Source organism: Hemicordylus capensis, chromosome 9 (genome assembly GCF_027244095.1).
Source record: "Hemicordylus capensis ecotype Gifberg chromosome 9, rHemCap1.1.pri, whole genome shotgun sequence".
Classification (NCBI taxonomy): Eukaryota; Metazoa; Chordata; class Lepidosauria; order Squamata; family Cordylidae; genus Hemicordylus; species Hemicordylus capensis.
This window is the reverse complement of record NC_069665.1, coordinates 22522811-22593895: the sequence shown is the minus strand read 5'-3', so window position 1 is coordinate 22593895 and position 71085 is coordinate 22522811. Positions and strand designations below refer to the sequence as shown.

At 45.6% G+C, this 71085-nt stretch overlaps 2 protein-coding genes and 1 long non-coding RNA gene across 8 annotated transcripts in view; 2 read left to right on the top strand and 1 right to left on the bottom strand.

Annotated features, from left to right (window-relative positions):
- The window catches only part of N4BP1 (NEDD4 binding protein 1), a 28831-nt gene extending 15690 nt beyond the window's left edge, over window positions 1-13141 (top strand). Inside the window, exons 3-7 of one of the 2 annotated variants that reach the window (XM_053271432.1) lie at window positions 6016-6146; window positions 6612-6708; window positions 7791-7898; window positions 9004-9075; window positions 11271-13141. In XM_053271432.1, the coding sequence (XP_053127407.1) occupies window positions 6016-6146; window positions 6612-6708; window positions 7791-7898; window positions 9004-9075; window positions 11271-11595 (733 nt within the window). In that variant the 3' untranslated portion in view covers window positions 11596-13141. Of the gene's footprint in view, window positions 1-6015; window positions 6147-6611; window positions 6709-7790; window positions 7899-9003; window positions 9112-11270 lie in introns of both variants that reach the window. The other variant, XM_053271431.1, reaches the window with a different exon arrangement.
- A 22251-nt stretch (window positions 13142-35392) lies between these two features.
- On the bottom strand, window positions 35393-41054 carry LOC128334223 (uncharacterized). The gene is made up of 2 exons (XR_008311222.1): window positions 40738-41054; window positions 35393-38123 (listed from the first exon to the last, which is right to left on the bottom strand). It is a non-coding gene; the product is annotated as an uncharacterized LOC128334223 (long non-coding RNA).
- A 146-nt stretch (window positions 41055-41200) lies between these two features.
- On the top strand, window positions 41201-65329 carry SIAH1 (siah E3 ubiquitin protein ligase 1). 5 transcript variants are annotated; one of them, XM_053270629.1, is made up of 2 exons: window positions 41201-41332; window positions 63284-65329. In XM_053270629.1, exon 2 carries the CDS (start codon window positions 63286-63288, stop codon window positions 64132-64134), a length of 849 nt encoding a protein of 282 aa, XP_053126604.1. In that variant the 5' UTR covers window positions 41201-41332; window positions 63284-63285; the 3' UTR covers window positions 64135-65329. The 5 variants fall into 5 exon arrangements, with proteins under 5 accessions (XP_053126604.1, XP_053126605.1, XP_053126602.1 ...); XM_053270630.1 differs by lacking the exon at window positions 41201-41332 and adding an exon at window positions 41507-41780; XM_053270627.1 differs by lacking the exon at window positions 41201-41332 and adding an exon at window positions 54119-54477.
- The last annotated feature ends 5756 nt before the right edge of the window (window positions 65330-71085 follow it).

The following is a 71085-nucleotide window of genomic DNA, read 5'->3' as shown; positions in this document are numbered from 1 at the left end:
GGGGGAGGTGATGTTTGCCAATCTTCCCTTCCCTCTGAAGCCCACTCTGTGTCACCAAAATATGAGCTGAAGCTCGCACTAATCTGGATGGCCGGCATTGTTTCACAAAATTCATCAGCAATGAAAGGATGCCAGTGCAAATTCAGCAATTTCAAAGTTGTGATTAAAGTATTTCTCATTACTATACCTATGTTCTATTGATTTGTTGAGGAAATTCTTTCCACATAAAGCTTTGAATTTGTTTCAGTATAACAGTCAAAGCACACAAACTGTCTTTGATTCCCCACCCCATCAAATATTTCAATTGGCTGGCTATGTGAAAAGCTTTTGAGATAGTGTTGGAAATTAATATGATGGGTGATGAAGGGTGGGGTGTTTTTTTTTGGTACTGTGTAAATGGGTCAAATAACATGCCAAATCATAACATAATCCATTTAGGGAATCGGGGGAATTTATATAGTAATTTGAGGAAAACATGAATGCAAATGTTATGCAAATAGGAAATGTTCCCATTCAAATTGTTCTGGAAAACCAGATCTCTGATATGAGGGAAGGGATATGGCTTTGGTGGAGGCAGGCTGTTATTCAAGGGGGTTGAAAGCCAGTCTTGCAGTAGCTAGCATGAATTGTCACCCTTGATAAGCAGGGTCTGCCTTGATTTGCATTTGGATGAGCGACTACATGTGAGCACTGCCTGCTCTAAGATATTCCCCCTTAGGGGGTGAGGTCTAGCTCAGCGGTAAAGCCTCTGTGTCCATGCAGAAGGTCCAGGGTTCAATCCCTGGCACCTCCAGGTGGGGCTGGGAAAGACTCCTGCCTGAAACTAGACAATACTGAGCTAGGTGGACCAAGGGTCCAACTTGGTCCATTGCAAAGCAGCTTCCTGTGTTCATATCGGGGGTGAGCGGTGGGGTGGGAGAGATCCTCAAGAGCTTTGGTGGGCCTAAATCAAGACATTGCATCCTAGCCAGTTTGCCTGTCTCAAAGACTTACCAGCTTTATCAAACGGCTTGGGTCATGCTTTCTATGGTCAGCTCCACTAGTGCCTCTGTGGGCATCTGTTCATGCAAACTTGGTCGTTGCCCCCGCTGTCCACACTGAATGGCCATTGCTTGAAAGAAGCATCCTCAAGATCTGCTGATGTGAACAGTTTCCCCACTCTTGGCTCAGCAATTAATGATGTGAAATGCAAGTCTCGACTATGATTCATCTTGCATTCCAGATTTTCCCCAAACTGGAACGAATGGGGAAAGCTATGCAAATAATTTGAAACTGAGTGTGAAAACCTCATGTATCATCTTGAACTGTTGTTCTGTTAAAGGAAGTGCGTGACATTTGCAATTTTTTAAAAAATATATTTTAATTCTGCAATGGTAAAGGCAGGTAGACTTGAAAATATGCAAAGTGTAAAGCACGTGGAGTTAGTAGTTTTCTTTCTGCTTTCTATTCATGGTTATTTTTTTTTTTTAATCTCACGTTGAAGTGACATGTTTTTCTTGAGGATGTGTACAGGAGGGAGGGTGACCTGTCAGCAATTAAAATGCCCTCCAAAATGTTGGCTATTCCTGTCCAAATATCAGCAGCCTGCAGAGAAATAATGTGAACCTCCCGAATGCAAGGAGGGATGTGTGGTATCCCAAGACGTTGCAATCAAATTTCAGGGTGTGGGGCAGAGTGATTAGTACAATCTGAAATATTTCAAAGCAGCTCAAACTTGCGTAGCTTGTCCAATGTTGCTGATCTTTCTGAAGGGCTGCTGCTGTGACGTGTGTGTGTGTGTGTGTGTGTGTGTGTGTGTGTGTGTGTGTGTGTGTGAGAGAGAGAGAGAGAGAGAGAGAGAGAGAGTGAGTGACCTAACGTGTGCATCTCTAGGCAGTTTACATCTTTAAAAAAAAAATAATAGAGCAGAACTTTAAAAATAGAATGGGTTGGGACGAAGAATGAAGAAGCAAACAAAGCAGTGGACAAAAAACGTAAAATAAAAACCCGGATGCATACAATCCTCTATCTTGGGTAGGTACAATCTGCTTTCTTGGGGAGGAGAGCTGGTCTTGTGGTAGTGAGCATGAATTGTTTCCTTGTCCCAGCAAGGTTTGCCTTGTTTTGCATTTGGATGGATGACCCCTGGTTCTAGTTTTATGAGAGAAGGAGAAAAATTTCTCTTTATCCACTCTCTCCACACCATACATGATTTTATAGACTTCTATCATGTCACCCCTCAGTCGTCTTTTTTTCTAAACTAAAAAGCCCCAGGTGTTGTAACCTTTACTTGTAAGGAAGGTGCTCTATCATCTTGGTTGCCCTCTTCTGCACCTTCTCCAGTTCCGTAATGTCCTTTTTGAGGTATGGTGACCAGAACTGTACAGTACTCCAAATGAGACTGCACCATAGAGTTGTATAAGAACATTATGATATTAGCATTTTTATTTTCAATCCCTTTCCTAATGATTCCAAGCATGGAATTGGCCTTTTCCACAGCTGCTGCACATTGTATTAACACTTTCAGTGAGCTGTCCACCATGACCCCAAGATCTTTCTCCTGGTCAGTTACTGAGACCCCATCAGTGTATATGTGAAGTTGGATTTTTTTTTTGCCCCAATATGCATCACTTTACACTTGCTAACATTGAACCGCATCTGCCATTTTTTTGTCTACTCCCTCAGTCTGGAGAGATCCTTTTGGAGCTCTTTGCAATCTGTTTTGGATTTTACTGCCCTAAATAGTTTGGTGTCATCAGCAAATTTGACCATCTCGCTGCTTACCCAAACTTCTAGATCATTTATGAATAAATTAAAAAGCACTGTTCCCAGTACAGATCCCTGGGGGACCCCACTTCTTTCTTCCCTCCATTTAGAGAACTGTCCATTTATACCTACCCTCTGTTTCCTGTCCTTCAGCTCCTTCACCAATCCACACCCGAACCTGTCCACTTATCCCATGACTGCTCAGGTGTCTTTGATCAGGAACTTTTCCTGATCAGATTTTTGGAAGGCCAGGTATACTGTGTCAACCGGCTCACCTTTACCCACACGGCTGTTGACACTCTCAAAGAACTCCAAAAGGTATTGGTGAGGCACGATTGACCTTTGCAGAAGTTTCTCCTTCAGCAGGGCCTGTTCTTCTGTATACAATTTTACCTTTTGAGAATGCTTTCCGTCAGTTTGCCTGGCACAGACAGCATCTGAATGCTGTAACATGTTTCCCTTAAGGGATGGTGCCATAGCTTAGTTTTAGAGTATCTGCTTTGCATGCAGAAGGTCCCACCTTCAATTTCTGGCAGCATCTCCAGATAGGGCTGGGAGAAACTCCTGCCTGCAACCTTGGAGAAACTGCTGCCAGTCAGTGTACTGTAGACAGTACTGAGCTAGATGGACCAGTGGTCTGACTCAGTATAAGGCAAGTTCCTATTTTTGTGGTTTTTATATATTGACTTGGCACAATGGCTTTCAGTCTTCCCAGACCTGATGGCTCACCATTTAATCCCAGGCTACATCATGGGTTAGGGTTGCCCCAGTATGCATCACTTTACACTTCTGCCTTCATTCCCAGCTGAACCTACCTTCTGCCGGTGGGGGTGGCAAGTTAACCAAAGCCTTCAAATATATACCAGGAAGGAACTCTAAATAAAAACAGAATTACTCCATGCAGTTCCTGCTGGTTCGTCTTGTTCCTCCCGCTTTTCAGTCTTGCCTTCTCTCTGCTGTTGCAAGAGCAAGCATCTGTGATAAAAAAGGAAGTGGATGATTGTAGTTCCTCTTCCATCCCACCTGTCTTTAAAAAAATAAAATAAAAATCCATAAGGAACTGCCCGGGCCCTGCTAATTGAGCAAAGAGGCACCTTTTAAAAGTGGGGATTCTCTTACATCTAGCAAGGGGAGAGCAACTGGCCCTCTCCAACCCCAGCACAGCATCCCTCCAGTGGCTGTTGCTGGCATCTGCCTTATGTTTCTTTTTAGGTTGTGAGCCCTTTGGGGACAGGGGGCCATCTTACTGATGTATTTATTTTTCTATGCAAACTGCTTTAAGAATTTGGGTTGAAGAGTGGTATATAAATATCCGTAGTAGTGGTACTCCAAGAGCCTCCTTTTATGGTGTGATCAGGGGAATATGCCACAGACTAGCGATTGGTAGGGTTGCCATGAAGCCCTTTTTCTGTAATGTTACACTTATATTTTATTTCATGTGTTTTGCCGTTTCAATGTTTTGTTATGGTTTATGGTTTATGTTATGACCAGTGGATTACAGTAATAAATAAATTTGCCTGCAATGTTTGCTGGAACAGTGATTCCCAGATGCTGCAATGGCCTTTGGCTGGGGATGATGGGCATTGTAGTCATCTGGGAATCCCAGTTAGAGGGACCACTGCCCCTTGCTGCTTAAGTCCTCATGAATGGAAAAGACAAGATTATCAGTTTGTTTTCTTCCATGGGGCTAAATACAAAGGCAGAGAGGTAAAGGCGTTTGTCATAGCTACACAGATATGTTATCCTTGGTCTAGGAAAAATTAGGATGGTGAAAATATGTGTGTGTGTGTATGTATGTATATAATGAAATGCTTAAAGTTGTGTGTTGGGCTGGCCAGAACCTCAGGGGTATACTCGTGAGTCAAATGGGCCGTAACCCAAAATTTGGCTTTAAAAAAGCCAAATCTGGCAACAGAGGATTGGAACCTTCCTTAAAAATCTCTCCGTGAGGCTTATGTGGCGAGAGCGGGAGTGCCCCCGATGTCGTCTTTGTGTTGCATTGACTGACATAAAATGCACTTAGAACGACCTTTGGCAAGGGAGTGCCTGTGCCAACGGGACGGGTTACGTAAGCTTAAATATGCCTCCATCGCAGACTCGCAAGACCCAGGACAGACAAGGCAATGGCACCACAGGCGTATTGCTGGTAACCACAACTAAGCCATCGAGGCATAGGCAGGTGTGGCTCTGTGTCCAACCTGCACAGGGTGGGGCATCAGGATTGTGTGCCCTAGTCCACCTCTGGACTTGCCTGACATGCACACTGTCTAAATATAAAGTTCGACACTGGACTTGCAGTCAAGCAGGTGTAGGCAGCCTTGGCCCACCAGCTGCTGTTGAACTACAACTCCCATCGTTGTTGTGGCTGGGGATGATTGGGGTTGCAGTTCAACAGCAGCTGGAGAGGGAAAGGACGAGCCTGGGGTGGTGCCTTCACAGGAGGAGAATGTGTCAAAAATACTCCTGGCCCAGGGCTGCTCAATTTCGGCCCTCCTGCAGATGCTAGCCCCACTACAACTCCCATCATCCATGACTGCTGGCCACTGTGACTGGGGGAGCTGGGAGCTGTAGTTGAAATGCAGCTGGAGGGCCAAAGTTGAGCAGCCCTGATTTAGCCATAGTTCCAGTAGGAGGGGAGGAATAGAGAGTTGCTTTTACACCAGACTAAAGTAGCTAACTGGGCAGAGTCACCACCTTTCAAAGTGGGGACTGTCTTGTATTTAGTGGGAGGAGAGCAACTGGCCATATTCAGCCCCAAAACAGCATTCACCCAATGGGTGTTCCTGGTGTCTGCTTTGTATGTCTTTTTAGACTGTGAGCCCTTTGGAGACAGGGGCGTCTTTTTTTAAAAATATATATATATAATTAGTTAGTTCTGTGTGATCTGTCTTGAGAACCTGTTTTGTTGAACGGTAAAGTGTGCCGTCAAGTCGATTTTGACTCCTGGCGCCCACAGAGCCCTGTGGTTGTCTTTTTGTAGAATACAGGAGGGGTTTACCATTGCCTCCTCCCGTGCAGTATGAGGTGATGCCTTTCAGCATCTTCGTATATTGCTGCTGCCCGATAGAGGTGATTCCCATAGTCTGGGAAACATACCAGAGGGAATTCGAATTGGCAACCTTCTGCTTGATAGTCAAGCCTTTCCCCGCTGCACTACTTAAGGTGACTTTGTTGAAGGGTAGTAAATAAGTAATATCAATAACTTAGATCGGCAGATATTACGGCACTTTCATGTCTCTTCTTCCCTCGCCCCTGTTTTTTCCCTTGCAGTCATGGTCTAAATAAGTTTTTCTCATGTCGGGGAATTGCAATAGCTGTGGATTACTTCTGGAAACGGGGCCACCGAAAAATCACTGTGTTTGTCCCACAGTGGCGAACGAGGCGAGATTCTTCCATCACAGGTAAGGCAGAGAACAGCATGGCGTTCACTTCCTTGGAAGCGCTTCCCTGTTCTTCAAGCAGGAGTCTCTCCCCGCCCTCCCTGAAGATGCAGCCAGGTATTGAACCTGGGCTTTTCTCCATGCAAAGCAGATGCTTTACCACTAAGCTATAGCCCCATCCCCATGGATCCCCAAATATTGATGGCCTCCAACTCCCATCATCCCCAGCCATAATGGCCTTGTGACTGGGGATGATGGGAATTGTAGTGCAGCAACATCTGGGGACCCAAGGTTGAGAACCCCTGACTCAGTCTTATTGCAGGAAGTACTTTGAGTGCTTCCTGCAATAAGGTTATTCTCTGCACTTAGAATAATGCCAAGTACCACTATATAGTGTGAGTCTTCCACCAAGATATAAAACTCTGCACACACAAGATCTGTTTGTTCTCTCTAAACGCAGATTTCTTGTCTTGCCCTTTCCAATAGAGCAACACTTCTTAACGCAGCTCCAAGATATTGGTATTTTGGCCCTCACCCCTGCGAGGATCGTGTTAGGAGCCCGGATTGCATCTCACGATGACAGGTAAAGAGGGGCTCTGCTCATGACTGGCATTTCCACACCTTCTGGTTGGCTTACTTATTTATATTTATGTCCTGCTTTTGAGCCTGAATAGGCTCTCAAAGAGGACTACCATTTAAATCATCATGAAAAGGTGCCGCATTTATTCCAGTGATCTTTGCTATTTTTCAAGCAATGGAGGAGAGCTAGTTTAATGGAGGAGAGCTGGTCTTGTGGTAGCAAGCATGGCATGTCCCCTTAGCTAAGCAGGGTGTGCCCTGGTTGCATATGAGTGGGAGGCTTGATGTGTGAGGGCTGAAAGATATTCCCCTCAGGGGATGGAGCCGTTCTGGGAATTGCCGAAGGTTCCAGGTTCCCTCCCTGGCTTCTCTAAGATATGGCTGAGAGAGATTCCTGCCTGCAACCTTAGAGAAGCCGCTGCCAGTCTGTGCAGACAGTACTGAGCTAGATGGACCTGTGGTCTGACTCAGTATATGGCAGCTTCCTATGTAAGCGGGGACCCCTTTGGCACAAACCCTTCCATCCGAGAGCCATTTCCCACTGTGCTGACCACCACACAATCCTGTGCTTTTCTCAGGGCTGGGCGGGCCCTTGAGAGACAGCACCCTCTCAAGCTCTGTGGGCAGAGCACTCGGAGCGGTTATCCTTCCCAGCACTCGGTGCACACCTTCCAGAATCTTGCAGGAGCTCAAGAGGGCTCCACTTCCTTTCAAGGAGTCCCCTGGCGCTGGGCATAGCACAACACCATACCGTGGGGACGGCCATCCCTGCCTGGTGCCGGGGGGATGTGCAGAGTATTCCACTTCAACAGAAGCTTTGCACAGGCCCAGGAAACAATTAGGGAGCCACACCTAGGGTTGATGGGGCCCACCACTGGCTCCCAGACCTTACAATGAAGAACACTGATTTAAGTAGAGGTATTCATCTACGTCTAGCGGTGGATGGACTCCAGGGCTAGCAGTGTTGGTCCACAGGCACAGCTACCCTCTTTCTCTCCAGTCTCCTTATCCCTGGCAGTTGAAGATGTTGTCCAGGATCCAGGGAATCCATTCAGGGCCCAGTTCTAATAACCCATGTTGTTGCAGGTTTTTGCTGCATCTGGCCGAGAAAACTGGAGGAGTTATTGTTACTAATGATAATCTCAGAGAGTTTGTAGATGAATCAACATCCTGGAGGGAAATTATTCAGAGGAGGTAATTGCATTTTTTTTTTTAACAATGATACTTGCAAAGGAAGAGGTGAGCGTGTGGCTGGTTAGCTTTTTAAAAAAATTTTATTTAAACTAAGGTAGGTTGAGGATGCCTTCACAGGTACAATGCCAGAGACCACTGCAGTCTCTCACTTAAGTTCTTGGAAGGTGTGCTACCTTCCAAAAAGGTGTAGGTGTAGGTGTGTGTGTGTGTGTGTGTGTGTGTTTCATTATGGGATACTTTATGAATGATGAAGCTTGCACATCTGATTAGGTTTTGTGAAGGCAGGCAGAAAATTAATTAGAATAGGACTTATGAAAATGGGAAAAAACATCATGTACTGGAATGATCAGAACATTTCAGTTTGAACGCTGACTTGTTACGACTTAATTGAAAAGCAGTAAGACATAGCAAGTTGGGTTTCAACTAGTACTTTTTAAACATGTATATCCCACTCTCTCTCCAAGGAGCCCAGAGCACTGTTACGTTTATACCCTCAGCAGTCCTGTGAGGGGTTGAGGGGTTGAGATGTGATTGACCCAGAGTCACCCAGTGAGTTTCATGGCTGAATGGGGATTTGAACTCTGTTCTCCCCAGTCCTAGTCCAGCACTCTAACCACTGCACCACACTGCTGCAAATGGAAGAAATTCCATTGAGCAAAGGAAGAGCGGCAATTTTTACCACTCCCGCTTTCCCTCTGCTCCTGAGAGGCGCCCAACTATCAAGGCCATATTTAATTGTTTTCACTAACCACTGTTTAAATCAATAGTTTGGACATAATGGTGGTCCGTTCAAGAGTAAAAACAGAAGATTTCATTATCCCCTTGCGCGTGGAGTAGGAGAGCATGAGAATGCTTACTTGCTAAGGCTTTCTCGTAGTGCTAAGCCATGGTGTAGCATTTCATCTGAACTGGGCCAGTATGTTTAATGTAAGGAAGCTTGTGTGTGGATGGCATTTTGCAGCAGTTCCCCTCTGGTTTTGTTTCTAGTGCCAGTGTGTTGCAAATCTGAGCAGTGAAATATGTTAATTTGTAAAATATTGCTTCCATCATCAACTTTAGGGTTACTTTCTTAACTTCTGTTTCCCCTCTCTGCTGGCTACTGTAGGCTGCTCCCATACACTTTTGTTGGAGACCTGTTCATGGTTCCTGACGATCCGATGGGCCGAATCGGACCAAGGTTAGAACATTTTCTCCAAGAGGAAATCCGTTCCAGGTATAATGCTCTCTTGGTGCTTCCAAAGATGCCCTAGTTGAAATTGGGGTGGGGGGGCAGGAGTGGGAATCCTTTGCAGGTCTGAAAAGGTTATGACAAGACAGACTAAAAGACTTCACAGGAAGACGTGTTTGTCTTCACTTGCCACAGCTGAAAATGCCAAGATAAGCAAGGCAAGCGTCTTGGTAACATCCTCTTGAGGTTAGATTGTGGTGGGCACCAAATCGAACACACGCCCTTGCTGCATGTTAGGCAGTTTCACACACAGCTGCTCTGCTGCTGTCTCAAGCCCTGGAAGATCAGCTACTTAATTGTGACGGGCACTGCGGTAGCTCCACGGGACTTGCTCATTGTTGGCGGCAGGCCTGTAGCTCAGTGGTAGAGTGTCTGCTTTGCATGCCAAAATCCCCGAGTGCAATCTCCAGCATCTCAAAGGAGGCCTGCGAAAAGCCCTGTCTAAACTCCTGAAGAGCCATTGGTGTAATCTGAGCTAGCTGGCCTGATGGTCAAGGGGCCGTCGCTCAGAAGCAGAGCGTGTTGCATGCAGAAGGTTCCAGGTTGTATATGTCCAGGTGGAGAGACTCTTGCCTGCAACCCTGGAGATCCACTGCCAGGAAGTATGGACAGTATTGAGCTTAAACGAAGTAGTGGTCTGGCTCCGTATCAATCGGCTTCATATGTTCAAACATTCCAGTCTATTTTAAATGGTTGAATGTTTGCGTTTTCCCTTATCATGGGCCAGATAAGATACCAAGATTCATTTATTTATTATTTTTATTTATTTAGTTAGATGTTTTTTTCTTCTTCTTTGTGCATGTGCCGAGGTCAGGTACCTATTCCCTGACCGCGGATACGCGAAACCACGCGTCTTGAACCCGCCGATAATGAGGCTTGCCTGTAGTCTGACCCACCTATCAAGGGAGCTTACAGATCTTATAAAATTGAGTTGTTACAAGTGTAATGAAGAGTTGTTAAATCTATTCAATCAGGGAGTTGACAGTCCAGCTGTTAATTCACAGTGCGCTCTACAAGCTGACGAACAAAATCCAGCCACATTGTAATTGCTGGATAAGTATCCGAGAGTTTAAAACACACACACATAAGAATCATCACAGCATCCTCTTGAATTACAGGTGGACCTCACTATCCACGGATTCGCTATCTGCGGTCGGGTGACTGATTGACACTCATTTATCCGCGGGTTGGCCAGAAATGAGTCATTCCCCGCTACCATTTTATGAGGAGGAGCCATTTTGTGGCTCTTCTGTTTGTTTGTTTTTTAAAACGATCCCGCACTCCCTGTGACTTTTCTCAGAAAATTGGCTAGATTAACGGTTTTAGGGGACACTGCTGGACACATGGACACCCGCCGAGTTTTGCTGTTTCCTCACCTTTTCTTCCCCATACAGGAACCTAAACCCACCCACCCCCGCCATCCCCATAGCCATGATGACTCATTACTCACGCTTATAGGTGAGAAATAGAATTCCCGTGAGTAATGAGGTATGACTGTATTGTAAGGGACAACTGGGAACTTCATATTCATATCTCTTCCCAAGTTTATTTAAAAAAAATAAATAAATCCAAAAAGCAAAATGAATTGCTGCCTAAACATGATTCCTTTAATTTTAGCAAGTGCGGACAGGAGGAGAACCCACTCTGTTTTCGAGAGAGTGAATCTGAACTGTAGCAAACTGGTGGCTGACACTATAAGCACTCTCTGCTTATAGTGCCTTCGAAATGCTTCCCACATTGGCCACTTTAAATATGTGGCCTTGCTGCTGTCTTCTGTAAGGAGTTCTGTCTTGAGTTCAAGACAGAGAGAAAAGCCAGAAAGAGATGAGTGGCATCAGACACATTTTCGCTCAAGGGAGTGTAATTGTAATCTTAGCCCCCCTGCCCCAGATCTGAGGCCTGCTACGAATATAAAGTTGAGGTGGATCAGAGCCGAAGTGGCAAAGCAGTTGAAGAAATCTGGGAGTATCTTGATTTACGGCTTAGGTGATGAAGGAAGTATAAAAGGCGATGAATCATAATTGGTGTGCCTGGCATTATAGTAAGGTTACAATACAAGGAAGATGACAGAATGTAAGCAGCTATTTATCAAGGCGGGATGTCGGCCACCTCCATATGAAGCACTTTTTTTTTTCTTCCTCCAGGGGTATTCCATCACATGTTGACCTTGCAAGAGGAGGGCTTCTTCCTTTTGGGACTTCGCACTTCCATGTGAAACCTGATAGCGGCGGACAGTCTGCAAAGGACACACCACCTGGACTTCTGCCTGCCCCATCCCCTTTTCCGCCAGCACCCACAACTAACTCGGCCCACCCGCGATCTCCTGCCGAAACCACCCGCTTAAGAGATGCCTTGAAAAGAATATTCCCGACCTCTGAGCAGAGGGAGAAGATTGAGGAGATCCTTGCCCAGCATCCTCACATGAGGGACATGAATGCGTTGTCTGCCATGGTCCTTGATCTAGGCTGAGGGGCGGAACGGGAGCCCCTTGTTTTGCAGTTGGGGCTGTTAATGTAGCGATGCCCATGAGCTGATGTCAGGCCCTCTGTGACTAGACAAAGCTTAATCCTTTTTGTATATAAAAAAATTGTGAATATGCAAAGGATTTGCAGAAAGCAGCTTTTTAAAAAAAATTCACTTAAGTTATGTTGCCTTTTCAGGGCTGTATTGCTGCGTTCTTTTGAAAGAAAGCAAATCTTTATTTCTGACTGGCTTTGCACTGTTTCTGAATGAAGTTGCAAGTTATATTTGGGCAAGAACTAGACCCAAGTTCAATTTAAGGTGAATTCACATTTTATTGTTTTAACTGAAAATTACACAAACTTGCCTTGGGTTCTAACCATTGAGTCAAATTTGCCTGATAACAGGAGAGAGTGATCCACGCTTATGCATTGATAAGTAAATCACAGCAGTGGTCAGTACATGAAGTCACCATCTTAGCCCTAAAGACCTACCTGGCTATTGCCTGCAAGCCCCTATTGCTATTGGCTGAACTTCTCTGATGTCACCATGTCCAAACATGGGTCAAAGCAGGAAATTATAGTGTCAGAGTGTTGTCAGTTCAATGCCAGATACTGCTAGGATGAACTTGGAAGTGTGGAAGGGCAAGAGAAGGAACTGCTGCCAAGGAGAGGTGGGGGATCCTGAATTCCATGCCGATTAAAAACAGGGATGTGCACAAAGCATTTCGGTGGGGCGGGGAGCAGAACCTGTAAGGATGAGTAAACCTGCCCCCCACCCCCATGCCGCTTTTCCTGCTGCGGCGCGGCAGTGCTCAGAAGTCTGTGTGTGCTGTGCGTGGCGCCGGTACGCACATGGCCGTTGTGCATGGTCAACAGCGTGTGTCTTGGCACCGCGCCCAGGCTGCTGGGTCAGCACAGCAGCTGCGCACGGACTTGGGAGCGGCTCAGTGCCACAGCCGGGGAAGCGGTGAAGGAGCAGGTAAGGACCTGCTTTACTCATCCTTAAAGGTGTCCCCCCCACCCCCTTGGCCCCGCTGAAACGATTCGACAGGCTGCACCGAAGCAATTCGGCGCATCCCTATTGAACATGCCAAATTGTCTCATGCACATCCGTGATTACAAGTGATGAGCTGCATTTTGTCCATCCACTGTGCAAAAGTGTGCAAACCCAGGACTGTTGACTCTTGTCCAGAAAGTTAATGAGGCCAGTGTGCAGAAAGTTAATGAGGCCAGTGTGCACTGGTGCATTGGTTTAATCTGCCTTTTCGCACCTCTCCTTTTCAGGAGGGTCAATGCCCCAACTGAGGCCCCTAGAGGGTGATGATATAGAACACGTTAGAATACTCTAGCCTCTGGGAGGCTAATGTTGAAGATATCTTTTGTTCTGAATTTGTGTGCTATAGCTTTTATTGTTGTTGTTTCTCAGTTCTAAGCACAGTTAAAGGAAACGTGTCTTCCCTATGTTTATATTGAATTTAAAAAATGGCTCTCTAAAACACCACCGTACTAAAAAAATAAAGCAGTTGTATAGTGCAGGTACCTCCTGGAAGGTGGATGTGGAGTTGTCCTCCCTTCTTGCGATCATAAGGTACTCTACTTGTCCTGCCCATCTGAGAACTGGAGTGCTCAGACTGCCGTATCAGCACTTCTTTGGATTAATCAGGGGATTCATGTCTGCAAGCAGGCTCATGGCTAGAATACACAAACTGCATGTGTAACTTCCTCCAGATATTGATTATGGATCTATGAAACTGCCTTATACTGGGCCAGGCCATTCCTCCATATATTTTAGCAGTGACTGTTCTGCCCACAGCTCTTTGAGGTTTCAGGCAGAAGGAGATATTTCCCAGCCTGGTTTCTGGAGGTTTTTTTCACAGGAGATACAAGGGATTGGATCGGAGTGTGTCGGCATGGGGGTCTCTTGGACCCTTCAGATCTGAACTGGAAACGCAATTCCCCCTCTCCTTCCCTCCAAAATCCCCATAGGAGTCTATGTGGAAAGTTGTTTTTTTTTTTCTTTTTTAAAAAAGCTGAACAGGTGGGGAACAGCTAGTAAGGGGACTCTGAAAGTTGGTACAGAAGTAGGTAATGGCCAGACCTGCTGTATTTAATTACAAATGAATCCTATCATCCTTTGTTTTTAAATTATTATTTTTAAGTGACCCAGAAATTGTACAGAGAATCGTGGAAGAAAAGTGATGTAGCACCAGAGAATCTCAGGGGAAGTGATATAACCCCTGAGACTTTCTTTTTAAAATCGTGAGTAAATAACCAGCTAAAAACTTAAGAGTTGCATGGATAGGCAGGCGGATAGAGGCTAGAAGAGGGTTTCCCCAGGCTGTGATGGGGGGGGGGGGCTCCTGCTGCCACTTGGAGCTTTGAAATGCTCCAAAATGATCCAGTTTCGAAGAAATGCAAACCGAAATCGGCTTCCTTAGATCGGGCTCTGATTATCTCAGATGCCCTCCCAAATGGTTCAAATCGAAACATTTCTGACCTTCTGATCTTGCACTGCCCTGTTGTCTAAAACAGGGATTCTCAACATTGGGTCCCCAGATGTTATTGGATTTCAACTCCCATAATCCCCAACCAAAAGTCACGGGGGCTAGGGATTGTGGGAGTTGAAGTCCAATAATATCTGGGGACCCAACGTCGAGAATCCCTGGTCTACACTGACTGGCAGCGGCTCCAAGGTTTCAGGCACAGGGGACTTTGCAAGACCTACCTGGAGACAGGCTGGGAAGGAACATGGCACCTTCTGTATGCAAGCATGCGGGTGCTCTACCCTGCGCTCTACGGCCCCATCCCCTAAGGCAGGGTTTCTCAACGTGTGGGTCTCCAGATGTTACTGGACTTCAACTCCCATAATGCCTGGCCCCAGTGGCCTTTGGTTGGGAATTATGGGAGTTGAAGTCCAGTTACATCTGGGGACCCACACGTTGAGAAGCCCAATATCAAACCAAGGTAGACCCTGCTTAGCAAAGGGGACAAATCCTGCTGACTCCAAGACCAGCTCTCCTCCCCAGCCTTTGAGAATCTACCATCAAACCAAATCCCAACATTGTTGGTATGGACACCACTCGTTTTTCACTCACCTTGCAAAAATATTTAGGACAAGGATATCTGCTGGTGCTAGCTCCATCTTCGATGTGTAAGCGGAGTTGCTTAAAACAGAAAGCTAGAGAGAGAATGAAGCTATTTTTAAAGCTGCAAACAACTCCATGCAGGTATTAACCTAGATCCCAGAATGATGCAGTTAATCCAAAAGAATAGTAGAAATGTATTGTTGATCAACATAGCAGCAATATAATCATCTCCTTTGGCTGCTCTTATTACAAAAAAGGTATTGTACCTTTCCTGTCACATCAAAGCTGCTGAAGATGAAAGCTGAAATGTCTTGTCCATTAACAAATAGAATCAAAAACCTTATAGATAAATGCTCTTTAATGAGTAGGGAGAGGGAGATGAGGACCCAGTTAACTTTTCAAGGGAGCCTCTTCCTTGTAGCGCTGCCTATAGCACACCAAGCATCATAGATCAGGCCTCTTACACACGTTTTCGGCTCTTCAGGAATTTCCCCTACGCTCCAAGAGTGACAGAGATAAACCGGTCTGTTTAACCACAGATATGCCTACCAGCTGCTTCTGTTTGCTTACCCACCCTCCACTGAACAAAAAGAATCTGTAGCAACAGCCACGCGGAATATATTAGATTGCACAAGCGTCTGTCGGAATTTGCCACTGTTTGTATACAAAAGCTTCTGGCTGGAGATTCTTGGAGTGTGTGGCAGCTATTGAGCCAGCTAATTAAGACGCCGCTCTGGCTAATGGTGAAAGATGTGAGCCGATCTTTAGTGGTCCGTGGGATGATGTTATTAAGGCGCAGGAATGGGCTGGCTCCTCTTGGGCAGTCTACTTGTGTTTACTAGAACTGTTATGGACCACTGATGCTTCAGATTTACAAACCAAGAGTGTGTATTCAGGAGAGCTTAAGACAGAACTAATCTGCATTCAGGGCTCTTGTGTGTGCACTCTTAAGAATGTAAGTGCCTTGCTAAGGCAGAGCAAGATCTATTTAGCTCTGGTATGAATCCCAGCTGGAGATTGGCTAGTTCATCTCAGAGTTGCCCACCCTGGTCCACAATAACTCCGGCAAAGTAACCCTTTGGAATGTTGGTGGGAATTCCCTCGGCAGAGAGTTTGAATTTAGCATGACTGAGATGTTAAAGGCAGACAACTTGTATTATTATTATTATTATTATTATTATTATTATTATTACATTTATATCCCACTCTTCCTCCAAGGAGCCCAGAGTGGTACATACTTGAGTTTCCCTTTCACAACAACCCTGTGAAGTAGGTTAGGTTGAGAGAGAAGTGACTGGCCCAGAGTCACCCAGCTAGTTTCATGGCTGAATGGGGATTTGAACTCGGGTCTCCCCAGTCCTAGTCCAGCACTCTAACCACTACACCACGCTGGCTCAGTCGTGGGGCTCTCTTCTGGTTAGCTGACAGCCCTACTTTCTGAGTATTTGATTCAGAAATAACATTGGTATCTTTCCCTGTCCCCAGTAGTGGTCCCTGCAGTGGGGAGTGTATTCTCATCCGTGTTCCCTCTAACAAGGATCCCCAGATGTTGACTACAACTCCCCAAATCCCCAGCTATAATGGCTTTTGCCTGGGGATTCTAGGAACATAGGAAGCTGCCATATACTGAGTCAGACCATTGGTCTATCTAGCTCAGTATTTCCTACACAGACTGGCAGCAGCTTCTCCAAGGTTGCAGGCAGGAGTCTCTCTCAGCCCTATCTTGGAGAAGCCGCCGGGGAAGGAACTTGGAACCTTCTGATGCTCTTTCCAGAGCAGCTCCATCCTCTGATGGGAAGATCTTACAATGCTCACACTTCTAGAGTTGTAGTCGACATCATCTGGGAATCTCTGTTAGAGGGAATGCTGATTCTCATCCACCGCCACTGAGCACTAGGAGATGAGGAACACACAAAATGTGCCTCCATGCTGCTACTCTTGCAGTGTGTGAAGCCTCTCCCTCTTTCTCGAGAGCCACAATATATATTTCTTTGTTTATCCTTCTCTTCCTCCAAATAGCATGCCTCCCTACACCTCCTGTCCCACAATATCCCCACAAGAAGACTGTGGGGTAGATTAGGCTGGGAAATACAGCGATTGGCCCAAGATCACCCAGGACAACTCATGGCTGAATTTGAGCCTGTCTGTCTGTAGGGTTCGCCCCACACTTTAACCCCGATACCAGATTGGCACCCTGATTATCTTCATTCCAGCTCATTATCAATCATCAAGTCCCGCCAGGGAAAGTTGGGTTGGCTCTGATATTCCAGCACAACATCCACTATCGGGTCCTGCCAGTGAAAGCCACCGAAGAGAACCAAAACAACCCTAACCCTCTCATGAAACAGTTTCATCTGAAACCGAATAGACATTTCCAAAGCCCTCGGGCTGGTTGAGCAGTTTCAAAAGGTCTATACGAGAAAGGGAGGAGCTTTTAAGGCCCGGCCATTAGCAAACTGGAATTTACAGCTCGTCGGGAGCCTTGGTTTTGTTTTCGGTCCACTTGTTTTGCATTCCCGGTATGCTATGTTTTCTTAATTAACTCCATCTGCCGAAAGCTTGGGGCCTGGCCAGTTGCATACAAGACAGAGCGGCATTCTTTGGAGCCTGGAACCAAAGTGATTCGCAAGGCAGTTGACGGGGAAGTATTCCTGATCGTGGGTGTTGTGCTGGAATATCAGAGCCAACCCGGCTTTCTCTGGCGGGACTTGATAATTAACTCAGCTGGTTTGTCTCCAGACCACCTGGATTAATTGGTTCGTGGGTCAAGCTGTTGGAGAAGAAACCGCACAAGCTCCTGCGGTGTTCTTCATTGGCAGGCCCCGTCCCCCCATCAACCCTACGTGTAGCCAGAGGCACTGTCAAGTCGATTTCGACTCCAGGTGCCCTCAGAGCCGTGTGGTTGCCTTTGGTAGAATACAGGAAGGGTTGGCCGTTGCCTCCTCCCGCGCAGGATGAGATGATGCCTTTCAGCACCTTCCTATATTGCTGCTGCCCGACAGAGTACCAGCAGCGATTCAAACCGGCAACCTTCTGCTTGGTAGTCGAGCATTTCCCCACTGCGCCAACTGGAGCCCCCCACATCCTCTTTAGTCTGCCCCCGGGTAGTGTGGCCGCCGGGCTGTACCACGTAGCCAAGCCTGACCTCTGTCTTAGAGACAGAGCAGGGAGTGGGGAAAGAAATGTGTGGGATGGGAATATATTAAGTTGTGTGTTGAAATGTTTTTGCGAATGCATATTTGCCTAAATATACCTGTTTTCTATTCTTGCATTCTTGTGCGTTGAGTTGTTGTGTGTTCAGTTTCATGTTTGTGCTTTCAAGAGTCCACGTGTTAAAAATACTCTGTGTGTGCGTGTGTGGATGATGCTTAACTTTATCAAGGTGCACCTCTGCGTGTAGCTCCCTGACTAACTGTTTACTAGGCCTGAGTGACGCTTTGGCCAAAGCTGAATACTCTCTGCACAGACTCCCTGGGCACCATGCAGAGATGACCAGGGGTTAAGAAATGTTGACTCAGTTTATCAGCCAGACAAAATAGTTTACTCATCAAGCTATGTTGGTACATTGCCCATCAGGACTTTTTTCTTCTTCACTCGGCATGTTACATAGAAGAATGAATAATAGATAAATCAGATGGTCCCCTGTCCCCAAAGGGCTCACAGTCTAAAAAGAGACATAAGGCAGGTACCAGCAACAGCCACTGGAGGGATGCTGTGCTGGGGCTGGATAGGGTCAGTTGCTCTCTCCCTGCTCGATTGTAAGCCACCCAGAGACATGAGCTTTGGGCGGTATAGAAATATGTTAAATAAATAAAATATAAGAGGATCACCACTTTAAAAGGTGTCTCTCTCTGCTCCATTAGCCGGGGTAACTGAGTCCCTTATCCTAGACTGCCTATTGCTAGAGACATTTTAGCAAGTAATCAGTTTATTGGAGGTGGTGGTGAATGTTACAGAGAAAGCAACATCTGTATGGAAAATGGTTTCCTCGTGACACTCTATGGATGCGAAAACTGGACTTTGAAGAACAAAGATAGAAAATGGATTGGTGCTTTTGAACGTTGGTGCTGGAGAAGACTTTTGAGGAGACCATGGACAGCCAGGAAAACAAACCAATGGATCCTAGAACAAATCAATCCAGAATTTTCACTCGAGGCACAAATGACCAGGCTCAAACTATCATACTTTAAACACATTATGTGAAAACCCAGCTCCCTTGAGAAGTCCATAATGCTGGGGAAAGTTGAAGGAAAGAGAAGGAGACGATGACCAGCAGCAAGGTGGATGGACTTGATTATGACAGCAATGAAGGCACCATGAAGAGACCTTAAAGGCCAAGTTGGAGACAGACCATCCTGGAGAGAATCTATCTATGTGGCCGTTAGGAGTTGACACCGACATCAATCAATCAACCAAAAATGCAAACAAACAGTAAGGCTAAAAGTTTGGCCTGCTAATGGAGCAAGCAGCATATCATATGAAAAACAAGACATGCTGGAGAAGGAGGTAGATGATTATTTTAAAGATACAACACAAGACCATTTGACAGGGCAAGAGGCAGGGAGCCAAGCAGAACGTGCTGCATCGGGAGCAGAATATTGCCAGCGAAGTGGGTGAAAGAGAGAGCAGTAGTTATTGATTTACTTCTTGACTATATTTATATCCTGCTCATCCTATAAGGAACCCAGAGCAGTGTGCCAGGTTATGTTTATCCTCACAACGACCCTGTGAGGTAGGTTAGGCGGAGAGAGAAGGGACTGGCCCAGAGTTGCCCAGTGAGTTTCAGCAAGCTGAAGGCCATTGTGGCTGGAGATGATGGAAGTTGTAGTCCAACAACACATGGAAACCCAATTTTGAGAACTCTTGAGTGAGGCGTTCTCTGCCAATTACTTAATTAGCTTCCAGAACAAATAAGCAGGATCCTAAGTTAGTCATTAATAAGTCCCACTGAAATTGATGGGACATCTTTTAGTCAATCAGTCAAAGTTTATTACGGTCATTGACCAGTAAGGTAATGCAATAACACAGTAACTTCCATTTGAACAATCATAGATTCATTTGGTCATGTCTAACTTTATTCATTTATTTCAGGGGTGCTTAGTCGTGGCTAACTTACTCTAGAACCTGCCCTGGATAGGGACGTGTGTGGCATCTAGGATCCCCTGCTAAACCTAGCCCTGTAAAGGTAGATGATGATAAGGTATCACAAAATACCTGAGCAAGGGCAGAGCAAGTTTTGAAAATCCTGCTGCAGAGGACCCAGGAAAGGGTAATACATTATCCTAGCAGCAGGTGGAGATCTAACCTCGAGAATGCTTGTGTCTAATTTCCAAGCAGTCAGGTTCCAAAAGACACTATTAAAACAGTTCTTTGGTTAGGTTCCCCGTAAGTTAAACATTTAAGAAATGCAAAGTGCTGCATCTCTATGCACGTGAACCTCGGACAATGAAGAGCATGCCAAATTTTTTTCTCGGATCACTAGAGTCAATGAAAGGTCTTCTGAGTGTTAGAATTACTCCCCTATTTCCACACTCTGCTTTATATTAAAGGGGCCTGCAAACTTTGGCTTTTAGGGAGGAAAGAAAGAAAGGTGACTAAAGAGTGACGGTGATCAAGGTACACCAGATGATGCATTGAGGAGACCGGCCTGTTGCTCTCTCTCTCTCAGGAGTAAAACTTGGGGGCGTCCAATGAAATTGACCAGCAGATGCTTCAGAGTAGACCAAAAAAACCCACCCACCCCCGCCACAAACCCACAAAACATATAATTCATTTATGAAATTCACCACCACAGGATGCAGCCACTGGCTTAAATTGGCTTATTTTTCTGGCCACTGTCTTTGGTTAAAATTGTAGGCCCCTGAAGGGAGGGAAAGACCCAAGGAACTAGTAATTGCTTTAATTAATACTTATCTTTATAATTAATTCTTTCTGCAATAATCGATGTAAAGAAAATTGACCTCAGCTTCCCACACATTCAGTCATGGTTGTTTCTGGCCCACTGGGGCATTTGAGTTGCGCATCCCTGCTCTAAGGAAATCCATGGAGGAGGAAGAGATCTGTCACAGACTGTTAGTCATGATGGCAATGCAGAAAGTGGGGGAGACGATTATCTTATAGACTTTCCAAATGGCTTAAAGTTTGTCTTGCTTCCACTTCCACACGAGTCTCCCAGTTATCTCCCATCCCATCCCTAGAAATGCTGCACTCACCTGGTTCAGAAGGGAGTGGACCCTTGCACGGTCAGCAGGGATGCCCGACCTGAACCTCTCCAGCTGCTGCTGGACTACAACTCCAGTACTGAAGCTGTGGATGATGGGACCCCCAAATTGTCTTTAGTCAGTCCTGGGTGGTGTGGTCGCTGTGCTAATGGCCCATGTTGCACCAGGCAGCTGAGTGTGATTGTGACCTGCACTGGGTGCTTTGGAGACAGAGTGGGGAGTGGGGAAAGAAATGTGTGGGATGGGAAGATGTGAAGTTGCATGCTGAAATGTTTCTGCCAGTGCATATTTGACTAAATATGCCTTATTTTATAGTCTTACATTGATGTGAGTTCAGTTGCTGTTTGTGCCCTCAAGAATCCACGTGTTAAAAACACTGTGTGTGTTTGTGTGTGTGTGTGTGTGTGTGATGCTTAACTTGGGGTGGGTGGCGGGGCTCCAAAGGCCTTTAGGTCCAGGCTCCAAAATTACCTAGGTAGGTACACCTCAGGGTGGAACTTCCTCTCCCTAACAGCTCACATTTCTTTCCTCTTCTGGGCAAGGCCCCCAGCCAGCCAGATGGTTGTAGCTTCCCTGTAACTGGGAAGTAGAGTTGCCATGCCCCCTGAAATTCCGGGTTTCACTCGGATTTTAAGCATCTCACCCAGGTTGCTTAGACCACCCAGATTCATCTGGATTTCAGCTTTAATTAATTAATTTTTTTTAAGCTAAGCTCTAGCCCTTGTAGGAGCAGAGTTATGGAGCAAAACGTGCAGTCACTATTCGGCTCCAGAGTTATTTTCCAGCCAGTTTCCATAATATGCAAATTAGGCACCCGGATTTGGAGAGCCAGAATACAGCAACCCGACTGGGAAGGAGCTCTGCTCTAGGGAAAAGGGCTGAACCAATAAACTTGGGTGTGAAGGCAGAGAAGTTAAAAACCCACAACAGTGTCCCTGTCTCCAGCTGGGGGTGTGTGTGTGTGAGATGGATGCACAGGCGTTCAAGCTGCGGTGTTATGGATGGTGCCCCAAATTGCCCTAGGGCTTTGTACTTCTTATTTTTGGAAATGCAGAGTTCTATTGGTGCCGCCTCTGCTTGTGAAACTGGAAGCGGGGTGGGGAGGTGGGGGTGCTGCAGCCACATACATCTGGCATGCATGAAACAGCAGAGGGCAAAGAAAGCCTTGTTTACTCCAAAAAACTCTGGAGAGAAACCCCAGGAGATCCTGTCAAGCGCACAACCGACATTCCATCATTGCCTCGGAGAGGCCCTTGGCGTTCTCCCTGAATTTGTTATGCAATCTTCAGGGCTGGGGCCCTCAGCTTTGGGAATGTCTGTCTCCCTTACATAACACAGCTTTCAGCCTTTGCCTTGCTAGCTTGCAGGGAGCTTTCCCAAGAAGAATGTTCCATAACGAAAAGGGAAATGCTGCTTCTGGAGGTTACTGAATGTTTTCTAATTGAGCGTCAGACTCTTTCTAAGAATCACGATATTATATAGCCATGTTTTTCACTACTTTTAAAGCAGGGGGCCACTCTACTTATTAGTTTTGTTTATGTAATGTATGTAAGCGTATTATTTATTATTTAGCATATTTGTATACCGCACAAAACTCACGTCAATAAAACAATGCAGATTATAAACAAAGTTAAAACACTGAAATAAGTGAAAACAGCAATACATAAGTCTAATCAAAAGCCTGGGCGAATGAATGTGTCTTCATAGCCCTTTTGAAAGCTGTCGCAGATAGGAACATAGGAAGCTGCCATATACCGAGACAGACTATTGATCTATCTAGATTAGTATTGTCTTCACAGACTGGCAGCAGCTTCTCCAAGGTTGCAGGCAGGAGTCTCTCTCAGCTCTCTCTTGGAGATGCCAGGGAAGGAACTTGGGACTTGGAACCTTCTGCTCTTCCCAGAGTGGCTCCATCCCCGAAGGGGAATGCCATTTAATTAATTTTATTTCTGTATGTAAACTGCTTTGAGAACTTTAGTTGAAAAGTGGTATATAAATATTTGTCATATTTGTATTCGTTGTATCTTACAGTGCTCACACTTCTAGTCTCCCTTTCATATGCAACCAGGGCAGACCCTGCTTTGCTAGGGGGACAAGTCATGCTCGCTACCACAAGACCAGATCTCCTCTCCGAGAGATGGGAAGGCTCTGATTTTGGCAGGGAGCACATTCTAAAGCCTCAGGGCGGCAATGGAGAAGGCCTAACCCTGAGTAGCCACCGGACAAGCCGATGGCAACTGCAGATGGACCTCTCCTGATGATCTCAATGGGTGGTGTGGTTCATGGCGAAGAAGACGTTCTCTTTCTTTGGCAAACAAATTATTCACTGTGAGAGCCATTTCTCACCACGCTGACCCCCATGTCGTGCTGGAGCTCTTCTCAGTGCCAAGGGGGCTTCTTAAAGAAAAGAGGAGCCCTGTTGAGCCCCAGTGACAACTGGGAAGGTGTACACAGAAAGCTGGGAAGTGTAGTCCTTTCTGGTGCATGGGGAAAGTTCTAAGAAAGACTATACAGCCCAGCACTCAGTGTATGCCTTCCAAGCTGGCGCTCAGGTTTGTTTCCCTTAAAGGAATCCCACTAAGCTGGAGAAAGTGCAGCACTATGCAATGGGAAAGGTCAGTGCCAAGAAATCAGGAATTAATAATTAGTCAGGAAGCCTCACTGAGGATGATGGAAGCCACCACTGACTATATACTGTAAGAACAGCCCTGCTGGATCAGGCCCAAGGCCTATCTAGTCCAGCATCCTGTTTCACATAGGGGCCCACCAGATGCCTCTGGGGAGCCCACAGGCAAGAGGTATGTGCATACCCTCTCTTCTGCTGTTGCTCCCCTGCAACTGGTATTGAGAGGCATTGTGCCTCTGAGGCTGGAGGTGATCAATAGCCACCAGACTAGTAGCCATTGATAGACCTGTCCTCCATGAATTTGTCTAAGCCCTTTTAAAGCCATCCAAGCTGGTGGCCATCACCACATCCCATGGCAAATAATTCTATAGATTAATGATGAGCTGTGTGAAAAAGTAGTTCCTCTTGTCGGACCTAAATTTCCCAGCCTTCAGTTTCATGGGGTGACCCCTGGTTCTGTTGTAAGAGAGAGAGAGAAATTTATCTCTGGGCCTTGTAATGAAGAACACTATTATATAGAGACCAGGCAAATATCTGTTCCCACCTGGAATGGATGATGTATTAAAATATTTTAATTAAACCATTTAGTTAAAGTCCTCTGATTGGTTCTGGTGATGGAGTATATGAATCTCATGTATACAAACAAGATTTCTCCCAGATTTGGGCCCAGTAGTACTCCTAGACTACGTTCTCACTCCTTCTGGGAGCAAATTAATCAATCAACAATTAATCAAAGTTGATCAAGGTGGCAGCCACGTCTGTAGGTATGTGGCTCACTGTGACATCACACAGCTTGCCTGCATGATGATGGCACAGCTTAAGACCTCTGTCCCACACCTGGACACCTCTGTCCCTAGCCCATTAATGGCACAGCAATCAGGGGAATACTTCCATCTGTAGTGACCCACATTAGCCCCTCGATTTAGGGAAATCTAGTGATGCAGCACTCTAGGCCAGCGTTTCTTAACCATGGGCCCCCAGATGTTGCTGGACTACAACTCCCAGAATCCCCAGCCACAAAGGCCATGTCTGGGGATTCTGGGAGCTGTAGTCCAACCACATCTGGGGGCCCAAGGTTAAGAAAGCCTGCTCTAGGCAACTGAGGCTTAGATGCAAAGGCATTCCTAACAAGATCACAAACTGTTTGCCCGAGCAGATCATCTGCTTATCAGTGGCACGCTGCGTGCTCTTCTATCTAAAATATTGCTTAAAAGAAAACCAAAAAAGCTTCAGAAATAGCCGAGGCTGGAGCCAGATAGACAACTCTGTTATTGCATTACTTAGAAGCTAATGTATTAGGGACCGATGCCAAGATATTTCTGTTCAGCACAGAGGAAAGTACATGGAAATTTCTATTTCTGGGGCCCGCTTTTGCGGCGTGCATGTGAGCACGAGAAATGTCAAGATAACAAACAAAGTGCCAATGAGCCAGATAATTAGGAATAATTATCTGGAACCACGGAATTGTAGAGCTGAAAGAGACCTTGGGGGTTTTCTAGGTGAAACCCCTGAGAGCTGGGCAAGAAGACACCTTTTAAAGTGGGGACTCTCATATTTAGCAAGGCAAGAGCAACTGCCCTTTTCCGTCCGGCATAGTTCTCCTTCCCTGCCGCTTTCGGGACAGAGCACCATTTTCTAATTCCTGGGCTTACGGCAAACGCTTTTGGTTGGAAAACGGCATGTCAATATGATCTTAACAATCCCCCGTGTAGAGCAGGGAACTGATAGAAGGCTTTCTGGCCTCTGTTGGAAACCCTTCAGTGAAGAAGAGCCCGGTTCCACTGTCAAATGGCTCTTACGATTAGGAAACCCCGCCGACGCTCTAGCCTAAATCCGCTTCCTTGTCATTTAAACCCATTAATTATAGTCCTGCTCGGGAGCGACAGGGAACAGGGGAAAGGACAGTGATATACAATTATTGAGGCTGTTATTATTGGGTGCTAGCCTAGGCTGCTCGTGTGATGGATCTCAGCACTCCTGCCCAGTCTAACCTGGCTCCGAAGCCCGGCTCTTAGCCAAGGTTAAGGGAGCAATTGCTTCCTTAACCCGGCTGCCAGGATCGTGTGTCTCCCCAGAGCTGAGGAGACACAGTGTGAGGCACCTAGAGTGCCTGTCTGATGGGGGAATCCCCCAAGACAGCTGCCATTTATTCTGGCTGGGGATGATGGGGATTGTAGTTTGGAAACATCTGGAATACCACAGTTGGGAACCCAACCCATGCCATAGGTCATAGCATTTAAATAGTTCACCTCTGTATCCATATCCAATAACCTTTGGATGGTTTTTAAAAAAACACTGCTGATGGATCTGCACAGCCTAAGAAAAACATCGGACTCTCTAATCCAGGCACTGGGTGCATCAGGCCAATTTTCCAGGGCACTAAGAAGTCTTAATTCAATTGCAGCAATGATGATTGTGAATTGGAACCCCATTAAAAACCAATTAAATATTTCTTGTTTTAAGGGGAGCCTAATTGCTTGTTCATATAATTATCAAAATTGGTCTAATACTTAATATCATTGTCACTTTTATTTACACATCAGTTTTAATTTCAGGGGAACGTCTAGATTCACCTAATTTCTGACTGACACTAACAAGGAGGAGCCGTTTATGGGCATGTAAGGATAGTTCAAGTACTGTTAATATTGTCTTTCTTTAAAATGCTTCCATCCTGTCATCCTAGTTCAATTCAACATTATTTTCATTGCAAATGAAAAAACCCTGCTAACTTGGCAAAGAGGCACCTTTTAACGTGGTGATTCTCTTTTATTTAGCAGGGGGAGAACAACTGGCCCAATTTGAACAATTTGAAATTTGGAGGATTTCTATTGAATAATTACCAGATATGGTAAATTTGAATCCTAGTAAATTTGAATCTGAGAAAGATCTTCTGCTTCTCTTGGGCATGATGCCATTTTGGAATTATTGATCTGATTATTGAGTGTTAAAAATCTGCTGAGAACAGCAGCAGCTAAAATCTACTGATTTTATTCAGAATTTATTCTAAAAATACCAAGAAAAATTTAAAATCTTCCCCCTTCTTCATTCCGATATAAAAAGTAATTCATTTAACTAATTCCAGTGGCAGGATTCTGTATGCAAAATCTGGTCTCTATAGGTAATCGAGAAGTATGACTTGCTTTCACACAAACTCTTCAAAATATAGACTAGATACATTAAGAAACAGAAAAATAATAAGAATAATGATAGATTTTCACATTCATTTTTTAGTATGTCCCAGAATCATTGCCTTGTGGCAACTTTTTGATGTTCTCCATCATTCCTCTAGCTTTCTGGTGTTCCTTCACGATTCCCACGATTTAGAAGCCATTACAGGGAATGTCTGTGCCGTAATAGCAACCAACCATGACAGAACCATCAAAAGGTTAATCCAAACAAAACTGAAGCACAGTTCAAAGGGACAGATTGCCCCTATTATGCAAGCAGCAACACTGGGTCTTAGTTCATGCTTCAACCCCAGTTCAGTGCTGTGGCGATTGCAAAAGTGCATGAACTGGATATGCCAGTTTGAGGCTAGTTCAGTGGAAGAAGGACCAGTATTTTGCCCAAGAGAAGGACTGTGTGTGACAGAAGACGACGTCGCACCTCTGTTCCTATCCCACAGGCAGCCTGCTACATTCAGCAGCTACACAGGCAACCAACGACTGAACCAAGCATTCTTCCGTCTTCGTGAACAAGGCCAGCTCTAAATTCACAGAGGACAGGCCAGTCAGTGGCTACTAGTCTTGATGGCCATAGGCTACCTCCAGAGGCAGGATGGCTCTGAGTACCAGTTGCAGGGGAGCAACAGCAGGATGCCAATGAAGAAGGGTATTTTGATTTAGAGCCCGCTCTTCTACCAAAGTTCTCAAAGCGGTATTCATAGAAAAATAAATAATACATAAATAAGATGGCCGCCTGTCCCCAGAGGGCTCATAATCTAAAAAGAAAAATAAGGTAGTTCTCATGTCTAGGCTTAGGGGGGGCCTCAACAGAGTGGGATCTCTCCTACCTGGGGGAGGGCCCCGAAAGAGTTGCATGGCCACTCACCTCCACACAAAGGCGATGGGCCCCGAGGTGGCCTTGTTATGAGCTGAAGAAAGGGGATAATTATTTGGGGGTAACAATGGTAATGGTAGGAAACTGGTTACGTTAAGTAGAGTTTCGCGCTAGGCCTCACAAAAAACAAACAAACAAACAAACTCCTAAAGGCTTGCTTTTTGCTAAATGACAGGACAGATATTACACACGTATTTGCTTAACCTTATATAGCCAGCAGCAAGATATCAGAGTAAGAGATGTTTGTTTTGTATCTATCAATAACAAGCAAATGTTTAACGACTGCAGTCTGTGGCCGAGTGGAGGAGGAAAGTATGGAAGTTACTTACCAGCTTTCTGGGACTGATGAGGAGCCACGCGCAGGGGTGGAACCACCACTGGGTGGACGGGTTCAAAGAACCCGGGCCACCACTAATCAAGGGCCGCGCCTCAGGGCCCCGGCACGCCCCCTATGTCTGATGTCAGACGCGGGGGCATGATTTCGCCCCCCAACGGGGCTGTGCAGACCCATTCGGGAGTTAGATCAGTTCGCAGCATGCCTGGAGCGGATCTCCCTGCCTTTAAAACGCAAGGAGAATCGCTTCGGCCATGCTGCGGACACAGCGCTGGCCGATTTCGCTCCGGAACGGGGCTGCGTGGCCCCGCTTGGGAGTGAAGCCACGCCCCCTGCTTCTGATGTATGGCACAGGGGGTGTGGCTAAGTGCACTCTGCGTCATATTCAGACGCAGAGCTGGAGGGGCCACAGCGGCAGAACATGGGCTGCCACTTGGCTCCCTCCGTGCCTGGCCATGTGGCTCTACGCCCCATGGCATAAGGAAGAGGTCTCCTGATGATGCGGAAGGATGGATATGACCCTGAGGTGGAAAGATGACAGGCAGCCAAGGCCTGACCCCGTTGGAGCAGCCTGCCCCAGACAAAACCTTGGGGGACTTCCCAGCGTATAATGGAGGACAAGTCTATCAGTGGCTACTAGTCTATAGGCCACCTCCAGCCTCCGAGGCAAGATGCCTCTAAATACCAGTTGCAGGGGAGTAACAGCAGGGGCTTTCCCAGAAAGAAGCCTTCACCGTGGGTTTACTGTGAGGCTTTGCTGTGAGTTTGGATTTGCCCCCAAAACACCAATGCAAAGAGCGTATATATATTTTTTAACCCCAGATATAAATCAGGCTCCACTCCAATGAGCAACAAAAAACCCGAATTGTGTCTGGAGTGCACCCTGATAACACGTAGGGACTTCGAGGAAAATCTGGAAGATATGTGAATGCACACCTGCCCTTCCTTGGTGAAATCATCAGTAAAATCATCATCTGGAAGTGCTCCAGGCGGGAGGGGATACCCTCGCCCCTTGCCTGTGGGCTTCTTGGAGGCGTCTGTGCGCCACTGTGTGAAACAGGATGATGAACAAGATAGGACTTGGGCCTGATCCAGCAGGGCTGTTCTTATGTGCTGTTGTTAACGCACAAATACAGCTTCGGTAAATAGAGAGAGGAAGCGAACTTTCGAGAAATGATTAAAGCAATTACAAATGTAGGCTTAAACAAACTGAATCAGGATCGCTCCCCTAAATGTTTCCCTGCATAATTTTTCCATAATAAGGTCCTAAGCAAACGATACCTTAAAATTGCAGTAATTAATTAAATTAGAATAACACATCCTGCTTTATTTAAAATAAATAAACCACAGAAGATGTTTGGCTAAAGACTTGGGTTGTCACCTTAATGAATTTTTTGTTTTGCCTCGTTTATTAATTTACTAGCTCAATAACCATTGGCTGCCCCTGGGAGATGTTTGTTAATATTTTATGCCGTGTAAACATCTGGATCCAATTTAGCCCAAGGAGCACTGTGAGTGAAAACTGGAACCTTGCCAAGGCACTCCGGGAGGCTGGAGGAGTCCATTTGCAGGATTCGGAGAGAAAATTACAACCAGTGTACCTTTCCTGAGATTTATTTATGATGTACTCCTTTCTCCACCTGTTAAGCACTATGCATCTTATGGAAAACAAGGAAATTAAATTCTGAGCCAGGGCTAGGATTCTGCTACGTATGAATTAAGGCATTATTGGTAGTGTTTGGGGAAATGATTTGACTGCTGGGAGGAGGAAACGTGCTTCCTGCTAACCCCTGCTAACTGAGCAAAGAGGCACCTTTTTAAAAGTGCTGATTCGCTTAATTTAGCAGGGGGAGAGCAACTGGCCCTATCCATCCCCAGCACATCAACGCTCCAGTGGCTGTTGCTGGTGTTTCTCTTACGTTTCTTTTTTAAGACTGTGAGCCCTTTGGGGACAGGGAGTCTCTCTCTCTCTTGGAACCTTTGTTGAAAAGCGGTATATAATATTCGTCATATTTGTCATCGTCATCATAAGAACAGAACTGCTGGATCAGGCCCAAGGAGGCCCATCTAGTCCAGCATCCTGTTTCACACAGTGGCCCACCAGATGCCTCTGGGAAGCCCACAGGCAAGAGGTATGTGCATGCCCTCTCTCCTATCGCTCCTCCCCTGCAACTGGTATTTAGAGGCATCGTGCCTCTGAGGCAGGAGGTGGCCTATAGCCACTAGACCAGTAGCCATTGAAAGACCTGTCCACCATGAATCTGTCTAAGCCCCTTTTAAAGCCATCCAAGCTGATGGCCATCACCACATCCCGTGGCAGAGAATTCCATAGATTAATTATGCGCCGTGTGGAAAAGTACTTCCTCCTTGTCGGTCCTAAATTTCCAAGCCTTCAGTTTCGTGGTCTACTTGACAGAAAAAAAAATACTTCAAAGGCCAACGGAAAGATTATCCTTGGCTTGTTCCCATTTTATCACGGCAAACGTCCTTCTTTTGTTGGGTCTTCAAGCCCCTGAAAGGAGATGTGGGTACCTATAAAGGCTGGATCTCAGTCCAGACTCATCTCTTGGTTTGAACACAGTTGCTCTTGGCGCTCCAGTGAGTTGTACTTGCTCTTCCTGCCGTGGCTGAGATTTTCACTGTGGCCACTGAATGAAAGCTTGGCCTGGTGGGTGCAAGTTCTGGATCCTGGCAGTTTAAATTTAGAATCGACTAGTGGGGGGGGGGGGAGGCCTGTTACTGACCAGGCTATGTCGTTTTGTGTCAATTACACGGTTGGGAAAGTTCAAGAAATGAAATCCCAGAAGACCTCTAATATCATGGGGGTGATGTTCACAGAAATGGTGATTTTGGAGTCCTTGACCTAACCCCCCCCCAAATAAAAATGGGGTTAGGTACCTTAGTTAAACAATCCACAATCTCACAGTGAGTGGATGGAGCAGCTTGTGTGGGGAGAGTAGTCAGTTAAATTTTAAACCTCCCTGTTTAGCAGCAGCAGCAGCTGCTACTACTACTACTACTGTTGGTGCGGCTGCTACAACAAATATTTATATATTATTTATAGACTACTACTACTACTACAACTCACCTTAAGTGGCGCAGCAGGGAAATGCTTGACTAACAAGCAGAAGGTTGCCGGTTCAAATCCCCGCTGGTACTATATCGGGCAGCGGCGATACAGGAAGATGCTGAAAGGCATCATCTCATACTGCGCGGGAGGAGGCAATGGTCAACCCCTCCTGTATTCTTCCAAAGAAACCACAGGGCTCTGCGGGTGCCAGGAGTCGGAATCGACTTGACAGCACACTTTACCTTTTACTTTACTACTACAACAAATATTTATATACTGCTTTTCGACAAAAGTTCCCATAGCGGTTTACATAGAGTAATAAATAGAGAAGGAAGAGAGAGAGGGAGGGAGGGAGGGAGGGAAAGAAAGAAGGCTCCCTGTCCCCAAAGGGCTTACAATCTAAAAAGAAACATAAGAGAGATACCAGCAACAGCCACTGGAGGGATGCTATGTTGGGGCTGGATAGGGCCAGTGGCTCTCCCCCTGATATATCAAGAGAATAATCACTTTTAAAAGGTGCCTTTTTGCTCATTTAGCTGGGACAAAGAGGCACCTTAGCTGAGAAGTGGGAAGAGTGGCTATTTAAACTGTATACCAATTTAGATGGGGTGGGTGGGTAGAAAACCTTAAATAATCGAAACTACACACACACACACACACACACACACACACACACACACACACACACACACACGCTTAAACCTTTCCCCCAGCATATTCCGGTGTAAAATGTAGTGCATTCAGCTAATTTAAGTGGCAGGATTGTTCATGCAAAATGTATTATCTGTGGATAATTGGGAAGTATTAGGAGAGAGCTGGTCTTGGGGTAGCAAGCATGACTTGTCCCCTTAGCTAAGCAGGGTCCACCCTGGTTGCATATGAATGGGAGACTTGATGTGTGAGCACTGCAAGATCTTCCCTTCAGGGGATGGAGCAGCTCTGGGAAGAGCAGAAGGTTCCAAGTTCCCTCCTTGGTAGCATCTCCAAGATAGGACAAGATTTTTTTCCCCTTTTTCTCCAAGATAGGGCTGAGAGAGATTCCTGCCTGCAAGCTTGGAGAAGCCGCTGCCAGTCTGTGAAGACAATACTGAGCTAGATGGACCAAGAGTCTGACTCAGTATATGGCAGCTTCCTATGTTCCTATGATATTCTGAAATTCTTCTTTAAAAATGAAACTTTCACAACTGGTGAAAAGTCTTTCTTTCTTTTTTTAAAGTGGTATAAAAAGTAGTGCATTCGGCTAATTTTAGTGCCAGGATTGTGTATGCAAAACCTGGTTTCTGTAGGTCATCCGGAAGTATGCCTTTATTTCACACAAACAAACATACAAACAAATTCTTCAAAATATAGAGTAGATGCTATCCTTAAAATGAAATGAAATATATAATTGTTTATCATCTGCCTTGCTTTAGGCACTTATGAGTCAATCTCAGACATAGTTGTTGGCTGCGAACAATTGGGGCTATAATGCTATCCCAGCGTTTTGCTTTACCCCACCCCCAACAATCTCTCTGTGTTCTAGATAAAAGTTTCTTACTGCAGCAAAAAAAAACACAGGGAAGTTTATACAGCAACTGGCCTAGTTTCAACACTTCATTCCTCAGCGGAACCTTTTTCTGGAGCACTAAAGATGAAAAATAAAGAGACTTCTTCCCTTCACTTGAAAGCACTTCTGGGGGATGGGTCCCCAGCTCCGTGGTAGAACCCTTGCCTTTTATGTAGAAGGCATCTCTCCTTCAGCTTCAGTCCCTGTCATCAAGCTGTGATAAGAGCTAGAATTGTGTACTTTGTGATAAAAGAGAGGAAACTTCATATACAAAGAGCACTCTGTGGCACTCAAATTAAGATGAGGAGGGGTTCCAATTATTCTCGGAGATAAGGGCGTAATCAGGGCTTTGCTTCCAGGTAAGCAAACTTGAACTCAGTCCAGGAATATGAGGCATTCCTCGCTTTCTGAATTTCGGTGTTATTGGTTCGTCTTTGCATGGACTGCGTTTTGGACTTTTGTTACATAGTGCACTATGTTTTCCTGAAGCCAACGTACAAAAGGATCCAGCAGTGTGAGGGGAGGTGCATACCAGAGTCTAACTTCTCTTTCTCCTCCTATTTGGGGGCAGGAGTGTAGCTTGGTGGTAGAGCATCTGCTTTGCATGCAAAAATTCCCAAGCTCAACCCCCTCCCTCTTCTCCAGGTCGGCTTAGAAAAATTCCTGCCAGAAGCTTTGGAGAGCCGCTGCCAGTCAGAGTAGACAGTACTGAGCTAGATGGACCAATAGGCTGACTCAGTAGGCAGCAGCTTCCTATGGTCCTTCCAATATTTGCTTTCCCATTTAATTCCCATGTATCACTGTAATTTCAGTAAAGAGAGGTCTCCAGATTGCCCAGAAGTATCACACCGTTTCTCGTGCCGTTTCTTTTGCTCTGTGGCAATTTTTTCAAACGTCTCGTGGATATCAGCTCCATTTCATCTTTCAGCTGGAATTAACCTGCAGAAATTCCCTCTACAAAAGGTTAATAGGGGGAAAGGCGCAGGCTGATGACATTTTAATTTCGTGTGGCACACTACCAGATCCACTCCTTGCTAGCTCCTGCTAATTCATCAAAAATTCTCTCTTCTTTTCCCCCTGTGGGGCACCTCATTAACAAGGAGGCGATGAGAAGGAAAAAGAAGACAAATGGCACAGTAACTGGGGGACTTAATTTAGAGCCACTTAAATGTAGGGCTTTATTCTCTTTGTCGTTCCAGAGTTATTCTGGGGAGAATTCAGAAATGTGCATGCAACTAAGAAATTCAATTACAGGTAAGGATGTTTTTTTCCTCCCTCTCCAGTTAGGAGATCCAGCATCTGAACCAATTAAGTTTGCCCATTAGATTCAAAGACCTGAAGGCAGGAGCGGAGATCCCAACACTGATCAGCCCCAGACTTCCTTACGATATTCCAAGAGGCTTTGAAACTGAGCTTCTGTAATCATCTGAAGACGATGAAACAGAATGTTGTGGACAGAGAGGACGCACGAAGTTGAAAGTTTGACCTGACGAAATGACACTTGAGAAATTACATTTGAGCAAGTGGGTATTAAAACAGATTTACTTCCTTTCCTGGAAGAAAACCACAGATGCATGCTAGGATTCCCAGAAAAGAAGTGGGGGAAATCCCATCCACTCCAGCTGGCCGTATTCAATGTTACGTGTTTTGTGTTATAAGGTCTCGGGGCTGGTGTGAGGGTCCGTGATACAGCCACATTGTTGAAGCTAATCACGTATAGGCCTGGTCCATGTGTACCTCCTTCTGCCTCAGCTGGAAATGGGGCTACTGTGTCCAGACAGGGATTTAGGCCACAATTAGGGTTGCCACACATCCATGATGGGCCTGGACAATTCAAGAACTGGATGTCCTCTCCAGAATGCAGCAAAAGTGCTGTCCTTGACACGAAATGCCCCTAAATCCAAGTGTCTGGACAGAAAAAGAAATTCTTTGCTGCCCACATTACCAGAGCATAGATCTTCAAATGTGCTCTGTGTTGTGATCTGTCAGATTTGCGCTGAGTCTTCCTCCACTTGCGCTCTAGTCATTTCCCTCACCACTTCAGCTCCCGTAGTTCATCTGAATACCACGGGGCTGACTTTGAAGCAGATTGGAGAGGCTGTTCAGGAGTGATTGTGTCTACTGCTCTACTGAGTTCATGATTTCATATTTGCACCAGTGTGTCGACAGAACCCCGAGCAGAGCCAGCCCTGAACCCTTCCAAGGCTTCCTGGAATCCTATTGGATTCCTTCTCAGGAACCCATCAATAACCTTCTCAGGCGGACCAACCTAATAGGTCCTTCACCCCTGCAGAGGTGGGTTGTGGTTGCAAGTCCTACCTTAACCAGATGGTGGTCTGTCCGTGATAATGGGGAGACGGCAGGAGTCCCCACCACCCTGATCAGAGCAAAAGACCAAATCGAGTGTGTGACCAGCATCATGCATGCGTCAGTCCAGAGACCACTTGGGATAGGCCGATAGTCGTCATGGCTGCTATGAACTCCTGAGCTGCTCCTGACAACCTGGTCCCGAAATGGACACTGAAGTCCAACAAGAACAACAACAACAACAACAACCTGGGCCACCCCAATGCTAACTCCACAACCAGTCGGGGGCTCTGTAGAGACAGCAGGGTGCCCGGTACACCAAAAGAAGTCCCAAGCTATCCTTGGTCCTCAGGCTTAGGTACACACATTCAATACTGGCCAATTCCCTGACAGGGATCCTGGTAAGAGAGAGATGGTATTCTTATAGACCACACCACCTCCCCTCTGACATCCTCTCACCATCTCCACCGTGGAGAGAAGCTGGGACCAACCAGACCACTAGCCTCTCCCGAACAGGTCTCAATAATGCATACGAGGTTGGCTCCTTTATTCATAATCAAGTCACGGATTTATTTGTTTATCATACCGCCCAATATAGAAACCTTTAGGCGGTGTACAGAATTAAAACATACTACAAAATATAAAACATGTAAAATTCATAAAAAGATTGAAAATCATAACAGATAAAAACACATTAAAATTTAAAAAATTTAAATTATCTCAGACTTGTGTTGGACTGACCCGGCATTTCTGAGTCATAAGGTGAGTCTGGCATTACCGAGTAATCCTAGGGGTAGCTGGCACTGCTCTCCAAGGTCAAAGAGGTGGTAGGCCTGCTGGAAGGGGAAACAGCAGTTCCCTTGCCCGGTAATGGCCTGCTGACCTACTTGCACCGTATCTTCGTCGATCTCCCACTATCACTGGAATAGCTGCCCCAGAGACATCCCCCGCCTCCCCATCTCTGGACAATCCAAGACACAAACCTGTACTAGGCCCAACCAGTTCCGAGGCAACAGCAATACTGTAGTCAGCAGGGCTCTTCCTTTTCGGAGTCCAAAACAAGACCTTTGGCCCCAGCCTTCAGGCCCACTCCCAACGGCCACCATCAGAGGCCGGCCCCCTTTGGTAGCCACCTGTAGGTGGCCAGCAGCTGCACTGGGGTCTGCCCCTCCCCACCCATTGTTCCCCTTTAGAAGGGCCAGAAGTTTAAAAGCCCAACAGGCTTAGGGTTGCCATATTCAAATCCCCCAAATCTGGGTGACTGAATTTGCATATTATGTAAATCGTGCAGCAGCTAATTTGCATTTTATTTATTCGACGGGGTTTGTAGACTTCCCCCTCCTCCTCTGCCCACCCGTGTGATCGGATCTAGAGTAAAATCCGGGCAGTGCATTTGAAGTCCGTGTAAATCCGGGTGGAATTGAGCAGACGGGTGGAAGAGCCAAAATCTGGAGGCTATCCTAAATTCCAGGGGACATGGCAACCCTAAACAGACTTGTCTCTCATCCGCCCCCCCCGCCCCCAAATCAGGCAAACCCAGCCTAGGTGCAAGGTGTTAGAGCAATTAAATTCAGCAAAACAACAGATAACAGCCAAAGGGAGAGACGAGCACAGAAGATGCATCCAGAGCCCCTCTTCCGATCCAGAAGGGGGTGGGGCGGGTCGCCAGATGGAGCCAACTCCGACCCCACAGTGTCTCTTCCAGTCACCTTCTTGCCAGGAACGTCCTCCAAAGATTACTACATGGAGAGAGCACAGCAATTCCATCACTGTTACCCTAACTCTTTCCTCTGTGCAAAACTGACTGTAATTTCACCCTAATAGTTTGGGGAGGGGATTAAAAAGGGGGCGATGACACGAAAGAAAGTTGTAATCACAGAAATGCTGTCACCCGTTTCCCATCTCTGCGGGGGTAGGCATTGCCAGAAATCACTATGAGTGTCCATCCCCAGAGATGGTATCAAAGGCCAAAATTTGTGGGCCAGGGTCATGAACACAAGGCGTGGTGCGTGGGGAGTGCTTTGCATGGCACAGCATGGAATGAGAGCATGGCACATCTCCACGGCACAATCCATGGTGTCCAGGGCAGGCTGGCAGGTAATGTGCACCCCACCCCACTCCTTGCTTGAGGATGTGCTGGGTAACACTTCTGTTTGTTCCCTCCAGGCCATCTCAAACAGGATTTCTTCCATAAATTATGAAAATGGATGTTTATTTTCCTCTGCGCAGATGTTCAGACAATGCCAGCTTGAGCTCTTTTTTGAGAGAAATTCACTTTTCAGCAGTATCCCCATAAGCATGGGTACAGCTTACAAAGGATTTGAGTTTACTGCTTCATTGAAGACCGTTGCCATGGGGTGTGTGTGTGCGCGCACACGCACACACATACACCCCCCAAAATACTTTAAGAGGTTCTCTTTATGCTGCTGAGTGATACATTTTCTCTTAGGCAGAGCTATAAATATATCATTTCCCCTAAGAGTTAATAGGAACATCAGAAGCTGCCATATACTGAGTCAGACCCTTGTTTCATCTAGCTCAGTATTGTCTTCACAGGCTGGCAGCAGGTTCTCCAAGGTTGCAGGCAGGAATCTCTCTCAGCCCTCTCTTGGAGATGCTGCCAGGGAGGGAACTTTATTCATTAAAAAAACAATAGGAAAGAAAGGCCTGAGATGTATTTCAAATAGAAGAGCTTAAGGGGTTTTTGTATTTAATTTTGGGTTTACTTTGGGACACACATTTAACTTTGCATTGTTGAAAATCTAGAGCTCTTTGACTGGAAGGCAGGAAAGGATACCCCCTACTTTTGAAGGACACCAGTCCCCAAATTAGCACTCCAGGGACAAGGTAATAAAATACCACAGATATCAGGAGAGTGGCGGTTTTAATAAAGAGAATTAAGGAGACACTGCTGGCAAAGCTGAATATTACCCTGCTAAATTGGATGGCTAACGTAATCTTGCTGCATTAACTGTATTTGAATGATCCAGCCGCCTAGCAGTCTGCACTTTCAAAATACATCTCATGAGACCAGGATAATAATATTGTGGTGATTCTGTGGAATAAAAGGAAGCTTGTGACTTCAGGGTTTGCATTATAACAGTATCAAGCCAGAAGGGGAAGTAACCCACAAGGCTTGTAAGCAGAGGTTATCTTCCTCGAACAAGACTTCGGAACTGGTGTCATCGGCATTTGTTATCGGCAAACATTGTTCTTCAGACACTCTCCGCACTTGGATGTGCTTGCAAAATGGTACGCTGCCTTTTGCCACAATTTCTTCACAATCCTGGTGAAAAATTCAACCATGTTAGGATGGTGGGCATACCAGGGATTCCTTCCCGCCCCCGTGGTGTTTTTTGAGAACAGGTTTTTCCATTGCATGGATCTTTGTTGTAGCTTCAGTCAATTCAATCCTACCAAGCAGCAACTGAAGTGAATTTAGCAGTTCAGGCCTCGGATGTGTAACTGATACCATCCATGTCCTGGGTTTCTCACCCCAAATCTTGTGTCTCAGCAAAGAGGTACAAGCCTCTGTATAATTGGTCTGGGTGTTGGTCCTCTTTTTGGACACTGATGAGCCTTCACTGTCCACGTTTTTATTCATTCATTCATTCATTCATTCATTCATTCGATTTCTATACCACCCTTCCAAAAATGGCTTAGGGCACTTTACACAGGGAAATAATAAATAAAATGGATCCCTGTCCCCAAAGGGCTCACAATCTAAAAAGAAACATAAGATAGACACCAGCTACAGCCACTGGAGGGGTGCTGTGCTGGGGGTGGAGAGGGCCAGTTTCTCTCCCCCTGCTAAATGAAGAGAATCACCATGTTAAAAGGTGCCTCTTTGCCAAGTTAGCAGTCGCAACCCCTTCTGCTTCTGAGGGGGAAAGTTGCCTCAAACTCTCCTCAACCATTTTAAACCTTTGTGTTTGACAGATTTAAGTTCTTGGTGAGGGGGTTAAACCCCACCCTCAATAACATAAAAACAACTGTACATTTGTGTGAACTCCCCTGAGGAATAGAGGGCGAGGTTGTGCTGATTGTGAGTCCGCTGATCGCTGTATGCACACATACGCAGAGTTACACAATAAACATACAGCATTCACCGTTTTTTTCAGAACAGGGTTATGCTGCAAAATTTTGTTGTGGGTCTATACTTGTGATACATAATTGTTATAATAATCAGGTGGCCCAAAGATGTTCAGCACTATGGACAGGACTACACATTTCCAGCTCAGGATAAGCGATCCTGGCTGGACATGCCTCCGTCTGAGTTTTGCTAGGAAAACAGAGCATCTCTATCTGCAATTTCCCAACACTTCTAAGCTTCAAATAGCGAGAAACCTCTGAGCAAGCCTGCCAAATCTCAGTCACAGTGGGAAAGAGGCTCATTCATTTGGCCCACGTTTCCTGCCAATTTCTCTAGTGTTGTACTCTCACAATAAAGGGTTTTGCAGTCAATCTCAAGCCGAGATGTGTAAAACATTGCCTAATTTTGTAAATATTTCCCCTTGTTTTACACTCGCTGCCCAAAGACATATTGTTGTGGAAGGGTGGCCACTGAGCAAAATTTGAGGGGGGGGGGGAGGAGAGGATTTTCCCCTCCAGTGCCAACACAGGAAGTTGCAGGGATTAGGCGGATTATGAATATGCAAAGTAGGCACGTTAAATTAGCATCCCGTTTGTGTTACAACCAAACCAACAGGTCCTTTATCTCTGTAATCTAGAGTGTGTGCTTTGGTGCGCATCAACAAGTTTTCTAACACAATCACCCAGATACATTGGTGGGATGATTGAAGTAAAACGTTGGGGAAAGGAAGAGGAATGGGAACATACAATTACAGCCCTGTCATAGGAAGCTGTCTTATACTATGTCGAATCAGACCAGTGGTCCATCTAGCTCAGTATTGTCTACATACAGATGGGCAGCGGCTTCTCCAAGGTTGCAGGCAGGAGTCTCTCTCATCCCTATTTGGAGATGCTGCCAGGGAGGGAACTTGGAACCTCCTGCATGTCTTTTTTCCAATTATTTCTATCCCACTTTACCATCTCATAGATCATCAAGGTGGCTAACAAAGATTTAAAAACATCAATAAGCACAATCAAATATATTAAAACAGGACAGGGATATAGATTATGAAAGGAAAGGTTGTGTCGTCGCAGTGAGAGCAGCCTAATAGAATTTCCCAGCTAACCGTGCTGGCGCAGCAGGGAAGTGACAATTTTTTACACCCTCCCTTTCCCCAGAAAGCCCTCTGTGCCACCCAAAAATATGCCCCCGAGAGTTGCTCAATATGGCCCCCTCAGGGGCATATTTTCGGATGGCACAGGGGGCTTCCTGGGGAAGAGGAGGGTACCAAACATTGCTGCTTCACTACTGCACTGGTGCAGTTAGTTGGGAAGTCTTGTTAGGCTGCTCTCTCTCTCTCTCTATATATATATATATCCCTCTCTCTATCTCTCTATATATCCCTAGTGCAATACTGCTCGATTTAAGATGGACAAAAGGAAGTACTTACAGCATATCTCTAGCCTATGGAACTCACGGCCACAAACTATTATATCCCACTCCTCTAGTGCAATACTGCTTGATTTAAGAGGGACAAAAGGAAGTACTTCTTCCCACAGGGTATCCCTAGCCTATGGAACTCACTGCCACAAGCTATTATTATTGCTACCATTTATTTAAATTCATATACCGTCTAACTCCGAGGCTCTGTCCTTGTGTACACCATGCATGCCTTATCTACCCAAAATAGAAGGTGACTCTGAATTTAAGACGGGCCCCCTTAAAAAATAGGAGGTTAAATACAGGTTATACCTGCCTTTACTCAAATGGAAGAGGAGGACTCTGAATTCAAGACGACCGCCTGATTTCCAATATGATATCAACAAACCTGGGGAGGAGACTGCAGTCTTGGATTCGTGTACATACAGTACTGGTCTCTGCGTCCTCTGCACACGGTCGCTGCTTAACACAACGTGTGCACACAGAGGGCTAGCTCGTAGGAGTGCAGAACACGGGGCGTGAAGGAGGCTAATCCAGCTCCTTCCTCTTCTCCCCCCTCCCCTCCTTTCCCCGGGAGGCCAGCCCGGGCCAGGCCAAGCGCGACTGCGCCTGCGCGGGGGGAGGGGGCCCGCTGCGCGAGCAAGAGCAGCCTGGCTCGCTCCGTCAACCAGGCGCTGAAGCACACGCGCGCGGGGCGGGGGGGGGGGGAGGAGGAGAGGTGCGTGCGCATCCGGCGGCGAGCGCCCCCGGGAGGTGGGAGGCGAGGAGCGGTGGCGGTCGCTTCTCCGTCCGTTTAATCTGATAGCCACCCTTCGCCGGGGCGTCGACGCGGCTGCGCCCGCCATCCTCCTCCCTCCCCCACACTTTCTTCCCCTCCTTTCTCTTCCAGGCTCCCTCGTCCTCCCAGCCAGCCAGCGCGGCGCGGCCCGCCCCGGGGTGCTGGGAGCCAGGCCGCGGCTCGCCGCCCAGCCCAGCGCCCACAGGTGAGGGGAGAGAACGAGGGTGCATCATGACTGTGTGTGTGTGGAGGCCGGGCGGGAAGGCTTGCGCATGCGCGCCGGGAGGCCTTGTAGTGCGGAGGCCGGGCGGGAGGGCTTGCGCATGCGCGCCGGGGAGATCTCCTTCTCCTCCCTCCTTTCCCCCCCTCCCGGCTCCCTCGTCTCGGCTCGAGACTGCGGAGCAGGCCCCGGCGCGGCCTGACGGCGCCCGAGAACCCCCGGCGCGGGTCGACGCCAGGAGGACGACGACGAGGAGGAGCCTGGCCGCAGGACCGAGGGGGAGGTGGGCCGGCGGGCCGGCCTGAGCCCCCCCTCGCGCGCAGGCCCCGCTCCGCCTCCCGCTTCCCTTTGTGATTGGAGGCAGGCCGGCCGGCCGGGCCCCCGCTTGCCTGGCCTCGCTCGCCTTTGTGCTCGGAGGGCTCCCTCGCCGAAGGTGAGGCAGGCCGCAGCGGCGTGGCAGCCCCGATCCTCGCTTGCACGTGGCTTGGGCTCGCGGGGAGCTGCTCGCGTGCAGTGCGGGGGCTTGGGGCGGGCGGGCGGGCGGGGTGGTGGTGGTTGCTTGCTGCCAAGGAAACGTGCGCAGGCTGGCAGCCTTAAGGGCTGGACTTGCTTGGGGCTGGTGTGGGGAAGCTTCGGCTGCTTGGCTTCTTTCTTCGTCTTCCCTTCCCTTCCCAACTTCTCTGATCCCAAGGAGTTTGGCCTCCGCTTTCAGGGCGGCTCGTAAGGACGGAGGGTGGTGGTGGTGGGGCGGGGTTTGAAGCTGATAATCTCTCCTTTCTGGATTGACAAGGCTTGACGAATCCCAGGCGCCAGGGAGTCGTGGCACCTAGAAACTTAACCGTGAGGCCTAGACTAGGGTGCTATTAAATAAAAATCTCTGTTTGTCCCAGGGAGCCATGTTTCTGCTCTTATTTGGAAAGCGGACAAAGAGATGCCCACTCCCCCCGCCTGTCACTAAGTTCAGTAAATGTGTCTAAGTTGTCTGGCTCACCAATATTAGGGCAGGCTCCTAGATCCAAGGAAAGTGTGCCAAGGCCTGTGATGTGAGACCTGTAGTGCATTATGTGTGTGTTTGCTCAGAAGTAAGCCCACTGGTTCAGTGGGGCTCACTCTGAGGTGAGTGACATAGGATTGCAAGTGCAAGGAAGTCATAGGCTTTGCTCTACTCTTCCACTGTTTTTCTCTCCTTTCTCCTGTTTCCTCCACCAAAGATCCTAAAAGTCTAGCGCATTTCATTCCTCCTTCCTCTCTACCTCAGTTGGTCCCTTTGTTTTGCACCTCTTCTCTTCCTCCCTGCCCCACTTTGCTGTATGCTTGTGCCTGCTTGACTCTACCCTTTCTATGCTACAAAGTAGTGCTACTGTTTTTATATACATAATGATATGTTATTACTCCAACTGTGTACAGTGCAGGAGTAAAATATGGGAAGTGTTTTTCTGGATGAGTGTGTGGCAAGTGGTTTCTGATTGGTTCCAATGTGGGGACAGTCCAAGGTTGGTTTTACAATGTTGAAACGTGTAAACTAGGAGCAAGCAGGTCTTGTGGTAGAAGTTCTGGACGCAAAAATCTGGAACCTGTTCAGTCACCCCCCTCACCACCACCCCCGGCTTTTTCCTTAATACAGACACCATTAAATTTTTATTAAGGCTGATGTAAACTACTTGTGCTGTGTGAAAATAGCTATTTGTAGTTAAATGTTGGTAAATATTCCAAGCGGAGTAAACTGTCATGTCTCCCTCTTTAAAAATACAAGTGTGATTTGTATTTATCATGTTGCCATGATCTAGTTCTTTCTGATCCCTGTTTAAATGTTGTGTATTAACTTTTAAGCAATTTATTTTGAAATTGTTGGCCTTGCAAGTAAAACAAAATCTGGAATAGGAATGTCTGTTTTGATATTTTGGTATCAGTAATGATCAGTTGGTTTGTAAGTTAAATAATGACAGGGAAGTCAGGCATTGAATCACATGTGTATAAGCAGACTTCAGTGAAATAGCAAAATAATACACTTTCCATTTATGTAGCATCCTTCAGGTGTTCAGAGCACTTCCCATACATCAGGGCCCTTTTGGACTACAATTCCCATAATACTCAGCCACAGCGGCCTATAGTTAGGGTTTATGGGTGTAGTTGGTCAGCATTTACAGGAGGACTGAAGTTGTGCAGCCCCTCATACGCTATCTCAGCACTCTGTATAACAGACTTGCAATATAATCCTGTATTATCATTCCCCGTTACTGCAGGATTTGGTAAATCCTAGGCAGCAGGGAGCCACGGTGCCTAGAAATTTAACTATAGTGCCCAAACAAGGATATTTTGAAGGAGAGTTATTTAATAAAATTGTTGTTTGTCTGAGGCAACCCTGTTTCTAAGTATGTTACCTTCCCACTCCATAGGAACATAGGAAGCTACCATACACTGAGTCAGACCATTGGTCTATCTAGCTAACTCTTAGTGCCTTTTTGCGCTTCTACTATTTTAAAGGAGGCCAGTATATACCTATGGCACTCCAGGTATTTTGGGCTAAGATTGTGGCTCAATTACTTTTTGGAGCCTCATTATGGATATAGGGGGTAACAATTGAATTGGAGAGAGTACAGTCTATATTCCTAAGAGCAATCTTTGCAGTGCCTAGGTGTGTGCCATATTCTGTTCTTTGCCTGGCATCTGGGTCTTTTTCTATAGTCTGTAAAGCTTGGGAATCTACTTTTGCTAGATGGATTAAACTCTGTTTAGAGATTCGGGAATTTTCTTTTTTCCGTTACTTATGGTTGGACTCTTATCCAAACCCCTGTTAGAAATTGGGGTGGGGGTGGTTTGACTTTAATTCAGGGTCCTTTTCCTTTTGAGTGAATAGTATAACCTATGCTTAACCCATATTTTTAAACGAATAATCTTAAATTCAGGGTCGCTTTGGGAACTGATGAGCTTTGGGAACTTTTGTTGAAAAGTGGTATATAAATATTTGTCATATTCATCATAGATATATAGGGTCATCCTCTGTTCAAGAAAATAATGGTGAATCCCAAGGTTTAAAAGACTTCCTTCTCGGTTCCTACATTTTTGCCGTCTTAAATTAATTTGATAGCTGCTTGTTTCCTTTTGTAGAGAAATAAAACTTTACCACAAAGTAGGATTAAGTATGTAAAATAGTATTCAAAGTTAAAGAGCCAGTCACTGAATGTACTAGCAATAAAGCCTAGATTACAAATAACATAATATATTTGTGGCAATGCTGTAATGTTTGCTCTGAACAGAATAGTCAACCTGAGGCTCTTTATCTGTTGTTGAACTGCAACACAATGGCCAGTAGACAGGGATTATGGGAGTAAAGGCGCAGCAGGGAAGTAACTTGCTTGGGGAGCAAGAGGTTGCCGGTTCAAATCCCCACTGTTATGTTTCCTAGACTATGGCAAACACCCATATCGAGCAGCAGTGATATAGGAAGATGCTGAAAGGCATCATCTCGTACTGCGCAGGAGCTGGCAATGGTAAACCCGTCCTGTATTCAACCCAAGAAAACCACATGACTCTACGGTCGCCAGGAGTCGACACCGACTCAACACTACAACTTTACTTTTACTTTAGTCCCAACTATAGCTGGAAGGCCTCAAGTTGGCCACCTGTGCTATCAGATACTTTAGTTGATTACATGGTGATCAGATGTCACATATTTAGGGCAGGGTAATTGCTCCCCCCACCTGGGTCATCTTATGGTAAAAAGATAGAAAAACTAAGGGATGCAGCAAAATAGTTTAGAAAAATAGATTTTTTTTAAAAAAGGACCCTCTCCACAAGCATCCCTGAAGTAGGCAAGTAAACAGTTTCTAAGGCTTCTTAGTTCGGGGGCAGCGTAAGACCAAGTGTGGAGAAACTGAAGTGTGTGGTCCACTAACCTTGTTGTTTGTATTAATCAAGAGCTAAATCCTATTACTTGATGGTTATTACTGTGCAATCTATGACACTGTCTTTAATTTGGGTCTTATTACAGGGCAAGTTACTAAACTGCCTTTAACTCTGGGGCCAGCCAGACTTCATTCAAATGGTCACTTTCATGTTCAAATGAACACTTTTGTGAACCCCTGCTCACAGTCCAAAGAGGCACCTTTTAAAGTGGTAGCTCTTTTATTTTGAACAGGGGAGAGCAACTGCCCCCTATTCAGCTTCGCACATCCTCTCTCCAGAGGACACCATCTGTGTGTGTGTGTGTGTGTGAGAGAGAGAGAGAGAGAGAGAGAGAGAGAGAGAGAGAGTCATGAGGAACTCTTTCATCATACCTTTTGCAAAGTAAATCTCATTGGTGGTTTATTTGTTGAAAAGTGATGTATAAATATTTTTAATAGCAGTAGTTCAGACTGGTGTGTAAAATAATTATGCTAATGACCATATCAGGCCAAACAAATAGTCCATGAAGTACCTTGCTCTTATGTATCCCGTGTCTGTCGACTCGTAATCCACATGCTTCAAAGGTTTAACTGCCTGTGATACTGATTAAATACTCTGTTCCCTCTCTGTTTTCCCACTCTAGCGGTTTAAGGTCTGTTAACCCTCTGAGTATGTCAGATTCATGGAAGGAGAAAAAGATTGACAGCTATAAGATCAATATGTTCTGCTTCTGCTCAACAGCATAGGATCAGGCAAAGGTGTAAAGGGACAGGTCGTCTTCCTCTTTGGGCACAACAGCTATGAGCTCTACTGTACTCATGGTGGCGGGGTGTGTGTCTTGAGCCTCCACATGGTTCAGGAGTGATGCACAGGGGCCCCTCCCCCCAGTTGTAGGAGTGCTTGATCTTAAAGTTGCTAGAGCAACCAGCAGCCTTTGCACCATTTTCAGTGGGACTTGGTCACATCTCATTTCCATTGAATTGAGTTTGTCTCAAACAGTAACATTTTTTTGAGTCTAAATTAAAAGAAATGTACATTATGGTCAAAGGCTGTCTGTCATAATCACAGTAGGAACCTCCAAGGTATTGCATACATTTCTGGACAGTTTAAACACCTGTTAAATGTTGCAATACCAAATGGGATGGGTCCGAAGCTCAGTGGTAGAGCATCTGTTTACATGTGGAAGATCCCAGGTTTGATCCCTGGCATCTCCAGGAAGGGCTAGGAAAGAAGGCTGCCCAAAACCTGGGAGAGCCACTGCCACTCAGTGACAATACTGAGCTAGATGGACCAATGGTCTGATTTGGTATAAGGCAGCTTCTTATGTTCCTAACAGATCACCATCAGAATGGACAACTTGCTGTCAGTTTATCTCCCAGCTTTTGCAATAGCTCCAAGGCAGCTAACATGAAACTAAAATACCAATTAAAATATAAACTAAAGGGTGCTTCCTGTGCTTCCCTTCCCCTTTACAGACCCTTACTGCTGGAACAGAGTGTTCATTTCTACCAGGGTACAGGGAAGCATTCTTGCAGCTGTTGCTTTCTTGGTCATGGGGATGGGCTGGTCATCCTCTTTGTAAAAGGCAGGGGGCGCAACCTCCTAGGGGCCCATAGCCCTCCAGCTGATGACAGAGGCATGAGGGTGCTTCCCTTTCTCAGTAGTCCTCAGGCAATGGACAGATATCTTTTCAGTTCAGCTGTCTGGAATGTTCTGTGATATCTAGGCTGCGGCCTCAGGAAGGAGAGCAGCTGTTTTTTGGCAATGTTTTTATTTTACCAGCCAAAAGGTAACACATGTAAATTGTGCTATTAGGGAAGAAATAATCCTTAAAGCACATTGACAAGCACTTTAATATCATTGCATTTTGCAGCAGCAGAATACTTGCAGGATCAAATCGTGAGGTTAATCTGAAGATTTTATTAATACACGTGCTACTTAAGTGTGCCATGGTCCTTTCATGTTTATCTCACTTATTTCTAAATTGCTGGTTTCTGAAATTTGTTCTGTGATATTTTTGTGGTACCCTGAGATGAGCATGAAATATATTGGTGGGAATCCAAAGGGCTATTTAGGTGTATGCCTGAGGTATTTTTTTCTTTTCTTTTCTTTTTGGGGGGAGTGTATTTTAAAACTGCATATTTTCTCTTTCCCCAATGCTGTATCTCCAGAAGCTTTTGAAATCCCCTCAAGTTTTTTTTTAGTGTTATTTTTTTAAGGCTTGTCACATGGTATGTGGAACAACTGTTTGATAAACAGAAACTCAAAGCCCTCTTGGACAAAGAACTAGTTGCATCCTATGACAGCAGAATTCACAGAATGATTATAGTAGCGCGGACCTTGACAAATCTTCTTGGGATCTAGAAACCAGCCCAAAAATTGGGGAGTTGGATGATGTACACTCATTGATTGGTTTGTTATATTTTTATACTGACCCATCCAATGGCTATGGGCAATTTTACAATCAATTACACTTGACAAATTTACTGAACTTAGTGACAGACATTGTGAAGAGTGAGGTACATCGGCTGTTTAAAATCCCCTTTATGACATACTTAGAACAGAAACAGGGCTGCCTGGGGCAAATAAATTCTTTATTAAATAACTCAACCTCTGAATATCCTTGTTTAGGCACCAGGGCTCTCCGGCACATGGGATTTGTTAGGCCCTGTAGTACTAGCATCAGTGGAATGTAGGGGACATATTTCATCTGTTGCTTTAATTGCAGCCAAACGAAATAGCTTTTTCCATTCCAAGCTAATGTTGCCTTTTTGAAGATTTCAAAATAGCTTTGTTTTTATCAGTCCCTCTTGAGAACCTTTTTGCTTTGCCTTGCTTACCTTGATTCATGTGTGTTGCATGTGGTAAATGCAGCAAGTCCATGTAAGCATCTTGGTATTTTCAAGTTGTTTTGGTGGCTTCTGTTTGTTATATGTCTCATGTGAGATCCTTGCTTATGATGCTTTCTGCAGTCAAAGGGTACCCAACTTACCAATGGAGCTAATCAAATAAAACCTGTTGGACAAATAATGAGGGGTGTTGCTAGCAGGGCTGGGGGGAAATACTTCACATTGTGATTTTTTGAGAAGCAGCATTGGACTTCTTGGTGTTGCTTTCATGGGCCTGAAAACGTTTTTGATTCTTAGATGTCTCTGTCAGATTTTTTTAGGCACTTGAGCAACCTGGTGGTTGGAATTCAGGGATGTTAGTCTTGATTTCAGTTATTTTCTAATGTGAGTCATTGCTTTCAATGCTAGGTGTAAATAAGCCATTATCACACTGCTTTCTGTTTGTATAGAAGGTTTCATGATTTGAGATGCATAAATCAGATTGATGAGCTGCTGGGCAAATCAAGTCCACTAGGTGTTTGGTATTTATTCGACATTGGAGACCACAGAGAAAATATTTGCCACCACATCTTGAAAAGTATTGGAAACTTAATTAAAAAAAAAATACAAACCCGATGTCTTTAATCTTGGGGTTCTTGGCAGGGTTAGGAGGGGGAAGCCAGTGCCTGTACACTGCCTAACTAGTTCACTCTACAGTCCTAAGTCTGCATACTTCAAAGAGAGCCTCTTTGTTTTAATGGAACAGTTTTGAACTAATGGCAGATAAGATTACAGCTTTAATTGAAAGTGACCAGTTTAAGAAGCCTGCAAGATGTAATTTGTGAGGGATTGTTGAAAGATAGTTTTCAGGCCCTTACAAGAATCCAATTTCCAGGCTTTCTTAGAGAAGTTGTGACAGTGCAGCTAATTTACAGATGTTGTATAAATGAGTCTTGTTTGTTTAAATGAACTATATATCCCACCCCAAAGGCTTGGGGCTGGTAGCAATACGTTTATCGTTTTAATCTATCCTTGGCCACCAATGGTCTAGGGGGAATTATACATATAGAACACATAGTTTTCAGATGATATTCAGGCTTTGGCGAATCTTAGTGGGGGACAATGGATAGAGAAGAAAAATGCAAAGTCACTGGGAATGCCTCTCCACATTCTTGGTGCATAACTTGTCCACGTCGGTGTTCCCTGTAAACTTTCAAGGCTGTGGTGGAACATAAAGTTGGATGTGGTTTCTTAGGTATCTTGATCCCAGGCCATTTAGGGCTTTAGAAATCATCACCAGCTCCTTGAATTGAGTCCCTATGCTCACTATTATCTGTTAAATCAGTTTGTTTGTCAATCTCGCTGTGATGCAAGGTGAAGTAAATACTTCTTGCATCATGTAAGCTGCCAGATCTGTTCTTTTCGTCTAGTCCATGTGTAAACACACTTGCAACGTTAGAGTGGGGGTCAGAGTGCTGAGAGTTGCTTGCTGTGTTTCAGATCTCCACAGAAAACTATATCTTGTTCAAGAAAACATTCCAGTTGATAGACAAATGTACCTACATTTATACATCATTTTTGTTGAGGAGCAGAGATTGTTGTTTATCATTACCATGTACTTGGCACTGTCTCGTACTCTGGCCATGATTTGTGACATACTTTCCAAACGCTCCTGTGCTGTGCCTTTCCATCCACCCTTTAGAGTCCAGTGAGACTGTTTGCAGCAGGTACAGTCCAGGAAGTGCTGCTGCTCTGCAAACTTTCATGAATTACATCAGGCTTATTTTGCTTTGTGGAATGATCCAGTGCTTACTGTTTTGCATAAGCAAGGCTTGAAACCCTTGCCGCTGCCCAAGTCTACTTGCAGGGGCAGGAGGAATGCCACTGTACCCCAGAGAGAGTGCAGCATCACTGAGGCAGGAAGCGCCATTTGCTCAATAGCAGAGAAGCCGCTGGAGGAATGGTGTCTCTTGCTGTGTGTCATTTCTCCAGGGGTAGGATAGCAGTGTTGCTGTGCTCTGTGCTTCCAGTCTTCGCTTGCCAGTAGGAAAGGGTAGCCTTCAACTCCCGTGTTTCTGCTTGCAGAGGCTAAAAGATTCCTTGATGACCTTGAGTGCTTTTTCAACTTTTGTTACAGGTATACATATTTATCAGAACCTAAGAACGGGGACTGGTGCTCACCTTCAGCTCCTGAACTTAACTGATGCTAGCTTTGACGGGTATAAGTCTTTGCAGAACTTAGCTCCAAACCAAAGAACTGCTGAGGGAGATCTTTGCTTTTGAAACTAGCTCCTTATGATGCAAAGCTGCTTTGGGAACTTGAGGGAACTTTAGAAGCAGACTCTAGCACTGTGTGCAGTTGCTGCTGGTAGAAAATGGGGAGAAGAACTTGGGTGTATGCAACTATGCATGCAATCCTTTGTATGTGCCAAATGGTCTCTTTCATGGCTACTATTAATGGCATTCTCTCTTTCAATAGAGTTATAGCTTATAAATAAATAACCTGTATTTTTAAAGGCTGCTTATTTAAGATCACAGCAATGATGTATAAGGTAGCTACTTGTGGATACCAAATATGAAAAGAAATTATTGCAGTATTGTTGCTGTTTTAATGTGGATAATATTGCAAGTATGTTAATACTATTTCTGTATTTGTCTCTACTAGAAGCTAGCTTTTAACTTCATCATAAATGTTCTTTTGAATCTAATGCATGTACTGAGAGCTGAAACTTGATGGGATGTTTTCTGGTTGACAGAAGTTCAGAAAACCCTCTTAATTCTCTCTGTTCGATTTTCTTTGTTTTTAAAAACTGCGGTGATTCATTAATACTTAATATTAGTAGGTAGGTGTCTTTAAATGGTGGCCTTTATGTTATGTCATGTCATACAACTTTATTTATTTATTACATTTTATATCCCACTCTTCCTCCAAGGAGCCCAGAGCGGTGTACTACATACTTAAGTTTCTCCTCACAACATCCCTGTGAAGTAGGTTAGGCTGAGGGAGAAGTGACTGGCCCAGAGTCACCCAGCAAGTCTCATGGCTGAATGGGGATTTGAACTCAGGTCTCCACAGTTCTAGTCCAGCACTCTAACCACTACACCACGCTGGCTCTGTAATCATTAATGTGTGCCTTATTATGCAGATAGCTGTGTAGTAGGTGGATTTCAAAGAAACCAGTACTTTTGGGGAAAACATTTCTATTGTTTCTCCTATGCAGGGTGAATAAAAATCAATGATTAAAAAAAATAAATAAATTGATTTTAAAAAAAATTTAAATCGGATTTTAAAAAAATAAAATGCTTTTTGAGTAAAAAATCTATCTAAAGATAGCTTTCTATTTCAGATACTTTATAGTCCATCATGAAATAAGGATTAGTATTTAATTATGTAGCATGAGGCTGTATATATGCAATGTTTAATTTTTTTGCTAAATGAACTCCATTAATCCATTCACAATGTCATGCTCTTCCAGAGGTTTCTGTAAGATTATTTTGAGCAATTTTTCTATCTAGAAGAGGACCAAAAATGAAACCTTCATCTGGTTGTAAATATTAAGATTATACCAGCAAGAATGAGTCTTTATGTAAAAAATCATGATTTAAATCTAGTCTTACTGACTAGCGATTTAAATCACGATTTAAATTGATTTGATTTAAATCAAATCCACCCTGCACCTATGTAATTAATCTTGTAATTTGCTGAGAGAATAAATTTGGACTAAGTCTAGAGCATGGTCTATGTTCTATTTAAGAGTTAACTTGGCAGTGAGTAATAAGTTTGCCAGTGTGCAGCAGTGGGTAGATACTAGCATTTCCCATTTAAAATTCTGTATCTCAAATTTTACATTAATCTAGTAACAGCTATATCCTATTTTTAAGCTTGCCCACTAGTGGCTGGATGTGGGTGGTAAGGCAGATGCTGTAGTTATGCTTTGCACACTTTTTAAACGATGTGCATAGAATTGTGCTCAGTCTAAACTTGCCACCCGCTGTCTACAAAAGACTACATGTTCCACCTTAAGGGCAAAGAACTGCCGCAGTTCCAGTTCATTGAAGTGAACAAGTGCAAATTCTGAGCATGCCCACTTGGAGCAAACCTGAAATATTTGGTGAGAAGATTGGAGAGAGCCAAGTTGGAGTGTTGACAGTCAAGAGTGTCTTTTGCATGGATCCTTAATTGGAAAAGCACCAAAAAAACCCAACCCATCCCGTTATTCTATCCAGCCTCATTCGCTGGGTGATTGGAACATAAAGTGAGGTCACAAGTCTGGTGCTGATTGGGCAAAGTGAGAAACGTGGAAGTCTGAAGGAGGAGATGGCACTTGTGGTGCCCTTGCCTTAAAAATAAACGTGTGTGTGTCTGTCTGTCTGTCCTGCCCATCAGCTGATAGTTGAGAGCCATCAGCCCCAAAGTGCACATTCTCCCAATCGTAACAGGGGCTATAGTGGTCTGCTAACCAGAGATGTTCACCCCCACCCACCCCGCCTTCCCAGTTTGCTGGCAAGTCAATCTGCATGTTGAGTAATGTCCCTTTTCTTACTACAACATAGTTTTCATGGAATGCCTTAAAGATTTTAAATGATTAGGAATACAGCACAATGAATCTCCAGACCTAGCAGTTGTTTCCTCCATGTGTCATCACTGTATAGTGTGTTGCAGCTGGTGCTATGCTTGGCATTTTGTGTATGGTAACTGTCTGCCTTTGTTTACGGCGGAGTGTGCAGTGTCTGCCCCCAGGCTGCAGACACCCTCCCTCTTTTCTTTGGTGCAGCATTTGGGTTAAATGCAGGCTCTGGAATGTTGCTCGCACAAGTTCCTCATTCATTCCAGATTAGGCTGATTCCTTTTCCAGTCTTTGCGAAATCTTAGTGCTCAGCTTCAGCATAGGAAGCTTTGGACCCCTCTTTCTGACTGTTTCAGCAGCCCTCCAGGACCCCAGGCACCTGCTACCTGTGCCTTTAGCTGGAGATCGGCCCTGAGAGCTTCTGCCTGGAGTCAGGACATTGGTCCATCTAGTTTAGCATTGTCTACGCCAAGGCTGCTCAGTTTCTGCCCTCCTGCAGACGGTGGCTATTGGCCACTGTGGCTGGGGATTATGGGAGTTGTAGTCCAAAAACAGCGCGGGTGGGGTGGGGTGCAATGCTAAATTGAGTAGGCTTGGCCTGCAGCTCTCCAGGGTTTCAGACAGGAGCCTTTCCCAGCTTTCACTGAAGATGCCAGGGGCCGGAGCCTAGGACCTTTTGCATGCAAAGCAGATGCTCTCCCACTGAGCCCTCCCCATTCTGCATGCAAAGCGGGTGCCCAGCCACTAAGCTCCGGCCAGTGTCCTAGGTCACACAGTCTGCGTCCTGTGGCACTTTTACTCCAGCAAAGAACCAAACATCTTCGCGCTAAGGCGTGGGGGGGGGGGGGGGAGCGTCCAACTCCTTCCCGGTCGGGATCGAGACTGCTGGTCTGACGCAGGCGAGCTGCCTGTCAAGTTGGCGGCCGCCGCCTCCGTATTAATGCTGCTGTGCGGGAAGGGGCTCGGAGTGGGAACTCTTGTCAGCTGCCGCGGGAGACGGCTTAATCGGGGCGGGGGCTGGGCGCGCCTCCTTGTAGCAAGCCCGCCCGCGGCTTTTAGGCGAGCCGTGGCTGCTCCTCCAGCCCGGCCCTTTGCTGCGCTCAGCACTGGGCTGCTGCTGGGCTGCTTGGATGGCGGCATCGCGGGCTGCGAGCAGACTCGTCCGGCTGATCATGTGAGGCCGACGCGTCTCCCCGCCCCCGCCCCTCCCTGGGCCGTGGCGGGACGCCGCCGCCGCCTCCTCCCTCCTCTGGCAGCCTGCTGCGAGGAGGAGCTGGAGGGCAGCGAGCGAGCGAGCGCAGGCTTCCGTCGGCAGCCAGTGGCTTGGCGCACGAGGCGCCGGCCCGAACCGAGCGCGCCCTCTCCCTGCCGGATCAGACTCCTGGAGACCGGCAGCCGGAGCCGGAGAGGAAGGCGGGTTCCCTGCTGGGAGTCGCTGTTCAGGAGGCTTCCTTCCTTCCTGCGCCAAGGCGCTGTGGCTGGAGAGACGGCCGCGCAGCCACTCCGCCTCTGCTCCCTCCGGCGCGGGCGCCTCGCACTCTGGATTACTTCGGGAACTTTTCTGGAAGTCTCCGGCGGCGGGTGGGGAGAGCAGAGTTGATCTTCTCCACGCCCTTGGCTCGCCTCGCATGGATTGGTGCCCCCTTCTGGGTCCTGTAGCAGTGCTGGCTGTCTCCACGCCCGGAGTTTCCAGGAGGGGCCTCTGTTGTGGATTGTTTTGGTTTCTATGGAGAGACGCAATGAGCTCTTTTACTCCTCATGACGGGGAAATCCGCCTTCAGTTTTTTATACGCATGGGAAGGAGTCCTTGATGCGTGCCTGTCAGGAAATAAAAGCAGCAAAAGAAAAGGTAGCGATTCTTACACCGGCGTTGCTACGCGCCATGGGGTTTGCAAGGGCCTGCTGATGCCTGAGACATTGCAAGGGTTCAGCGTCCTTGTTAGGAAACATCTTTCGGTAGCTTTTCAGCCGTTCAGTACCTAGCTGGGCTCCCAGCCCTTGGCTCACGTAACAGAATCTTGTTTTAATTTCATGTAAAACCTAAATAACTTCGCTGAAATACCCTGTTTCCTTTGCCCATGCTTTTCTTTCTTTTTTAAACCCACTGTGTGTGTGTGTGTGTGGCAGAAAGCATCCTGATACATTCTTAGTATCTAATCCACACACTGCTTGCACTTTTCACATTTCCAAGCAAAACTCTGGAATCTAGTGTGTCCTGCTGCTGGAACTACTGAAGAACCCTGATTTGGACTTCTGGATTTGAATGTATGCTTCTTCCTGAAGCCCTGCCAAGTTTTGATCCAGCTTAAAATGTTTCTGTTTACTTAGCATGATCAAAAATGGTATCTTATAGAATACTTAAGCTAGAGGTTAGGGTCTCTCATCCCGCTGGTGGCTGTTGCTGGTGTCTATCTTATGTTTCTTTTTTAGATTGTGAGCCCTTTGGGGACCGGAAGCCTTTCTTTCATTCTAAACTGCTTTGGGAACTTTTGTTGAAAAGCAGTATATGAATATTTGTATAGGTTTTTTTGCTGGTTCTTGAACCATTTCTAGTGTGAAGGCACCACAGATGTCTTAAGTTTTCTGTTCAGCCAATTAGAAATTAGAGACTTGCACAATGGAATTTCGCAGTGTGCAGGTGGGAAGGAACGAAATAGCTGGGCTCTTCATATGACATCTGACTCAGTCCTTTATTCTTGCTCTGCAGTATCAAGATAATGTGAAATTTTGGTACAGTCAGAGGACAGATGTACTTCATGATCTGCTGAATTCTGGAGGTTTGTTTCAGAACTGGGCAGGATTTGACAGGCTCTGTGGTGGTGAGGCAGGATCCAGTGCTTATCCACACCCTGTAGCTTGTGTTTTGGGAAGGCAGGCAAAATACACTTAAGAGTGGTGACTCACTGGCTACCCTGGATTCTCCTTGTGTAGAGATCAGCTTTCCGCCTCCAGTACTCAAAATAGCTGCCTGTTGCATATTTGTTCACCTGATACTGATCCGTTTTGCTTCTGGAGATATGTGTTAAGGTTTCTGTGAGCGAAAATGGCTGTGGCCTGGAACTCCAGTTCGAATAGTATTTTGCTAGTGTGAACATGGTTCATTTTTTTGGAGTTAATGTAGTGGGATATTAAATATGATATGAAGATAAAGGTAATGGCTCATCTTAATGAGTCAGGTGGGGGGGCACCAAGGAGGTGCAATTCCTCTTGTTTCCTGGCAGCTTGGGTTGCTCCTCTCCTACCTTGGCCAAGAACCACACTGCTTGCAGACTGGATGTAGGTATTAATACCTTTTTAATTTGAGATTAAACTTGGATCTCACTTGTGTTTCTGTTCCACATGATTCCACATGTGTTTTTATAAAGTAGGTCTAACTTTATGAATGTTTTTGTTCGGTTTATTTGGAACCACAACATAATGTCTGAGCCCAAGTCAGGACTTTGAGAGCCAGGACTGGATTTGGTTCCAGGCTAGTGCTAACAACAAGCCTAAGTGATGGTTATTGTTGGAAGAAAAACAAACAAAACAAGAGTATGATGACAGAACAGGGAGGAAAATACAACCACTATAGCTACCGAAAGTTGTATGGCTAATTCTTTCAGCCCCGGTTGGGCTCGCGCTGTGATTTCAGGATTCATTTCAGCAGCTCCTACATGCATAGTTCTGCCATGTTTAACTACTCCTGGTTTTTGCCCAGTTTGCTTGCACTGAGACAGTGTGACCAGCCTGTAAGCCCTTTTAAGGGAGCATGTAAATGTCTGCATTGGAAATAAACACAACTACTTGGGTAACTGGTAATTCTGGAATTATTCTGTCCCTTGCATGGAGATGCTTACAACAGAATCAGATTTAATGCCACATTATCTGTATCACAGTGAACACTACAGTGGCAGAACTAGATCTGGCCTTCAGCCAGTTATAAAGTGCTAGTATAAACAGCCACATTTAAATAGCAGGTTAAGTCACTTTTTAAAATGGTGTCAGTACTCTTTTTGTTTAAATTAAGCTTTTAGATCCTGATGGGTGGCCACTCAGTATAGGTATTCAAAGCAGCAGTGAAAAAGATGGATTCAATTCCCATATGTTAGGACTTGATTGTTTATCTGGTGCTTAGAGATCAAAGTAGATTTTTGGCCATACAGTATTGATTTAATTGCAATTCATTTGCCCCTGCTCAGAGAGCACACTTGGGGCTGAGGTATCAAGCTTGCTTATTTATTTTAAAAAGGCAACTTGTAAAACTTGATTTACTTTGGGTGGTTGTTTTTTTGTAAGCACATGTACAGCAAAGTAAATATTCTCATAGGCAGCTCAACTGGAGTCTAGTTCACAAACTTCCCTTGATAATAACCATAGTTCAGCAGTGGTAAAGCATCTGCTTAAGAAGGTTCCAGGTTCAATTCCTGGTGTCTCTAGGTATAATAGGGCTGGCAAAGGCCACTATCTGAAACCCAGGAGTGCTGATTCTAGTTAGCATAGGCAACTCTGAGCTCCATGAACTAGTGGTCTGCTTGGGATAAGGCAGCTCCTACGTTACTAAACCAACTGTGTTTACTTTCAGTTAGGTCTTGTTATCTAGTAGCTGGATGGTTATGGTCCTTGCAGAGTTTCACCAAAACTGAAAGGTTGAACCTTGTTCTGAGGGAGCTTAGTGAAAGAGCTTGGAAAGTCTCTGTACCAATATGTTCAATATAAAATCTAGTCCTGTGTGCTTTGATCACATAACCAGATGCTTTGACCTGATGGAGTCCGTTCTGATAGAATACTTGATGCTCATGGTTTCTGGGGTGCTTCTGTTATTTATTTATTAGATTTTTATACCACCTCGCCCAGGTGGCTCTAGGCGGTTCACAAATATAAAAACAGATGATAAATAACTCATTAAAAACAAAATTAAAACCAGTTTAAAATCATTTCAGAAATTACTAAAGGCCAGGCTAAAAAGATTTAGGGCTCTTTTAAAGGCTGCTAAAACTTGAGCCTCTGAGCAAAGAGACATCTTCTAAAAGTGGCGATTCTCTTACATTTAGCAGGGGGAGAGCAACTGGCCCTATCCAACCCCAGCACAGCATCCCTCCAGTGGCTGTTGCTGGTGTCTAAATTATGTTTCTTTTTAGATTGTGAGCCCTTTGGGGACAGGGGTCCATCTTATGTATTTTTCAATGTAAACCGCTTTGAGAATTGTGTTGAAGAGTGGTATATAAATATTCATTGTAGTAGTAGTAGTAGTAATATCCAGAGGGAGCACATTCCAGGGCTCAGGAGCAGCTACAGAAAAGGCCCGATCCCGAGTTGTTGCCAGGCGAGTTGGCGGCAGCTGGAGACGGACCGCTCGTGATGACCTTAAAGTGTGGTGGGGATCATACTGATGGTGCTTTCCCAGGTAACCATGTCCTAAGCCATTTAAGACTTTAAAGGTAATTACCATCACTTTATATTTTGCCTGGAAACATAGGCAGCCCATACAGCTGTTTTAAAATTGGTATAATATGGGTATAAGCCTGGAGACCAATCTGGCTGCTGCATTTCAAACAAATTGAAGTTTGAGAATAACATACAAAGGCAACCCCACAAACAGCACATTGTGGTAGTCAAGCCAAGAAGTTACCAATGAGTGCACCACAGTTTTGAGATCATTATCTTCAAGGAACACACACAACTGTCATATCAACTGTAGTTGATAGAAAGCGCTTCCAGCAATAGCCTCCACCTGAGACACTAGGATGAGGCCTGGGTCCAGAAGCACTCCCAAGCTACGTACCTGTTTCTTTAGGGGAAGTGCAGTCCTGTCCAGAATAGGAAGTTCTAACACATCCCTCGAATTATGACCCCTCACCATTAATACCTCCATCTTGTTTGGATTCAGCTTCAATATATTAGACCTTATCCATCCCATTACTGCCTGAAGGCAGGTATTTAAGGGGAGCTATGCCATTTCCTCTTAAATGTCATGGAGAAATCGATTTGGGTGCCATAAGCATATTAAAAACACCCTGTTCCAAATCCCCTGACGATCTCACCAAATCTCGCTTAATGTCAATTGATGTTGACATTAAAAGTTTCTCAGAACAGGTTCTGATGCAACTTCTTTGGGGTCAGTCTCAGTAGCAGAGACCTGGTTATTGCAATAGTGGTACCTTGTAAGAATTGGCCCATAGTTGAAGTAACTTTCAACAGTGGGCATCATCTAGACTAGTTAGTTCTGGCTAAGTCCCAAATAAATTAATGGGACTTGTTGGTCTGGACTAACTAATTTCCATGGGACTTTATTATGACTGATTTGTCTGGATGCTTCCCAGTCACTTTGGTAAACTAGTTGGTGTCTCGTTCCACCCAAAAGAATGCCTCCTTAATTGAAAGTTCCGATAGGGCCGTGAAGATAGTTGGGACAACTTGCCATTTGTGGGTGGATGTATTTCACTTGCAGATTCACTTGATAAAATGATTTGGTAATGTAGCATATTTCTAAAATTGCTGTTTGGGTAGTTGCACATCTGTATTGAGACGTGCAAGATAGTTGAGCTTGCCTGCGTGGGTCTGGCATCCAGTGTTTGGGCATGCATGCAGTGGGCTGGTTGGTTCAGATGGGGAGCACCCAAATAAACCCTTGGCTGTTCCCATGCTGGAGTGTCTGTGTGTGTCTTCCTTAGGGCTGTTGCCTGATTTAGACAGCTTAGTTGATTGATCGTATACACTTTAAATTGGTTTAACTCTGCATATGAAGAAAATAGTTCTGAGGAGTGGGGCTTCTGCTATGTCTTGTAAATGCATGCACATGTTACAGTAGGCACCATTGTAAAAAGAGAGACATTCCTTTCTGAATGAGAGCTGAGAAGGAATGCCTCTTCCAAAATATATGTTTCACTTAGGGGTCTGCTCAACTTACCCCCCCAGCTGTTTTTGGACTACAACTCCCATAATCCCCAGCCACGGTGGCCAATAACCAGGGATGATGGGAATTGTAGGCCAACATCTGCAGGAGAGCCGAAGCTGAGCAGCCCTGGTGTAGAAAGAACTTGATTAATTGTGACCACTTTTTAAGTCAGTAACATTTCCAGTAGCTGAATCCAGTTAATTAATTGTTGCAATTTTTACAACATTAATTCAGTTAGTGAAGTATTATGGTCCTAATTTTTGTGTGCATTAAAACTGCACTGTAATATTTTCATCATGCATGATTTTTTTTTAAGCAGGCTAGCTACATTCTCCCAGGTATCTAATAGCACCTCAACCACTAAAAATGTAATTGGACGGATAGGGAGATAACGTTGCTAAAATACTTTGAACTAGCTTCACCCGCGCAGAGCATCTGCATCCATCTGTGCTCTAGTCCTTGATTGCTCCCCTCACCCCCTGCCACAGCCCCCCTCACCTCAGAGATCTCTCCACCCTCACCTGAGCTGCATGCCTGCCCCTCCTCCATCCCCCTCACTTTTGTTCCTCACATAGGAACATAGGCAGCTGCCATATACTGAGTCAGACCATAGGCCCATCTAGCTCAGTCTGGTCTTCACAGACTGGCAGCGGCTTCTCCAAGGTTGCAGGCAGGAGTCTCTCTCAGCCCTATCTCTGAGATGCTGCCAGGGAGGGGACTTGGAACCTTCTGCTCTTCCCAGAGCCGCTCCATCCCATAAGGGGAAATCCTTACGGTCACTCCTCCATCCCTTTACTCAACCCCCCTCACCCTTTTTGGTCGAGGCTGCAGCATTGCTGGCACCTATTGGCCAAGCAGCAGCCCGCTATGCCCAGAGACCTCCCCACCCAAACCCAAACCCCACTCCTGCTCCTCCCCACAGGAGCAGCAGCAGTGGTTTACTAGTCCTCTCATCACTGCCACCACCACCACCATGGCTGCTTATTCTCCTCAGGCCACTGACAGGCCCCGGGTCCATCCCTTGCCTGCCTCCCTCCCTCTGCCAATGGCCTTGGTAGCCCCAAACAGCAGCTGTGGTTGACTGGGCCCTTCCTTGCTGCTATCGCTCCCATGGGCACTCGTTCCCCTCGGTCCCTCACCCTTCCTTCTTTCTCTCTCCTACACTTGCTCTTCCTCTCTGTCTTTCTTCCCCTCTCTTCTCTCTCCCTTCCTGAGTTAACAGATCTTGTTCATCTTGTTTCAAATTCACACAATGGCTGCCTCCTTCTCTTGAAAGGGCTCTTTCCTTCCTCACAACCCTTCTCTTTGCAGACTGCTGTCCACTATCCTTATATAGAGAGAGATGTTAAAGTAAGGTAAAGTGTGCTGTCAAGTCAATTTTGACTCCTGGCACCCACAGAGCCCTTGGTTTTCTTTGGTAGAATACAGGAGGGGTTTGCCACTGCCATCTCCCGTGCAGTATGAGATGATGCCTTTCAGCACCTTCCTCTATCGCTGCTGCCCAATATAGGTGTTTTCCATAGTCTGGCGAACATACCATTGGGAATTCGAACCTGCAACCTTCTGCTTGTAAATCAAGCATTTCCCTGCTGCGCCACTTAAGGTGGTATATACAAACAACCAAATCTAAGCTGTTATACTGCATATTGTGAAAAGCAGAAAATAACATTGGTTAAAACAATTGCTTTCCTAGAAGTCCTCTTCAGTGGTCCCTCTAATTTTTTTCATCTCTGCGGAATGAGTTTTGTTCTGGGCGGCAGTATCAAGGCAGTGTGTGTGCGCACTTGAGTGGGGCCTTTCTAATACAACCTGAGCGGGATCTAAAATTAACTGAGCAGACATCAGAAAACTTGTGAGTACGTGCACATGCGCGCGCACGCCTTAGAAGAAACAGTGGTCTTAAGCATTGAATGTATTGACATACCACTGAGGTTGTTGGCTTTTTCTCCCCCATCTCATGAACACTGTTTGCTTGCCTTTCTAAGTGTTCATTATTAAGGTGATAGTGATCTCTGCACTGCAAATGTCATTGCAAAATGGCTAATGGCCGCCCAGAGTGTGTTGAGTTAAGCGTCTGAACGTATTGAGGAACAGGACTTCTCAGACAGCAGAAAATGGACTTAGAGAAGCTCTGTGTTTCTCAAGCTGCTGATGGAACTGATCTTGCCATGTTAGAGATGATAATTCCCCCTCTCTCTCAAACCGCATGTTTGAGACTTTCTCTAGATGGGGCAAATATGCAGAAAAACATTCAAGTTGGTCAAGTCATTGATATTGCAGTCACTGGTAGGTTTTGCTTACAGTTCTTCTGACAGGGTTATAGCTAAAGTCCTGGGTGTTCTTGTGTCATTGAGGGTGTGGCTACAATCACAGGTTGGATAAAAGCAACATTTAAAGATGCTCTCTGGGCAAGTTCCAGAAACATCTTGACTTTTTATTCAGCAGCTAATAACCATTCCGCCCTTGTACAGACACTCCATCTGAACTATCATTAATTCCATATGACCAGTTGCCAAATGTTCTCAAGTGCCCTGTTTTATACACTTAATATATACTATGGCTGCAAATCAAATACACTTGCATTCTGTGGCTTTCCCTTGGACTGAAATGTGTGCATTCAGTGGTGACCTTTCTGTTTACAATATATGTTGATAATGCAAAAAGAGCCATACAACTGATCATGTCGGGTTTTGTTTCCAGTGAAAGGTGATGGTGTTATGTTTTATATATCATGTTAATTAGGTCACCCACAGAAATTGATTGGTAGTAGTTTCAGGACAGGCAAAAGAGTGCTTCACACAGGGCTTAATTAATGTGTGGAATTCAGTGCCACGAAATGTGGCGTTTTTTATTTTAGGTGTCCTTTTTAAAAGGATTGGACAGATTAATGGAGGATTGTTCTGTCTATGATATCTGTATGGAACTTCCATGTCCAGGTGCAATATGCCACTGAATGCCAGTTGCTGGGGAGCAATTGGGGGCAAAGATAACTGCCTATATAGGTGGCTGTTTGTGGACTTGGCTGGAGGCAGGAGTCCACATCCTCATCCACTACTCCTGCCATGGTGAGGGTGTTGAGAAGACATCCAGCCTTCCTCCCTAGTTTGGTGCTGCAGAGGGGATGGAGATTGTCTGCAATTGCACTGAGCTTCCTAGGACACATGTAACCACAGGAAAGACCCCCCATTCTTCTCTAGCTCCTCAAGCTGAAGAGGAAGAGGGGATTGGCCGTTCTTGATGCTGACTAGCCAAGGCACTCTTGTCTCACCTTCCCAATGCGAAAAGAAGCCCTTGGCTTAGAGTGGGGAGAAGGTTGGGCTGGTGGGAAGGAGCTGTCCCCTGCTTATAAAAGCCCCAGCCTTTTCCCCCATCTCTACATTTAAACGAGGAAAGGGGATATGAGGGATCATCCCTGCAGCTGTAACCCTATGCATACTCACCTAGGAGTCCAGCCCCATTCAACACAGTGTGACTGACTGCTGAGTAAATATGCATAGGATTGTGCTGAAGCCTGGGGACAGAGTCCTGGTGATAGAGGCCAATCAGAATGTGTGAAATCATGCCTGCAGGCATCTGGCCATTGCAAAAGCCAAGATGCTTGATAGATAGCCCTCTCGATCTGATTCATCCAGCAAAGCTCTTGTGTTCATTGATCTTGTAGCAGATGGGTTCCCCCCATTGAAAGATAGGCTTGAGGTTTGTATTGATTAGCAAGAAGCTATATGGATTAAAAACATACACAAGTTTCCTGTTGTGCTCACTTCATGTCCTTTTCTTACAGAAATGAGCCGTCAGACTGCGACAGCACTTCCCACGGGTACCTCCAAGTGTACACCATCCCAGAGGGTGCCTGCGCTGACCGGCACCACCGCTTCCAACAATGACTTGGCTAGTCTCTTTGAGTGTCCGGTGTGTTTTGACTATGTCCTGCCACCGATCCTGCAGTGCCAAAGTGGCCATCTGGTCTGTAGCAACTGTCGTCCCAAGCTCACATGTTGCCCCACCTGCCGAGGCCCGCTGGGCTCGATCCGTAACTTGGCTATGGAAAAAGTTGCCAACTCTGTACTCTTCCCTTGTAAATACGCCTCCTCTGGCTGCGAGATCACTCTGCCTCACACCGAAAAAGCAGACCACGAAGAGCTCTGTGAATTTAGGCCTTACTCCTGTCCGTGCCCTGGGGCTTCTTGCAAGTGGCAAGGCTCGCTGGATGCTGTCATGCCTCACCTCATGCACCAGCACAAGTCCATAACAACACTCCAGGGGGAAGACATCGTTTTCCTTGCGACGGACATTAATCTTCCAGGTGCTGTGGACTGGGTCATGATGCAGTCTTGTTTTGGCTTTCATTTCATGTTAGTATTGGAGAAACAGGAGAAATACGACGGTCACCAGCAGTTCTTTGCAATTGTCCAGCTGATAGGAACGCGGAAGCAGGCTGAGAACTTTGCTTACCGACTCGAGCTAAATGGCCACAGGCGGCGATTGACTTGGGAAGCGACGCCTCGATCCATTCACGAGGGGATTGCCACCGCCATTATGAATAGTGACTGTCTGGTCTTCGATACCAGCATTGCACAGCTTTTTGCAGAGAATGGTAATTTAGGCATCAATGTGACGATTTCGATGTGTTGAAATCACAATCTGACGTTTTCAGGCCAGTGTCTAAAAAGGAAAAAATCAAATCCCCATTGCATTTAGTTTCGTAGAAACCAAGGTAAACAACTTTTGACTGCCAGACGTGAACAATTTGGGAGGGAGAGGCAAATGAAGGTAAATTAATGGGAAGGCTGTTAAAGTACAGGAAACAGTTGCATGTAATAACACTAATATATTTAAAGTTAAGTCAGCAGTAAACCACTGAAAATATAAATATATATATATGTGTGTATATATATATATTATACCCCAAATGGGCATCTTTTTGTATTAAGAATTGATTCTACGAAGTGTTGTAAAATAATTCTAAACTTGTTTGTAGATTGTACGTTTGATGCGGATACTGTTTTGTGTTTCATTTGTGTTCTTTTCCTTTGACTGACAAGCCATGCAGGGCGGTCTGGTGTCTGGCCGCTCCCTTTCCCCCCCTCCTCTGCCGCTCCCCCCCTTCCACCTTCGTAAGTCACTACATAGTATTGCTGCTGTTCTTGTGTAAATTTTCTGTGTATTTGCTAATTTTTATTAACTTCTAGTTTTTCATTAAATAAATGACTTTCTTTTCTGTAATTCAGGTTTTTCCTTTATTTTGTACCTTTTGAGATTAATTAAAAGTGTCATCTTCTGATACGCATAATTGCTTATGGTAAAGTGTATACTTCTATATGTTTGGTAACCTTTCTTTTTTGGGCTGCAATCCTGCCACTGGTTATAATACAGATAAATCCCATAGACCGATATGGAACTTATGCCTGAGTAACTCTGTGCAGGATTGCAGCCGTTTGTCTCTTTCCAGTAGCTCATTCATTGATACTGTTGTTCATTCAACTATTTTGTGAACTTAATGGTCTCTAAAGGAGATACTATTTGGACAAATTCCTAAAAAAGGCTTTTTTTAAATTGTAGATGCCATTGTACTTTGAGTTCAAACGTTAACTTTTGCAGAATTTTTTTGAGAACGTTCTCATTGAAAAAAAGTGGAAATTTCAGGCACAGTTTCAAAGGAAGTTAAATGCATTTAGATATTTGAAGTCATTCTTGTATTTATTGGTTGTTCGGTACAAGAAGGCATTGTCTATACAGTATTTGTAAACTATAAATACAGACCATTTGTTTAAAGGAGGAAGTTGAAATAAGCTTTTTTAAACCTGTCATTAAAAGAATTCCTGGCAAACTGAAAACTCTTAAGTGTGTTTTTGCCTCCCATGGACTGGACTGGAATATTGCTCAGCATTCCGTATCCTTCAGTCCGAGGGCGGAGCCTGTTCTTGCCTCAGAGGGAAGCTGCTGATGCCAAGGCCTGGAGGAGCTTCTGCTGCTGGTGGTGGCCATTGTCTGAATGTCTGCTTGCCTGCCTGATCTCCCCCCACCCTGGGGCATTAGTGGTGGGGATTTCTGAGATTTCACATGTAGCTCTCGGGCTGCTGAATCTACTTTTCAGAAACTAGGCTTGTTTGCTCCCTATCTCTTTGTCTTGTTAGCGAAAGCCAGGTTCTGTGGATTTTTTTTCATAGAATGCACAGATACTCTGTATTTTTAAAAGGTAATTGCAGGTGGAGGTAATCGCTTCTAGAAGATTAAAGTGGTTTTTTTCTTGACGTGTTCCTAAAGCTGGGTGGGGTTACAGCAGTAATGGAAATGATTCAGTCTCGCTGTGCACACGGTCTGGAAAGCAAAAGGCTGCTGGATGTGTTTTTAACAGGAATGGCCAGGCACACTTCAGCGTACCTGATTTGGGAAGTGCCGAGAAGATTACCTTACACTCTACGTCAGGCCTGCTCGACTTAGGCTCCCCAGCTGTTTTTGGACTATGACTCCCATAATCCCCAGCCAGTGGCCAAAAGCCAGGGATTATGGGAATTGTAGGCCAACATCTGCATGAGGGTCGAAACTGAGCAGCCCTGCTCTGTGTGGATCACGTCTACATGTTGACTGTCTGGATCGTGCTTGTTCTTTACAATTTTTTGTTAAATTGCATTGTGCTGTATATCAGTATTTTGAGTTCAGTAGCTTAGTCTCCCTAAAAATAATACGAATTATATTTGCCTTCAGAGTGGACAAGAAATCAGCAGCTGCATTAAGGTGAGTAAGCTTAGAAACAGGACTTCTGCTTAATGTGTGTATAGGTCAGCAACCCTCCAGGCACTCACCAGATTCAGACCTGCTTACCTTCTGCAGGATTTCTGTATCTTGTGCCTTCCTTTTGGGAATGCAAGTTGCCAGAGGTTCCACTGGTGTCCACTCTGAGCAGCAACATTTTCCAAGGTCTTGGGAAGAGGTCTGTCCTAGTGCCGTTACCTGAGACCACCCACTCGTATTTGATTTCCCAAATAAGCTTGAAATGTCTGAGATGGATCCTGGGTCTGAGTAGCCTTCGCACAGAGCTGTAGTCTCTCCCTTCCATCTTGGCTTATGTTTGTAATGCTTTTTATGAAGTGTTCATTGTCTAATTGGAGAATCAAATATAGTTGGTGTGCTCATCTAGATTTTCTCAGGCAACTGAAAGGGATTCCCTCTGAGACTACAGTAGTAGCAGCTGCCTGGCTTCAAGAGTTTGTTTCAAGGAGTCAAGCCATAACCATGCAATGTTAAAAGGGCTCCGCTGAATACAGGTTGCCTGTGAGCCATTCCCACCCCCCACTTTTTTTATGGAAGACAAAAGGACTGCTGTTTTTAAACTGTGCTCAAAAACTCCTGCAGCCCTCCCCTATGCATGTTTCCTTTGTTTTGTGAGCTGATTTGTGGGCCTTAGCTGGCCGAAAAGTGGTGCACACGTTTTAATACGAATGAAGTCCCACTGTTAAATGGAGCTTCCTCCTCAGTGTATAGGAGTGTTGACCTTCATGTCAGCTGAGAGAGCAAAGAAGCGAATATCCCAGAATGGAATAAGCTCCCCCCCCCCCCCCCCGCCAAAAAAAAAATATGAAGAGAGGAGAGAAGCCCAGATGTGCAACTGACTAAGCTCTGTTTTTAAAGTCCCTTGTTCGTGCATTTTTTTGATCTGCACGTTCTACTGGTTTAGATCTCTCTTATTGCATGTACTCGCTGGGCTAAAGTCAGCAAGAGTGTATGGAAACAAACTATTAGCATATGGGGGTGAAGCTCGTAGGAGCCTATGTAAGGAGGGGGCAAGAAATGAGTGAGTCCAGAGCAACCCTTTTACACTTGGATTTTATCCTGGGGCTCAGTAACGTTATTCCGGGCCACCGCTGGGACTGGTCTACATGTCCTGTCCTCGGTTGCCCACCATTCCTGTATGTACAGAATGATGAAAGGGTAAGGGTGCTTTCTCTTTTCTCCTCCCAGAGCTGGACAATGTGCTACAAAAGAAATGGCTGCTTGGTGGTTTGCCATTCACGAACCCTCTGGCATTTCTGCCTGTCCAAGCCTTGGAACAAAGGAGTGGAATCATGACAGCAGAGGGGAGGCTTGCTGAGAAGAAGCTTCTCCTGCTCAACGCCTCTCTTAGCTGGTGAGGGAGAGGAAGCAGTTTTCATTCTGGAGAGGTCATTGAGTGCTCGTTTCCTGATGACATGTTTCAGTGGCAAATCCAAATGAGGATTTTTCTCTGTGTGGTGATTCCCTTGCTGTTTTGGGAATAGCTTTTGTTTTGAAGCAATAGCTCTTCCACCTCCTCCGCAATTGGATGCACACAGACAGGTTGGGAGAAAGAATCGTCTGTCGCTCCAGGGGGTGCCTTGGAGCACCTCTGTGAACCTTGTGGAGCTTTCTCTGTCTTATTCCTGCCTGCCTCGGCCTCCTCCAAAATGTGTTTGGCTCCCCTGCTGGCTTCTTGATAAGGGAAGCGTGTGTTTTCTCAACCTCAATTTGCCCCTTGGTCACCGTCCTCCATATAATGCACGCGGTGTCATCAGATTTGAGATTTTGGAGAGAGAGAATTCCAAAGTACAACCGAGAAACCTGCCGTGATAAAATATGTACTGTATCCTCATGCCTCATTTGTTAACGTGTGCAAGTCTTTCCCTGGCAGTGAATGGAATACTCGTGCTGGGAATGAGTGTCCTTAATACCCTTAACCAAGGGTCTGCATGCCAACGTTCACGCCTTTAGCAGCTAGGCTAGGATCAGCTTCAGCATGAGACCCAAAGGCTGAGCTGATGACAAACTTATTCTCCTGGCCAGCATGCTCTTCGAAGGGTGGGGGGAGACCTGCCCCCATCCACCACAGAATGCTTCTCTTCCCACCACCCGCCCTTCAAGTTCCAGATGGGGAGCTGTGTTTAGTCTGTTGCAGCAAAACCAGAATCCTGCAGACACTCATTAGTTAATTTCAGAAGAAGTTCTAGATTACGGCCCACTTGTTGGAGGATGTCGCTCAGCCTCATTTAGCAACACAAGAAGAAGAAAATGGTAAACGTGGGATTAAAGGGGATGTGGGAGGGAAGCAGTACAGTCAGTGACCTTTGTTAAGGTAAAATGTAAGCAGTGACTGCAGCGCTGATTCACAACTGCAGTAGGATGATAATACAATATTCCTGGCTGAACTAAATTACTTCACAGGTACAGTAAATAGGAAAAAAAGCCCTCATCTTACCTACTACATTCTGACTTAATTGTAATTGCTAGCTGTACCTCTTCCATCCCAAAGCCCCTTAAAACCCCATCTCTCTCACACACCACACTCTCTGTGTGTGGGTGTGCAGCTGCCAGCTAAGGATGCTACTTCATATCTCTGAAGAAGTGGACTGCAGTTATTAAAACTTTAAGGTGCTCTTACGCTCTTTTGGTTTCTCATGCAAGATCTCTACATTGTGTCTTGGACTAAGGATGGAGGAAAAAGAGCCCTGCAGCCTTTTGCTCCCGGCATTACAGCTTGACCTGTTGATGTGTTCGGAACATAGGCAGCTGCCTTATACCAAGTCAGACCACTGGTCCTTCTAGCTCAGTATTGTCTTATGGGCACATTAACATCAACAGCCATGGATGATTGGCTAGGTATCGGGATCATGAAAATCATGCATGCAATGACTACTGGATCATACTCGTGTGAGAAACCTATCATTGCTGGCTAACACCACTTCTTCTTAGAAAACAAAATTAGGTCACACCCCGCTCAGCTAAGCATGGTAATACCAATCAGCAGAGGACAAGTCATCTAAGTAGCAACTGGTTTAAGTTGAAAGACAATGGTTAAAACACAAACAATAGCCCTGCTACTCAGGCTCCTGATTACCCACACACCCTTATTCTGACAATGGAGTGTTGGCAACCCTAGTCTCAAATTCAATCCCTGGCACATCTCCATCTAGGGTTGGGAAAGGGTAGAGAATCTGGAGCTAGATGGACCAATGGTCTGACTTGGGAGGAGGCCATTTCCCATGTTCACCTTGCTGTCTGAAGGGGAAAGTTCAGACAGCATGGGGTCCTTCTAAGCTCTTGCTCCCTGTTACTTCTTCCTCCTTACTGAACTGCTTCCTACCTATCGGGAAACCTTTTCAGATCCAGATCTTCAGCCAGTGCTGCTTCCCATCCTACTAGCTGCAGGGTGACTGCAGCACTTTCTTGTCTTGTCTCCAGACTGGCTAGCAGGAGGACAAAAAGTTGCATTCCTCAGCCCTGGGGGTGGGAGGACCTCAGTGCTCCCAAAGTGTGGGATGGGGGAGATCAGCTGGGAAGCTAGTCCCTTCAATTGAAAAAAGGAAGAGACTCCCATTCACAAACACATCTGCCAGGGTTTAAAATGAGAAAAGGGAGAGGCGGAAACAACATCCTGTTCAGGCGGAGCAGAATGGTCTATTACTGTGCTTGAGGGCCGAATACACTTGGGGGAAGGTGTGAATCTGTGTGTCTGGAGAAAAGGCTAAGCAGGGAGTGGAAATCTGTTTAGCCTAGATGGCGTAGAGATTTACATTTTGCATGCTCCATGTAACTGTGAAGTGTTGGGACAGTTGCACTGGAGTAGGTTAAGTACTTGTGAACTGATTTTAGGGCTGCAGCTTAATCCTAAATCTGGAGAAAAATCCAGCTGTATTCAATGGGGCTTATATCTGGACTGCAATCTGCATTATTATTTCAATGATCCCCCCCCCCACCAGTGGCTTTGAACACCAGAATGTGGATTTTGTGAATATAATAACTAGTGAATTTTATGTTGAGAATGGACCAAAGGGAATCCCAGCCAGGCAGACAGCCCAGTAGGCGTGTCAAAAATGGCTAGAGCAAACCCACCCTTCCAGTATCACTTGCAATCTTGCATTGATCAAATACCTCCTGGCCTGATGAGGTTATGACTTTGGAAGCGCTTTGCTATTTGTGACCAGAATAGACTTGCATGATTTGGTGAGGCACGAACAGCTGAAAGAGCAATAAATAAAATGCTGTGGAAAATCAGCCAACGTCACAAAGCAGTAGTTTGCATGATGTTAAATATATATGCACTCCATGGAGGCAACTAATTACCAAGTTCAGGTTGTAATTAGTTACCCCAGTGAGCTTAAACAGGGCTGCTGAGGTGATCTGTTGCATCATGCAAATAAAGAGGTGGTACTTAGCATCACTGAGACAAGTTGCCCAGCTGAAGAAACATTTTTGGCACTTCATGTGCTAGCAAAAGCTGCCTCCATGCTCACTCTACAGGGTTTTTAAAAGATTAATTATGTTCAGTGTGCATGTTTTGATTGATTAAGTGCCGTCAAGTCAGTGTCAACTCTTAGCGACCACATAGATAGAATCTCTCCAGGATGATCTGTCTTCAACTTGGCCTTTAAGGTCTCTCAGTGGTGCCTTCATTGCTGTCGCAATCGAGTTCATCCACCTTGCTCCTGATCGTCCTCCTCTTCTCTTTCCTTCAACTTTCCCCAGCATTATGGACTTCTCAAGGGAGCTGGGTTTTCGCATAATGTGTCTGATATATGATAGTTTGAGCCTGGTCATTTGTGCCTTGAGTGAAAATTCTGGATTGATTTGTTC

Excerpts from the sequence above, each read along its gene's own strand:
- SIAH1 (XM_053270627.1), top strand. The coding sequence starts at position 54,387 with ATGACGGGGAAATCCGCCTTCAGTTTTTTATACGCATGGGAAGGAGTC. Across the intron at positions 54,478-63,283 it reads TAAAAGCAGCAAAAGAAAAG|AAATGAGCCGTCAGACTGCG; the intron begins GTAGCGATTCTT and ends CTTTTCTTACAG.